This window comes from Pelmatolapia mariae, linkage group LG7 (genome assembly GCF_036321145.2).
Source record: "Pelmatolapia mariae isolate MD_Pm_ZW linkage group LG7, Pm_UMD_F_2, whole genome shotgun sequence".
NCBI classification, from domain to species: Eukaryota; Metazoa; Chordata; class Actinopteri; order Cichliformes; family Cichlidae; genus Pelmatolapia; species Pelmatolapia mariae.
The window spans coordinates 14,807,684-14,879,772 of NC_086233.1; the positions used below are offsets into that span (position 1 = coordinate 14,807,684).

Genomic DNA, 72,089 nt, shown 5'->3' on the forward strand with positions numbered 1-72,089 from the left:
TTTGTTTTGATGGCTAGCCTTTTTTTTCCTATATTCATACAGTTATATGAATAACTGTTTTAAAGCACTATCAGCAGGAATACTTTCGAAAGGTTTTAACACTACCCCCTCCACTGACGAAATATACCAGCAATTTTTTTAAACATTATACAATAGTTTGAAAAATAATATTTTATTTATGTGCAGTCCTCATTTAGGAGTCTTACCTAAATGAGTAAAGGGTGGGTGATTGCAAATAAAAAGCTAAATATGACTGTTTTGCTTACGGCTAAATGCAGCACTAAGTAAGAATATGTTTAAACAAATGTTTGTTATATGTTCTGAGATTATGTCAGAACAGGAGGGTATGGCCTCAAAATAATTTTAATTGACTAATTTATTGTTAATTCACAAAAAGGGGGGGGGGGGGGACACAGTTTCCCAGACCCCAAGGCAATGTCTTCAGTTTGCTTGTTTTGTCATCCAGTGGTTTCAAATTCACAGCATAAGGTGACAATGAAAAGAAAACAAAAACTCTTTTGTTTGTGAAATTATTAAGCAGTTCATGTAATTTTTATTCATTTTGCTTGATGGTTAAAATGTTAAAAACTTAAAAATAATAATAGAATATTGACCAAAGTGTGTTAGTGGTTTAAGTCCTAAATTGCTAATGTGAAAAAATAATTCAGGAAAAAGTACCTCGTTAAATTAGTTAGTTAAAGCACAAAGTTAACATAAGTCAATATGAATAAACTGTGCAGTTTGATTTTAAATAAATGATATGCAGTTGACTGTATGGCCAGAGCAAAATAAGTTTATCACATGTTGAATGAGTATATTAAACATCACAGTAAGGTTAAGAGTTTGTGCATGGACTGTATATCAGGCACTTATACCATTTATTAATGATGTAGAAATCATCACTGTACCTTTCCTGAAATATTGTTATTTTTGTTATTGTTATTTTGTTTTTATGGTCATTCTGCATCCTGTAATAATAGGTAGCCTACCAAAAAGTGTAAAGTATAAAAGATGGATATAGCCACCATGACATCACCAACTGGCTGGTGAGGTTCAGTTTGAATCCTCAGGTTGAGTGTTCTTGCTGTCACCGTCTTGGTGTTTTGAAAGCATGTATGACAAACTAGAGGTGGATCTGACTGTGAAACCACATTCTCATTGTCTAATCAGTTGTTAGTCACAAGTTAGCTTAAATTGAAAAATCTATTTTTCTGATATACATGGACTAACGTGGACTAAATGTTTTATTTTATATGACTTAAAAAGTATGATTAAGACAATGAATCATCAGGAAAGTATTTGCAGAGGTCAGGGCAGAGGATCATTCTTCCAAAGAAACTGGAGTATTTCTGCTACCACAGGTAACGCCCCCTGGGGGCCACAAAAAAATGCATGTTCATTGTAGTTATGGCTATGATTTTCAGACCTGGACGCTATGGCCATCATGAAGTCAGTAATGGAATAGCAGCAATATGCAAGTAGTATCATGAAAACTTCTGAGTTATACATCAGGTCAGATTAATTCCCCACCATCAGTCCTTTCAGCTGTTAACATCAGACTGGTGTTATGTAGTCGTCTTGGGTAAGAAAAGGGTTTACAAAACATCTTTTATTCCTACAGCTGTGAATATTTTAAATAAGATGTCATGGAAGATGGTTATTTTAATTTTGCTTTCATTTTGAAGACTTTTTTGGTTGTCATATTCTTGTATTATTACAGACTGCAACTTTTTTACTCTAAAGCCAAATGTGCCAAAAATGAATTTATGTTGCTTTGTGACTATTCTATTCAGTTCTATACTTCACTTCCTGTTCCCTAATGCCCTGTTCCCTAACATATATATATATAGATATAGATATATATATATATAGATAGATATATACACACACACACACACACACATACACATATATATGGAGATATATATGGAGAACTGACCACTGACCAGAGAGGTTTAAGATTACACCCATCACCGGGTCACGCTTCTGTAACAAGCCCACATTGTTAGAGCCCACATTTAATTTTAGTGATGGAAAATAATAATATTTTTTAATCCAAAATGTCAAAGCAAATAGTTTAATACAAAATACAATGGAGTGCAGTTTTGTTACAGTTTAAATGCATTATGTGACACATCTGCTTAGATACTCAGTTGAAAAACATAATTATGTTTAAGGATAAATTATAATATATCAAATAATAACTGGCATTTACAGAATTTCTGATTCAGTTAGTATCACATTCAATAAACAAATAAGCACGTTATTACCAACTATCCTAATCTTGAGTGGAAGAATGGTAGAATGTTTAAATAAAAATATTATAATGATTATTGTGCTTACATGTCAAACGCTAGTTTATTTTTGGCAGCAGAACTATAACAAAAGGCAATAAAAATGGTCTATAAGCACACTTTATAAAACATTTTCTTCAAGAAAACAATGCCATGCCCTGCCCCACCCCCCATTTCAGCTGAAGAGTAAATATACCCTGTTCTCTAAATTAACCACGTGCCTAAAGGTGAGGTGGGAGGTTGTTTGAACAGTAAGTGGTGTTTCATCAGGTCCCCATTACTGTGATAGCATTATGCATAATTCACGTGGGGCTTTAAATGACCCCTGGAGTCACAGCATGGCCTCTTGGGAGTTATGAAGGCTCGTTCTGCAGAGTCAAAAATTATACAATGTTGGTATGATGGAGATAGAGAGAGGAGAGAGAGAGACTAGGAAGCAGAAAGGAAGAGAGGGAGATGGACCGTGGCCAATGATCAGCAAGCAGAATAACTAAAGTAGAGAGATAGAAGAGATTTCATAAAGCCCACTCATCACAGGCCGAAAATGCGACCATGTCACCGAGGATGATCGAAGAAACAAAGCCGGATATGAAGCAAGAGGTGATGAAGAGCCGCCAGGTGGTTTAGACCATCTATTCATTTTATTCATTAGTCCGGGTCATTTGATGGAAGCGCTGGCGGCGAGAACGGGTTATCGGGAAGCTTTAGATCATAGCCTGAAACACATTTTGTCCTCAATATGAAGTCGAAGTCCAAAATCCGCCAATAGCGGGAGCTTGGGAACAAAACCGAATTCGTAGGTCGCATGTTTTAAATAATTATCTACATCTCACGTTTTCCCTCCCTTGATGTTCTCGAACGGAGGTGTGTGGAGAACAGAGCGATTCGACCCCGCAGCCGATGCCCGGAGAAAACAGCAGCCTGTGTGCAGGCAGCTGTGGACGACAGGAAGGTGGTACCCACGAGTCGGTGTTTATTATCTGGGATCTGACTCCGGAGGCGCGTCGCTGAGGTATGGGCTGCGCTCCCAGTATCCACGTCTCTCAGAGCGGGGTGATCTACTGCCGAGACTCAGACGAATCCAACTCCCCCCACCAGACCACCACCATCTCTCAGGGCAACGCAACCACGCTCCACGGGCTCTTCATCAAGACCGATGCGGCCGAGACCATCCCTTCCGTCATCACCTACCAGAGTCGGCACTCGCGCAACAACTCGTGCCGGGATCGCAAGGAGAACAGCGGAGGGCACATCCGCATCGAGGCCGAGACGCAGACCAGCCATACCAGCATCAAGGTACAGTGGTTGTGACAGTGGAACGCGTTGAATGAACCGAACGTGGGTGTGCTGGCATATGGTCACCGCATCAGCAGAGTCGTGAGTGAAAAGCACACTTGCGAGAGGGCCATTGTTGTTGTTTGTTAGTTGATGAGGCCCAAACCTGTGGGTTAGGGATTAGAAATCTGGCTGCAGTTCATTCAATCCCTCCTCATTAACTCGCCCTGTGTCAAGCCATGCCTGCAGCCAGCCATGTGTGTAACAATGATGATAATTGAATGTATGACATATGACGGTGGCCTTACTAAAGGATCTGGTGTAGGGAGGGTGTTATGCTGCATAATTGCATTTTAATGCACAAAATGTGTTAAGCTTAAGAATGAGTTTCACATTGACTGAGGACTCTGTAGCAGTGTGTAACACAATAAGAAGATAAGGGCATTTTAAGTTTCTATTGAAGAGTACCTGCAGAAGTTGGACCATATTTGTATTTAGTATTTCATTATAACATGTGTTTGCACCACACTCCACTTCATTGTGTCCACAGGAGAGTTATAATTGCTCATAAATGCGTTACTAAGCACTTATACATGATTACATATGTACTCTGCAGTGTGTTATGAAACCATGTTCTATATAAGTACTACAGTGTTTTAAAGGCAAGGGTTACCAGAAGTTTTTACTTTACAAAAAAACCCAAACTCGGGTCTAGCTTTCCCTGAAATCCCCACTTAGCGTGTTTCTCGCCATCAGCCATCTCTTGTAGTCTAAATCTGTGCTATAAGAAAAGCTTGTTTGCAGGCTTTTGTTTATTATCTCTGAGTACAGCCCCAAAGCTCCAGGCAGAGGTTCCCGGAAGCAGATAAAGCCGTGAAATGAGCAACTGTACATCCAGTGGGTCAGTACTTCAGCAACAAAATGCAAAGTGTGTTTCAGATTGCCTAAAGTGAGAGGATCAGCTCAGATTTGATAACTTTGGTTTATATCCTTTATATCAACCCCATTTATGACACTGTTTGCTTTAAGATGTGTAAAAACCTATTAATCTAATAAATTAAGTCATTATGAAGAGGATTATTATTTGAGTCATTGTGGAAAAAAAGAATTAATTGCTATTAATTTAATGTAATAATCTGTAATGCAGGAGTCAAGCTTTCGAAAACAGCCAAATTTTTGTGGATTAGTACATTAAATGTATTTCAAAGTTTTCAGAGAACACGTTTTTTAAAAATAAACACTATTTTTTATACTGAAAAATGGTAAGCGGCTCACTTAATGAACATATTGCAGATATTTAAAACGTTGATAACCACGTGAAAACTGAGACAAAACTGAGCACAGTGCTGCTCTGCTCTGCTTAGCAGTTTTCAAATCTTTTCATGAAGTTTGTGTGCTTTTTACTTGATGAAGGATTTCTCTCATGAGGAAGCATGTGAACAGATACTTCTTCATATTTATGATCAAACCCCAGAGGATATAACTGTGTTTTGCTAAGAAGTAGTCTAGCAGATGATCGTGTCATCAGACTCTCAGAATACATTAACCCATTCAGGCCTGGATGAGATTCAGATACTTTTACATAATAAACTCATCTAAGGCTAGTATGGTTCCAGTTGTTTTTGATTGTTCATATTAAAAAGCTTTTAAACTGTCCTTATTTCACATTTGTGGATAGTCTTTAACACTTTTCATTCATTTTTCCTGATATTTGTCTTGTCTGCTCCTAATATGGAAGAAATTTGGCACGCGTGAAACGACAAGACATCGATATGACATGAGTCATTCCCATGAATGAAAACATTTAGTCACCTTAACTTAGACTTCTTGGCAGGAGCTGAAATTATAGCAAACAGTTTGATAACATTTAGGTTCAGCAGTTGAGTACTTTTTATAGATTCGTGTCATGAGTTAAGTGTAGCTCAGACAGTGTGTGTGTGTCCTGGTTTGTCAGCAGTTCCTGACCGCTCTCTCTCAGTACCCCCCTCCACGACTGAGACAGGATCAATGATGCCATTTATTATTAAAACCATCTGCCTTACCCTGCAGGATCTCGATCATCTGCCACGGTGTTGATCACGCTCCTGTGTGTGCATGTGCATGTTTATATACACCAGTCATTTGTTTACCCCTCTGGTCAGTACATCAGGGGTGTGAACAGTCACATGTAAAGGAGCTGATGCTGCTGACCTGTACTGGTTTCCCCACAGGGCTTTATGCCAAGGCACTGGTTTAAAAAAGGAATAGACCAACAAAAGCATGAATTGGCAGATTCTCACAATCAACCAGCCACATCTTGTTTAGAACACAGACTGTATTTAAAAGATGGAAGTAATTTCTGTGGCTTGACCCACTGGTTTCTGGAGTCTGCAGCTCCTCTTTGTTGGTGCTGATGGTTTCTGAGGTCACAAGTGACCATATTCAGACCATAGGGTGAAGTGCAAAATTATCAGCTTATGCTAGCAAACTTGGTTAGCAAGGTGCATCTGCATTACAAAGACTCACATTTCTGCTTATACTGCAGAGAAACAAACTAAAATACTGGAATCCCAGTCTTTGTTTCAGACAGCACGCATGTTATTTGTTAGATAATTTCATTAAAAATGCTCAAATCAGCCCAAACACTCTAAAGACGGCTAGTTCACTAGTAGGTCATAGTTGTCAATGTTGCTCATGCAAATGTCAACTTGCACAATAGCAGATACTAACACATTTGGTGTTGTTTCGGCACCTAGTTTAGTTTCGGTAACCCAGTGTTAGAGGCTGGATTAGAGACACAAATGTACAAATAAATTTGTCTTTACTAGCATTTAATAACATTTCAGGGTAGGGGAATAGAGACTGTCAGATGACAGAGAGGGAGTGTGCCGCAGTAGTTGGAAAAGATGAGACGTTCTGAAGAAAACTGCAGAGAATCCCACGTACCTCAAGCACTGCATTTCTGCAGGTTGATGTCACAGTTGGCATCCGCATTGACCAACACAACAATCATAACCACAACTATAGAGACTTTAATTAGAGGACATGAGCCATAGCAGATACGATCTGCCCATGTTAGCACTCCTGTTAACAAAAGAGGCCATGCCTCTAACTCTAGGCCTTAATTGTAAATTATATATTATTTAATGAATTCTATATTGTTTTTATGATGGAGCAAATTGGCTTTAGAGGCCAAAAACCTTTGCACCAGGCTATGCATTATTTACATGTTATAACGTGGTAGTCCCTGGGGATTGACTCATATTTAACAAGTCCAACGTGGATTAAACATGCAAAAATTCAGCAATGATAAAGTTCTGTATTCTTAAAAAATAAAATAAACCAGACCAAACCCAGTTAACACAATTCTTATAAACTCATGCCAGTTTGTAGAAGGTCTATTTTAAGTTTTTTCTTTGGCAAACAAAAGTGAGATCAGGATTGGAACAGAATGTTGCTGCTGGTGATACATAAAGTTGTAGGTCAGCAACAAACAGACCAGTGCTATGATAAGAAGATACACCATATAATTTTTGAAGATGCAATTTATTCACAAGTCAGCATATCTAATAAACAGACAAAACACATTATAACCAAGAAAATGTTTATCATATAAATTGTGAGACTGGATCCATTATACTTTGTTGCATTGGCTTTCCAGATTGTAATTTTGATTTACACATGACAACTGTGCAAGTGTGCACACCAAACCAAAGCTAAGCATACACAAACCTCACGTCCTTTGTAATGCATCAAAACCAAAGCAAGAGCCCTACAAGCATTAGAGTCCCTCCTCCTCTCTAATTACTCTTTAACTCAGATTATTGATTTCATTTACACACATCAGTGATGTCTTGCATAACAGTAAGAAGTAACAATGTAACAATTTATTTTGCTATTAAGGAGAACTCGTACATCCACCGCAAGCGCTGTGTTCTCTTTTTATTTCAGTTATGAGCCTGTTTTTCACACTAAAAAACAACTTTTTCGCCATAAATATAAGATTAAAAACATATAAAAATATCTAATATATAATATATATATAAAATATAAGATTGAAAACATTCAAATTAGCTGTTTGTTTGGATAGGGCGTGGGAAACCTATGTCAGTGTTTTACACAGCACTGATGCAGCAGTGATTTTTTTAGCCGTTTGTAAGGATGACAGCACTGAACAAGTGAATCGTCAAGTCACAGATGGGAAGGGCCCAGCATCAACCCATGTAGCTTAAGCATACTTATTCTCTTTTTGCTGACTATAAAGTAATGCATTTTTGTGTAAGTCATTACTTCTCTTGGACATCTTAATGCAGAGGTTCAAGAAGAAGAATTCAACAGAAGCCTGCATTACAAAGCAGGATTAGGGGCTTAGCGAGCCAACTTCAGTTTTAACCCTGGGTTTTCTGTGTTACCATGGTGGGTCCATCATCAGGGTAACACGTTTAGCCTACTCTTGAAGAGGTTTTGCTTGAGATAAGAGATGATCGCATACAAAACCACTTCAAATTGGCCAGTCAGTTCTCCGGCACATAGTCTCACCATTCCTGAAGTTAGCCTACTTGCCAGTTCTTCTCATCTTTCCTTGGTTGATTTGAGTAGAATCACACAATAATACAGCACTTTTATTATACACATACACACACATTAGCACAGCACTGCTATGGTTGTCTTGCTCTGGGTCTGCACTATGTGATCAATCTCTTCATATTTTTCTAATATAGTTTTTCTTTATTTACAAAATATGCTGCTCTGCTGCAGTTAGACCTATCATGTTTGTAAGTGGTCATATGTAGCTATGTATTTGCATGCTCTTGTAGCTAGATTAGGTAACCCTAAGTTGATATATTGGGTTTAGTTTTCTAAGGTTTTACATGTCAGAATATAATAAAAATCATCTTAAATCTTATAGATACTAAATAATAGTCACAAAGTATTGTAGTGTCATTATTTATTTAACAAAAGCTGAGCCAAAATGTAGAAACTGTGAAAAACTAACTACACCCCGTGATTCATTTGCTTGTAGAACCACCTTTAGCAGAATAGCTTGAAGTAACTTGAAGTAGTTTTTTTCTGTATGACTTCATCAGTCTTTCATATCACCATGGAGGAATTTTGGCCAACTCTGATTTACAACATTGCTTCAGTTCATTGAGGTTTATGGACATTCATTTATGCACAGCTTTCTTTTTTGATCAGGCTCAGCTCTAGATTCTGACTGGGCCATTGCAGCATTGTGATTCTTTTCTTTTCCAGTTATTCTGTTACAGATTTTCTGGTGTTTCTTGGGATAATTGTCCTATTGCACGAAGACTTTTTGGCTGAGCTTTAGCTGTTGGAAAGATGGGCTCACATTTGACTCTAGAATGCCTCTAGAGGAGTTTATGGTCAACTCAATGACTGCAAGGTGCATGGGACCTGTGAATGCAAAACAAGCCCATACCATCATCATAATTAGCACTGTTTGTGCTAATATGCTGTGTTTGGTTTTCACCAATCGTGTGCTGCCATGTTATTTTTAAGAGGGAAGAGGCTTTCTTCTGGCAACCCTCCAAAACAAGCCATACTTGTCAAGTGTTTTTCTAATTGTACTGTCTGGCTTATTTGTACTGAACTTTAACATTTCACATGCTAACTGAGGCCAGTAGAGTCTGACATGTAGCTCTCAGGATTTCTGAGCATTGGGATCAATTTGCTGGTACATCCAGTCATCGGATTATTAGGAACTTGAATGTTTTCCACTTGTGAAGAATCTTTCTTCGTCTAGAATCATGGACTTCAAATTGTTTGGAAATTACTTTTAATCCTTACCAGACTGATGGGCAGCATAAATTCCTTTTTTAAGGTCATTGGTGATTTATCTTCTCCTTGGCACTGTGTTAACACACACCTGAATGCTTCAGACCAGTAAACTACCTATACTTCTGTTTTTGTAGAGGAGCTCACGCTTGCTGATGATCAGTTAATCAAGTGCATTTAATTGCAAGATGAAGCAGTGAGGGTGTACTTAGCTTTTCTGTGTTATTTATTTCGTTTTTTTCTGTGGTGACTGAGCAGTACCAGGAACAATCATACTTAAATACTGAAATTGAGTTTCCTCAAACGACTGTATTTTTTACTTCACATAAAGTTGACTGAAAGCTCCTCCTATTTGAGACCTACAGGATGATGCAGGACTTAGGTTGGGTTCCCAATCCGCTCATGTAAGTTGGAGAGTAACACTACAATAGCAACCTCCTTAAGTCCCATCATAAATAGGCACAGAATAAACTAAACAGTTCGCAGTTACATTGCAGCTGAAACAGGGTGAATGTTGATACTGTTAATATTTACAGCTCCAGTCAAATTGGACTCCTCAGTCAACATGGCGTGAAAGGTTTTGGACTCAACCCGACTCAACCTTAAGGCAAATACCTAGATCGTTACATAGAGGCCGAGCATACTGAGAAGCTTTGATTTTGACCGATGTCTTCAAATGCTGTTCTGTGTCTCTTTGAGTGCCAGCCTGCTTCCTAACAATGACTAGATTAAAATGTAATGTTTAACTTATTCCCTGACATTAACTAATAACATTGACAATTCTAATAAAAATATCTTAGCATGTTTTAAAAATGCTAAATTATGCAAACCAAACATGATAAATCCAGAAATGTGATCAAGAACTGTTATTCTCTACAGTTCTACAGTATGCTGTTACTTTTAGGATGAACCTAACATCTAAAGGTAGCAGTCAAGAAGCTTGTTCACACGACAGATTTAGGCCACGTCAAAATATCAGACTCTCACTGTAAGCTTATCATTGACTTCATGCTGTGGACAGAAGTCTAACAGATAAGACAGAGGCCGACCTCAAGTCCATGTAGACACTCTAAGAAGGCCACTTGCAGTGCAGATAAGGTGAGGCCTTGTTGCAAGGACTGTGATTCATGCAGACACCAAGGCCTGGTGTTAACAATGATGAGGAACCTAATTTGATAAGCGCCAAGTGCTTGGTATTTATCTGGCAATATACAAAATAAAAATCCAAAACATTTCTTTATTGGTTTCGATAAACTTGAAAGTGACATAATGCATAGAAGCAGAAAAAAAGATTTATCCCTGCTCCGAAGGACACAGTAACGTCATTCTGTATCACTTCTGATTTCTAAACAGTCTGACTTTCAACAAAAGAGCCACTCATAAGGTCGAATCTACATGAGAAATTCACCCACTTTGTCATTACTCAAAACAATTACACTCTGGCCCGTAAGCGTTTCTGTTCTCTAGCCATGCTGTAAACTAGCTAGTCATCTTCATAATCTAACATCAACAGAGAAAACACCTTCAAAGGACCACATCAAACATACACTAAGTTTGTTACATTTATTGCATTCTGGGGAATAAACTGTTCAATTAAATGTGCTGCGAAATGTTTGATGGTCCTTCACAATGAAAGCAATGTTTGATCTGTATCATAACAATGTGTGTACAGTATATGCAATGACATTATATACCTGGCCTCAGGAAACAATTAAGGGGTTATTTATACAGCACCTTTCAAAGCCAACATTACAAAGTGCTTCACAAAAACAAAGACTGAAATTACTCCAAGATGAAGGCAGCTCCAACGTTCAGAAGTTTGTAATTAGTCGAAGATCTAAGTCATAGGCTTAAAAACCGAAGGCATTTTTAAGGGTGGTGGGAAGGAAGGGCTGTGTGACGTGAAAGGGAAATATTAGGTTTGTGTGTTGTTTGTTATTTTGTGGTATAATTAATTTAGCAAAATGTATGAAAAAAACAAAAACAAAAATAAAACAAAAACCAATAAACCGTCCCTTTTCAGGGGATTTTTGTTTTGTTTTCCATTTTTGCTTGGAAGAAAAGAGACTCAAATGATTATTCATATTAACTATTTGTATACTTATCTATCTACTGCTGAGTTGTTATGAATTTTGTGAACACTGGTGTCATGTTTTAAAATACCAAATCAAACACTATATACAGAACCACTGCATATTGACTGTCAACTGGAGAGTATAACATCACATTTTGGGGTGGCTGTAGCTCAGGAGGTAGAGCAGGTCATCTACTGATTCGAAGGTTGGTGGTTTGATCCCTGTCTCCCATTCGTCTGCATGCCAAATATCCTTGGGTAGTTAGTAAGCACTTAAAAGCACAGGTGGATGAATGTGGTATGTTGTGTAGAGCACTTTGAGTACTCCGGGAGAGTAGAAAAATGCTATATAAGAATCACTCAATGTACATTTTCATGAAAATCAAAAGAAATTGGATTTTTAAAAGCACATAAAAAATAATAATCACTTTGTGTGTGACGATGTTTGTGCAAAGTGTCGTTCAGATTGGCTCACCCATTAAGGAGGAGATAGGGTACATATACTACATGTACATATACAATTATAATAAGTTATACTCTGTAGTTTTTTGTTTGTTTGTTTTTCAGAGTTACAGATATCTTTGAAAGCTCACTTAAAACATAACCAGCAATTCAGTACAGCAAAGTAGCTTATTTGTCCATTGTGATCATAGATACTAGCATACACTATATGGGCCACACGTCTTAATCTTTGAATTCAGGTGTTTTTAGTCCCATTGCTACAGTTAATCAAAGACCTGTCCGTGCAGTCTGCCTTTCAAAACATTTTGAAAGAATGGTTTGTTCTAAAGAGCTCGCTGAATTTGAGTGTGGTGCTGTAATAGGATTCCACCATTGCAACAAATCAGTTTCTTCAAGTTCTTCAAGAAATCAAGTTTCTTCACTCCTAGATATCCTGCAATTAAGTGTAAATGGTATTTTTCAGTTTGGGAACCACAGCAACTGCCAAGTGTCAGAACACAGAAAGTTACAGAGCGAGGTCATTGAGTGACCGTTTAATATTGCTAACTTTTGCTATTACACTCTTATTGTTTCCACTGTAATCGCCATAACAAGATGTTATGAAAATGTGATATGTGTTTAAATACTGTAGATCAATAAATCTTTAAACCCCTATTATTCTTTTGCGTAATCAACAAACATTGTTTCTTAATTTCTTTACATCTCGTGAGGTAGTGGGACATGCAGCATAATTTGGAAATTAATTATGGCCTGAATCAATAAACAGAAATGACTTGATTGATTTTTTTGTTAATTTGTGTTGTACTGTAGGTTGTAGAGCAGCAGCATCCTTTTACAGTGTTTAGCTCTGTTTACAAAGAACATATTACTGTAATTTAGTGTATTTTTGTGCCATTTTGTTAAAGTGTATCTTTGCAGTATATTTTGTGACTTGTTGCTGTAACAGTGTAGTACCAATATCGTCTTCCCTCAACTGTCTCCCATCTCTAACATGTAATGTCCATTCACTTACACATTTCCATCCTCTTTCCTCTCATGTCTCCAGGCGAGTGGTATCAAATTCACTCTCACTAATGACGACACTGAGAAATGAGAGTCAAATCAACGGCCATATATACGTAGTGTATTGACTTTACTTTAATTGGAAATCTCTGTGTCATGCAGCTTTTTAACATTTGTTCTTTGGTCCACATAGAGAAAAAAGTAGATTATGATTTTTTTAAAGATTTTAACAGAGTTCTGTACAAGAGCTATACAAGAAGATTGTCCTAAAACAACCTGCCTGATTTCTGACAGCTACTGGTAGTATGGGACATTTAATTAAAACCAATAATTTCTTTTATCTTGTTCTTGGGAAATGGCTTATATGGCTTGTTTCACAAACCTGGACATGACAACTGAATACTTTATAAAGAAGAGTGAAAAAACTTTGATGTAGTTTACTTTTACCTTACCTTTCTGCCAGGACACTGGCTGCACGATATAATTCAACTTGTATTACAGCTCCATTACATTGAGACTGAGCTTAAATAAACATATTATGCTGTAGTTGCCTGGCTCTTTTCAGTTCAGTGACTTTGAGAATCCTCTGTTCCCTCTCTGTCATTCTCCATATCTGCTGGTGTTGGATTCAAACAAAAAACAGATGATACAAATTATGCTCTTTGAAAACAAATTTTGTCTCATGTCATGGTTAATGGGCCTCTTTTAATACTCCATAAAGCATTAGGTCAGTCAGTCTTTCAACCAAGTTTAATTTATAAGCCATCGGCATCAACTTTATTTATTTTTTTCATTTTGTGTTAGCTAGGTTGTTGGTTTTCAGCTGCTGTGGATATACAAGAAAGCTTTCATAGTCTCATTTATACCTGTTATTTTAACACGAAGAAGCATCTGTCTCTGCACTCAATCCAAAGTCTTCTTTCACTTACTTCCTCTTAATGTCTGTTCGTGAGGACTCTGTCAGTTATTCTAAGAAGAGATGGTCCCCAATGATGGCTTTCCTTAACACTTCTTCCATCATCTTCTAACTAATTTAGCTGACTGATCCTTCTCCAAATTCATCTCTCAGCACTGGTTAACAGTCCCATTTCTACTGTCTTCCTTCCTGTTCTGTTTCACATCTGGCTGTATCGTCCTCAAGTAAAACAAAATTGCTCGTATACTCAAGAAACCAACACTCAAACCCAATTATATATTTTGAAATTGGGCTTCTTGTTGTCACTGAAGCACTAAACAATGACTCATTCCCCTCAGTCTTCTTATAACTACGTTTATGCTTTTAACACCGAGTCACCAGATGCTCTGAGTCTTTCCTACCAACGCTGTTGGGTCATTTCTTACTTGGTTGACCTTATTTCTTTGTCCCGTTAGACCACACTATGATTGTAGATAGTGATCCCTGCTCAGCTTTCCAGGAATGTCTTTGTGCTTAGACACAAACATCTCTGATGTAAGGACCACAAGTGTGAGACAACACAGTCCTGCACGTCTGCAATGTTAAGTTTAATCCACTTATTATTTTTTACAGGTGCTTTACAGTAACAGCGACTAGCTCTCTTCTTACTGTGAAGCAGAAAAATCACAAAGCACTTTGCACACCTGCTTTGCATTTGCTGGAAAATGACAGAACTTCACCAAGTTATTACTGAGAAAATTGTGTCGTATTTCAAAAAATTTAAACATATTGTCTCCACTATATTACAATCAGGCATTCCATATATAAATCTCTCTCCCACTCTCTCTCTTTCTGTGCACATGCTTTATTATTTTTTCAAGTTAGTAGTTTTGCTTTAGTTGAAAATGCACATGCTTTTGTGCATGAGTAAACTGTGGTACAAAGCTCACTTTATATCTGTGTGTCATTTGCAAGACAACATGGGACAATGGGTGTTTTTCTGTGTGTGCTTTTATGTTTTTTCAGCTTACGTGGCTCAGAGGTGAAACAGTGCTGGACTTTATACATATGAGGCTGAAATGATTCAGGAGCACTAAATGGAAATATGTAAAGATGGGTTATTGTGTGCCCAATAGACTGCATTTAAAAGAAAACAGATAGAAGAATATGGAATGTTTAAAGCATCCAGCCAGTGTGGAAGTGACCAACTCAGATGTAATGTAAAGACACAGTTATCTGTTGATTGGTGCTGAGCAACAGACTAGAAAAACTAGAGTGTAAACTTCACACAGCAGCCTATGATATTAGTCAGAGATGCTAATTTTGCTGCATTTTAACATAGATGTTAAAACCTCAAGTGGCTATTTGAGAAATTGTCATTTTTGCCACTTCCCCATTAGTTTGAGTTTTCAGTCCTGGAAGTCGCTGTTTGCTTTAATAAAATTAAGCTTCTTATATTTCAAGTGCTGTTCCAGAAGTCTTGATGTTTGTGATAGTGGCTTCTTGAAATGTGGGCAGAAATATGTTCAGCTTCAAGCCTAAGCACCACTGACAAATAATGCTATAATGATGGGTGGTTAAGTCATCGACTGCTGCCTGCCTCACTGCTTTAGTCATACAATTTGTATGACTGCGAGTAGAGTTTGTGTATAGCATGCGTTATTATGGCACTGGTGCTTCTTGTGGAATTAACAGACATCCTCCTCCCACTCTTTCTCCATCTCTCTCTCTGTTTACGTGTAGAAAGAATACACGCTTCTCTCCATGGGGAGGGGAATTTTAATACTGAACATTGCCCTGAGTGTTTAAAAGTCTGTGTTTATGAACACTTTAGCAGCAAAAGGCATTCAATAACAAGTTCCATTTTTAATGAGAAAAAAAGCCACTAATACAAAGAAATAAATAAATAACTGGGTATTGCACACATGTTGACCACTATGATACAGTATGATATGGTACACTGCTGACTCAATGTGTATTTTGAAGTGTGGTGTAAGCATGTGTGTGCATGCATATGCTCAAGAGATGCACATGTAGCTGAGTTGCTTATTCACATCAGAGTGACGCATGTGGTTAAGGAGCCTGCTGAAGCTGTCCAGACAAGCTGCAAAAACACACGCACACACATATAGAGCACAGAATGTGATGCTCCTGCAGTGGGATTATCAGGTAAACCTGTGAGTTCAATCTGCGGCTGGTGGTTAATACCTTCTAAAGAAGTTTGTAGCGGACGGCTCCATTCTGGATTGGTGTTGTGGCATGAAAATATGCGTGTCTGCAGCATAGAAGAGTCATCATAAAATCTGTAGTTAAGGCTCCAGACATACAGATATTTGTTGTAGATTTAAAAAGCTATTTGCTATCCTGTTTGACTTCACGCATCTGGCTTGTAAGAGGAAGTACTTGGCTTGTTGCACTGGGGACTGAAAGTGGGTGGTAAGGAAGACGATTAAAGTTTGTGAAGTGCAGCCGGGGCAGACAGGTTGTGGAAGGAAAAGCAATATGCTAATATGCTGCTGGACATTAATGGTAAAATGGTAAGAAATATTCACAGCTTTTTGCTCTGTCTGTATTTTTTTTAAGTGAGTGATTTATGTATTCTCAGTGCTGTCACTGTTTCTTCAACAGGTTTCAGCTACAGAAGAATGTGTAGGACCCATGAGATTGTCTCAAGAGCCAATTCAGGTAAGAGTAAGACAGTCCGTTGGGTCATGTTCATATCTAATGTTTAAGAACAACTTATGAGTGCAGTTTATGGCACCAAATTTCCACCCCCATAAGTGTAATTTAGTCTCCTAGACAAACGAATTCAAAATGTACTATGAATTCCCTGTTTGTGTCCAGTTGGAATTTGTATATGCGACTTCATTTAAAACAGGGAAAAATTACAAATACACTGCCTATGCTACTTATACCATTTATACTGCTTATAGTTTATATCACATTAGGACTTCTTCAGATTTTATCCCAGAAAAAAATCATTCCATCTCCACTAAAGGACGAGAATACTTTTGCAGATTGATTTTTATTCGTAAAGTGACTTTATCCAAAGTGTAGTTAACAGTATTTGCTGTGATAATGATTTACCTGACTAAAGTGGTTGAAGATAAATTTACTTTTTTGATTTAAAGTAAAATATGGTCTTAGCCACATAAACCCTGTTTGCCTTTGTAGTCCAAAATTTTCTTTTGTAAGTCCCCGAAATAATATCTTCTATCCCTTGCGTTGCATTCATTCTTGAATCAGTGCTCTAAGACCTATTTGCTGTGATGTTTTCTGGATATAGTTTGCCATTTTAGATTAATTTTATGCATCTTAAATACCTGTAGACACCTTGTCTGTCCTCTGTAATTTTGGTCTAGCTAAGATTTCATCTTGCCTATCAAGAACTCGGGTAATATTGTGGGGTTAGGTAGGGTTGAGTCAGGGATTGTCTGTACTCATCCTCTGGTTAGGGATTAGGACATGTGCTAACAAGATTTATCCTTATGTAACAGAGAAAGTAAGAGCTCTCGGAGGTGACTAGCTGGTTAGAATGTAGGTATTACAAAGCATTCCTTATTCCAGCAGTTCTGCTACTTTATTAGCTGCTCGTTTATTGCTTTTATTTGATTTGCTTTGGTTTGAGCTGTGCTGCTTTGACCCATCTCCAGGGGTTTTTGAGTTCAGTTCAGCTCCCACTCCAGTGTGGTGATGTGAGAGGCCTGGCATGCCACTCGTGTTCATGCTGAGCTAAAGAATCCCACTCTATCCCTTCACCCTCCTCCTTATTTACCAAACCCAAAAGCACTATAGCTGAAATCTCTGGCAGCATGCAAGCAGGTGGTGGGACCGAAGGCTTTATTAAGCCTTTTTCGACTTCATCTCATGGCCCATAAAACCCTAAAACTGCTCTTTTAGTTATACGTCCAACCTTCTGCTGGATCCATGACCTGAGTCGCTCCTCCTCTTCTTCACTCCTTCCACAGGAACAGAGAGATGAAAAGAGAGATAAAATGTTCTGCAGGAGAGAGTTATATATTGTGGGTTTTCCTTGACATTTACTATTACTGCCTGATGGCCCTGGAGAGTTTCAGATTTGCTACATACCTCCTCCATCAGCTTATCTAATGCTTCATGTGGTTTCACTTGTTACACACATAATTAATAATCTAAAGTGCATTGTAATTATATCGCAGATCCATGTAAAGAAAGGTAATTCTGTTGTTGAACACTTTTGTCATTTTGTATCTTTAAACTTTTAATGCCTTTTTGTGTGTAAACTCAACTATATAAACATGCAATTGCAGTTGAAGTTGTTGCTCAAATAATTCATGTGTTCATCAGCAGAATCCTTGATGGAAGGAAGTTTTATCATTGGTTTACTAAAAATAAGAGCTTGTTAAAATTAAAAGCAATGTTTCTGTGTCTAATTAATCCTTGACAATTTTATATGTAAGTTAAAGGCATCACACCTTTGATTTACATCTAGTTTATTGTGATATAATATGTTGAAAAACAACTTACTCATACAGACTTTGTGTCCTCTAACTTTGACATAGATTTACTTGGTTATTTATTTATCTGAAACAAGTCCTCAGACATTTATTTATTTATTGCAATTCTTTTCTTTTGAAAAGATTTTCCATGTGGATATTCAAAAAATGATAAAAATCCAGTTAAAATTGATGGCTATTAACCAAATCCTACCACAACCCTAACACTAGTTAGGTAAGCGGTGTTAGGATTTTGTGCTTCTCATTTTTTGTTTTTCTTTAATTTATTAATTAATTTTTAAAACATGCTTATCGGAGCACATAAGATTTTACACTGCAAAATGTAATGAGTTTGTTTTAAACTGTTTAAACTGCAGTAGTGCAATTATCATCATTAAGTCATCTTAAAATGGGACTTTAAAGTCATTTGTAATATCTCAACATAAGTAGCAGAGCTAAAATATGCCAAAGTTAAAAAAAAAAAAAAAAAAAAAAAAGGTTTAGACTGGAATGCTGACTGAAAGGTAATCTTTAATGAATTCATTACTTTATAATTATATTTGAAAAGCATGAAATCAGTGTTTCATTAACAGCCTGACCTAAACACTGTCTACAATTTTCAAACTAATTCTGGGATGTGTGTGTAATGTGTATGTAGGATATGCTAAGCTGGGAGGTACTCCAAAATATACACGATAAACTACGCAGGTTATAGTTTTGACATCATTCATATGAAGGAAAAAACTTTTTTAGCTAACTTTCCCAACTCCCCAGATATAGTGAGGAAAGTTGCTTTTGTTATAGTCTTACGTGATAGTCATCTTACACTCTTGTACTCTCTTTTTATCCCAGTAATATCTAGCTCAGTCAAAACTGTTGTTAACCGCTATTTGAGCTGCTGTTCTGTCTTGTAATTACCTTGGATCTCAATAGGCGTGCACATGTGGAGTTTCTTTCGAGCCACACCTGGCAATTCTAATTTTTATCCCACATTTAAATACTGTATCACTGCACACTACAGTTTCCCTGTTCTGAAGTTTTTTATCACTTCATTTTCTAATCTTTGGGGCAGTTTCCATCATATTCATCCAAATTCTACAGAGCTTATGACCTTGTAGTGTCTTGCAACTTCCCCCATTGAGCAAAGCATTGCCAGCAAAGACTTAACCTGCTTGAGAACATGATAAAAACCTCCCCTACTTTCTCCATATCCATTGGCTAAAATCCAGACTTTATAAAAATGCGCATCCTGCAGTGCGAGCATTTGCATACTAGAGTCGGGACAGGGGAACAAGGGATGATAATGCTGTGCAATCCCAAAAAAGTTGATTGTTAAAATAAAATGCTGGAAAGCTGAAAGAAAAGATTTCATTGGCCAGCCTTTGACCTGATATACAGTTAAATGGCTCAAAGGTAGTTATCCCAGTGACACATCTGTTTGGAAGTCTCCCAGTGTTAAATGGCATCTGACTTGGGTGTGCAAACATGGCAGATTAACCTCTGAACTCTGAAAACGTGAGTCTGACCGCAGCAGCAACAGCAGCAGTCCAGGAGGATAAGCCTCTGTGCTAGCTGAACAGTGTTTTCATGTAAACTATGAAGGCTGTGACTAACTGTGTCATTTGGGTGGCTTGATAGGTTTAAAAACTTAAATTGTATTTTAAGGGTACTGTAACCAATTAATTGCATAAACATACATCCATTTGCCTACCATTAACAGGGAGTTGCATTTAGAGAGGCGTCTAGCTGTGACAGATATGATGTTGGTGTGATGGAGTGCAGCCATGTGTTTAAATATGTTTGACTGTGTGTATATTAGATGGTGGTATTAAGACCAACGGCGCCTCCTATCAGGCTTGTCATTGGTGACATATTTGGGTGGCAGGTCAGAGATGTGTGCGGTCTGTGTTGTCCCAGGGTACGCTAGGTACTGTGTGTGTGGAATTTCACATGCTAGCACCATGGTTACACAAGCCAGCACAGGATCAAAGACTGTAGATCTTTCACAGGCACTCACAAATGGGAGCCCATTTTCTCCTCCTGTCCTCTCCTTCTGACATCGTCTTTTGGCAGTCTCACCTCTTCTTTTTCATTTTCTATTGTTTCTGTCGCCGCCTGTGAAGGACAACATATGAACACTCTGAAATGCTCTCTGCCTGATTTTACTGTGGAGAATCATGACTTGGACTCCCTTCTGCTTATTTCACCCACTCACTCATTAGCTTTCTCCTCTCTCTGCTGTGCTTCCATGCACTCCGTCTGTCACTCTATCCTTTGTTGTCCTTAGAGGGAGTCAGGAGGTGATGCTGCTGCGAGGCAGAGCTGAGTACTGTTGATTCTGGCTGCAGTCCAGCTGCCTGCGTGTATATGTTGTGTTTCCTCACCACTGTACCAAAGGTGGTTGGTGTGTTCATGGTCAAAACACAGTGTGGGATCTAAAACATGTCCTCACTCTGCAGGTTTCATGTATGTCATGATTCTGTGCTGCTCAGTTTCAGTCAAAGCAGTAATTCACCTCTTGGAGAAGGCATTACCATGACGTTTACATGATGGCGGTTATTCAGCTATTCATTTCATCCATTTTAAATTTCCCCAGTCAGAATCGGGGGGGACAGGCAGGTGGAGACTCTTCTAGCATGCTTTTAACAAAAGATAGAGAGGCACCATGCACAGTTTGCCAGCTTATCTAAGGAAAGTCAAGCACACGGATGAGCACACACAATTTCCAATATTTCTCCCAAGCTGCATGCGTGTCTTGGGACTCTGGGAGGAAATCCACAAATCGCCAGAGAGAAAATTAAAACTCAACCCAGAAAAAGCAACAGAGCTGAGACTGAAAATCAAGACTGATGACACAGTTGACCATTTTCCTGCTGTTTATTTTTCTCAGTTTTTGATTTTACTCACATCGCTATACTAACAAAACAAATAAAGGAGCTGGTAATACTATGTTTTACTTTACCCAGTTATGCAAGCTTTACAAATGAAGTTGGGTTTTTTAGCTTTTCGTTACATCCAGACAAACTTCCTGTTTTGTCAAGCCTACACGAACACTAAGGGAACATTATGTGCTAATTTCAAAATGAAAGCCATCACTAGAGACACATGACCGATACATTCTTATATATTACTTTCTCAGAAACGTTAAAATTCGATTTCTGTACATCTATGAATATACTCCTTAGGGCTCATTATTAGACCTCAAGGGAGCTACCATTTCAGCGGCCAAACAGATAGATGTTCCCAAGCAAAGTCTCTCTAGGATCTTTGTCCTTCCCGTGCCGAGAGGCTGTTTTTCTGATTTCCTCTTACTGTCCAAAAACATGCATGTTAGGGTAATTGGTGGTTCTAAAATTAGATATAGGTGTGGATGTGAAAAGGCAGCCTCCATGTGTTCGTCCTGTGATGAACTGCCGACCTCTGTGGACTGTACCGTACATTTTGTTCCATGTCGCCTGTAAAAGGCTCCTGAGATAGACCCCAAGATTAAGATACAAAATTGTCACCAGAGGTCCAAGACCAGTCCCTGCAGTGTGCAAACCACCAGATTATAAATACCCTGAAAGAGGGTACAGTGGTAGGACTTAAGAGGTTACTGCCCCCATGACAAGTCATCACTAAAGCTATTCCTAAAGGTACAATAACACACTTATTTTATGAGTAATGCATGTTAAAGGTAATAAATTGTTTCTGTTTTTTTAGCCGTTTCTCTATGTGCTGTCATGTTTCGTAGCCTTATAATATAATGATAATAATATATAGATTGTTCTTAGCAAAAGACAAGAAACAACCAGGCTGGATTTCATAAAATTTGTTGACATTTTAAGCACAGGCAAAGGAAGGAGCTGTTTTTGGTTCCAGTAAGAAAAACATTAGGCAACGATCCTGATGCGAGCAGTATTTCGTGCTTTTTGGTTTCTTCATTAGGGTGGGGCCTCTCTGTTTGCCATTTGCATGTTCTACTTGTTTCTTCCCACAGTCCAAAGATATGCATGGTAGATTAAGTGGTGATTTGGAATTAAAACTGTGGATTTGAGCGTAATAATTTTGCATTACGTCAACATAAGGCTGTTTAATTTTTCTTTCATGCAGGCAGTTACTTACTTACTCCATAAACAGTGCATTATGTTAATCTGCAAAAAGGGAGGAGTGGATATAATTTAAGCCAGAATTTGTTACCTGTTGCTATTCACTGATACATCTCAGTAGCCTCATTTGTCCTGTAACCGTGAAAAATGTAACCGGCACATAAAATGTTCTTGGTCTGCTGTTCTGAATAGTGTCCTGTCTGAGTAGTAGACAAAGTAAAATATCTATTTTATAATTATCCCAGCAATAGAAGTACTCTCTTACCCCCATGTCCATTTCCTTGGCTCTCTCCAGGTCTTGCTCGTGTTTGCAAAGGAGGACAGCCAAAGTGATGCCTTCTGGTGGGCCTGTGACCGTGCTGGTTTCAGGTGCAACATTGCACGGACGCCCGAGTCTGCCGTTGAATGTTTCCTAGACAAGCATCATGAGATAATAATCATTGATGGACGTCACTCACGCTATTTTGAGCCTGAAGCTGTTTGCCGGTGAGTGAAGTCTTTGTAACCAGAGTCACTGGTTCTATATTTTCTGTAATTTCTCTATTTTCACTTCAGTGAATGTTTTGAGAGTGTTTCCTCCCAGCAGCTGGGAGAAGACATTTTAGGAAGTAATTTGGTGTTGTATTATATATTTAAGAGTATATTGATACTTCTTTAATGTTTGGAAACCATCTCCTTAAACTGAAAAAGAAAACAATACTAGCAAAGAAATGATTTAACCAAATCCACATCTTTTTGCACATAATCATGTGCAATATATAGATCAAACTACATCAGTCAAAAGTTATAGCAAGGAGCAGTGAGTACTGAAGCTCCTATAGCTTTGGGACTCTGTTGTGAAGAACTGGTTGGTGCCATCTGGTGTTCACTGAAAGCAACACCGAAATCTACAACTTGAAACCTGATGCTCCAAGTTATATTTACAGATTTCTTTATTCAGTTTTTCTCCAAAAGCTTTTTTTGCCCATTTGTCCAAAGTGGCCGTGGCAGTGCTGGCAGCTTTTCAAAAATATATGCGCCTGCGAAATGATCCCGTTCACTCCCAGTCCTGTGCCAGATGTTAAATCCTTACTGGTCATAGAGTTGTGTGCATTTGTTTATTCATTTACTTATTTATTTACTGAGAGCGACCTGTAGTCCTGTGTTCTGGATACATTTCTACAAATTTCTTCTTTTAAATAACATGACTTTCAAGTTTTCAAGTCAGCTTATTCTTTGTTTTAATAAATAAATCGAAGCTGGATGTTCCTTCGATTTTTTGGCATCTATTTAAAGAAAAACTTTATTCCATATTATTTTTAGCCAAGACAAGTGACTACTACTTATGTGTTTGATTTAGTTTTCCTGCAGACCTTTTAGTTATTGGCCTATAGTAAAAAGCTGTGCCCATATATTTTCTTGTGATTTATTTTAAGTGCTTCATTATTTCCCCAAGTAAAGGAACAGATCCATTTATCTCCCCTGTCTCCAGAATACCACAGTTTGGCAACTCCTCCCTGTTTCCTCCTTCGCTCCTTTCCTCAATGTATTTTCTTTTCCTTTTCCACCTCCCGTCCTTATCCACCGTGAGGATCTCTTCCATAATCCATTCCTTCTGTTCCTGCTTTCATTCTCTAACACTGCATACTCATTCCTCCTCCACCTCCAGGCCCCTTTCCCTTGCGCTTTGCCAGTGGCCTGGCTTTGTGGCCAATCCTCTGAGGTACATGTTTGGTTTGGTGTTTCTGTGTAAAGCGCAGAAATGTTCTGTCCTCCTTTTGAGGCAATGACATCAACCCCCAAATCTGTCCACATGTTTGTCCTGTACATGAGTCCAAGCCACTTCTGCTGAACTCCTGCTGACTTTGTATCTGTATTTGTGTTATTTTCAGGATGATCCGTGCCACAAAGCCCTCTGAAAACACAGTTATTCTAGCTGTTGTGCCACAAAAGTAAGTTTGAGTTAATCTTTTTTGTAAATTTTAATAGTCTGTGTTAATAATTAATTAGAAAATTATTCACATAAGACTTTAAGGTCTTTAAGGCTCAACTTCAAAACAAACTTCAGAGGTTTACAGTATCCCATTAGTATGGATAGCTATGCCTTTAAATGGGGTAGTCTTACTATGTTGGGTTCATGTACAGCATTACACTTTTTTTAACGATTTTAAGCAACCATGAACTCTTTCAGGTTCATTTTTTAACTAGACTTTTAATTTGAAAATCAGCTCATCAACTTCTCAAAAAAAAAGTTATTCTTAAAATTTTTTTATATATATATTTTTATATAATTCTCTTAAAATCTGCAAGGTCAACAGCAACCTGTCTACGGTTATGGTTGGATGGTGGATTTTATTTTAGTCACATGGTAAACAGACAAATTTTCAGTTGCAAGATGATGTTATAATTTAGTATTACTTTTTGATTTTTAGATTGTTTGTTCAAAATAGAAGAAATGTCTATTAAAAAAGGATGGATATCAACCAAACGCAAGAACATGATTTTTTTTTTTCAATAATATGACTTTGCTATTGAAAATCTTCTTGTCTCCTCACCCTCAACCCAGTCACGGCAGATGGCTCCGCCCCCCTGAGCCTGGTTCAGCCAGAGGCTTCTTCCTGTTAAAAGGGAGTTTTTCTTTACTACTGTCGCCAAGTGCTTGCTCATAGGGGGTTGTCAGATTTTGGGGATTTTCTCTATATTATTGTAGAGTCTTTACCTTACAATGCAAACTCCATTGAAACAATTGTTGTTTTCATTTGGTGCTGTTCTTTTTGGATGCAATCACTCATATTAAAAAAAAGTTGACTGACTTTTGAGAGTTTAAACTGCACAGTTTTCCATTCATTGTTTGAGCAGACCACTCCAAGCATGATTTTGAAAAATGATTGTGGTTGTAGATGGTAATCATTCTTTTCTGTCACTGTATAGACCGTCTGACCAAGAAGAGCCATCTGTTCTTCCTCTCCTCTGCGCTGGATTTAGCAGAGTATGTCCAACAACTTTTGCCTGTGCTTGTGACTTTGTTTATATCAGATGCAGCCCTCAATGTGTTATGCTTGTTTCTCCTTGAGGCGTTTCATTGATCATCTAAAGATTTTAAACACTTAAACAGCAGCGTGTTGCCAGTTTTGAAAGAGGCACTTATTGTCTATATTTTTTAATGGTGTGAAAATGACGTTGGAGGTTTCAATAGATTTGCTACTGACTCATTCAATCTTTCCACCCCCTTTCTCTCCTTCAAATGTCACTTAACCTTGTTTGGCCTCCAGAGGTTTGTGGAGAACAACAGTGTGTCAGCATGCTATAATGAGCTCATACAGATGGAGCATGGAGAGGTGCGCTGCCAGTTCAAACTCAGGTACAAGTGGAGGGCAAAGACACTTAGATCATATCATGCAATTATGTGAACATGCACAGACATATACTGTGTAAGTGTTCTTTGGTACTGAGTTTCCTAATTCTTAGTCTGGTGGCTTTATTCATCCACAGGGCTTGTAATTCCATCTTCACTGCCTTGGAGCACTGCCAAGAAGCTGTGGAGATCACCAGTGAGGACCACATAATACAGGTAGACATATTACACACCTTCCAACGCAGCAAAAGCTTTTCTTTAAATCACAAAGCTAGTGATAGTCAGTATTTGTGTAATATCTGTGGCTCTCATCCTCAAGTAGTTAATCCAAAAAAACTGTTTATGACTTTAATGCATTTACATATAAATTGTGTCTCTCTTAGTTTTTGTCATGGTCGCGGCAATTGTAAACTAAATAGAAACACAACAAAGCATCACATTTACAGATTTTACATACATTAAAAACAATGTGCTACATAAAAAAGTCAAACTCAAGTCACCACAAATCAACATGTACCTCCTTATAGACAGATTATCCTTTCCCCCTCTGTATGGGGAAGAGGTGATCAGGGAAATTTAGACATAAGAGGACAATAAGAAAAATATACAACTTTTTCTTTTACTATAACAGTTTTGTGTTTATTTTCCAGTACGTGAATCCAGCATTTGAACGGATGATGGGCTATCACAAAGGGGAATTGATCGGGAAAGAATTGACTGAACTTCCCAAGAGTGACAAGAACAGAGCTGATCTGCTGGACACCATCAACAACTGTATCAAAAAAGGAAAGGTCAGTCCTGTACCCATTCATCTCCATCCAACCTATCTGTGAGATCTGACAGCATTTCATACCCTGACTGGCCTGTCGTCTCTGAAGGAATGGCAGGGCATTTATTATGCCAGAAAGAAATCAGGGGACAGTATACAACAGCAAGTGAGGATAACACCAGTCATCGGCCAAGGAGGGTAAGCCAAGTTAAACAAGGATAAGTTGTTAGTGTACAGCTCCTAGAAAGAAATCTCTGATTCCTGTCCTCTTCCCACAGGAAAATTCGACATTTTGTAGCCATCAAGAGGCCGCATATTGACAACAACAATCAGGTAGGTGAAATGATCATCTGATCGTTTACTCTGAAAAGTTTCCTTCCACCCAAGGCAGGGACAATCATTTCCATCTGTTTGTCACTAACACTGCAAAAAAGAAATACCAAACTGAATTTCAGTATAGGTGAGGCATGGCTAATTCTTTAATAATACTGTACTTAGTGTAGAAGATATTTGTACAAACCTTGGCACAGGAGAGGTCATTATACAAGGAGTGAAACAGGAGCTTTGGCAATAAAAACTAGAAGTTAAAGGTTTTAATCAAATATTTACTCATTCAGGTACTTAAGGATTTTAATGTGGGACTCTCTTTCTTTGCTTACTTAGGGTTTTGGTTGGGTTTTGCTATAGCCACATCTTTAAATGATTCAGTTCTAATATATTTATGTAGTGCCAAATCACAATAACAACCACCTATGAGCAAGCAATTGGCAACAGTGGGAAGAAAAACTCCCTTGTAACAGGAAGAAACCTCCCAACAGAACCAGACTCAGAAAGGGACAGCTATCTGCCGCTACCAAGTTGAGGGTGAGGAGACAAGAACAATTTCAACAACAAAGTCATATTGTTGAAAAAAAAATCATATCCTTGTGTTTGGTTATTACACATCCCTAAATGACAAATATCCAGCTCCTACATGCAGGTGCTTGTAGTTAAAAAACAAAAAGAAGAAGAAGAAGAAGAAGAAAAAGGGCAGCTACAAAATATTATTTGTGTTGTGGAGCTTAAACAAATGTCAAACTATCAGCAGCGCTAATGCTGCAGTGCATTTTGGCCCAATCAAGTCTGGTGATGAAATATACCACTGAGTCCAAACTGCACTTAGTCACTGATTGCAAACTCTGCTGGCAGTTACATCTATATAAATGCTTCAAATGATCTGTAGGCTAAAGTGTCAGATTTACTTCAATACCTCAACAAAACATGTGGGCTCACAGGCTTCCAGCACTATTGAGCACCATGCACAGCTACTCTGAAGCAGGTGCCGCTACGCTCAGCTAGGTTCCCGGCCAATAACGTCATACTATGCTAAGCTACAACTAAGCACCAGGATCTCCCACTAAGGCCTAAGGAAGGCAAGCAGCCAGGCACCAAGGCTATTTATACCCTGGGCAAAGCTGCACAGGCACTAGGTTTAGCTCATTGCTCTCTTTCATCGTGTGTGCATAAGGTGAGTCAGCCACTGACATTTGACTGCCAAAGCCAAATGGCACTCATTCCTGCTTGTCGGGGCTGGGAATCCTTAGGCATGGCAGCGACTGATCCGATTCTAGTCATCCCCCACAACCTAAAATGTGCAGTGTCAAACTGGATGGTATTATCACAGTGTCATTTCTAGATTTTATTCATTTTTTACCACAAATTACCATAGGGAATTGATGCAAAGAAGCAACAAAGGTTTAGCATTTGATGGCTCTCTAGAACTAAATCATGACCCGAGGCATGTAGTACATCTTCACTGAGATTATCTATTTGACAACCCAAGGCCACAAAGGCCATTTCAGGATGCCATTTATGTGACATTGGATCCTCGCTTAAGATCTTTTCCTCTGAGTACTTAAAGCCCCACATTACTCCTCATCTTTTCCCACCCAGATGTTTGGCTGTAGACCATGGTTTCCGTTTCATTGTGTTGTTTAGTTAGCACTCCAGACTTACAGCAGGTTTTGGGTCAGTTTTGTTTGTCTTTCCCCTCATTATAATCTCAACTATTACAAGCTTTAGCCAAGCCAATTTAAAAGATGTTTAGATGTCTGCTTGTGCTTTGCAGCCCAAGAAGAACATTAAATTGTAGCCAGTTAAATCTGGAAACTTTGCATGTCATTAGACATGTTTACACTGTCTTAATCCTATTTACTCAGTGTGAGACACACTCAATGCCTAATAGCAACTTTTAAGCAAAGAGGGTATAAAAAAAAGACCAACTAGCCAATTCTATGAGATTGAAATGGATTTTAAAAATGACATGTAGCAAGGGATAGCTTTCATTGCTCCATAGCAAAATTACACTTTCCTAAATATGTAAAAATGATTTACAGTTATAGACAGTGTTTGTATACATGCATAAATGATTACATAAACTTGCAGGTTGCACTGTCAGCAAGTTGCATAGGTGCAGTGAGTCACTGGGTAAAGAAAATCTTCTTAACCTGATTAGAGGCTCTACCCATCCGAAGAACCTGAGTGTGACTAACAGGATGTACCATGCAAATTGTTACCTATATAAATATGCTGTGTTAAATGTATGCATGCAAACACACATATATATTGAGAGAGACAGACACAGCAAACAGGTTTAAAATACACAAAAGCTCATAGCCATGAGTTCTGCCTTTCCAAACATTTGTGAAAGATGGGTCATTCTAAAAGGTTCACTGAATCACATGTAGTAGTTACTGTAATAGAATGTGACAATGGTACTAGGTCAGTTCATAAAATTCCTTCCTTCCTAGATATTCCATAATCAACCTTAAGAGACATTATTGCAAAGTGGAAACATTTGGGAACCACAGCATCTGAGCCACAAAGTAGCAGACCATGTAAAGTTGCTGAGTGCAAAGAAGTGCACAGCACAAAAAAAATTTCCATCGGTGTGCAGACTTCAGACTTCTTTAACATCAGCATGAAAACTGTGTACCAAGAGCTTCAGGGCATGACCAGGCATAAATATCACTAAATAAAGAATCAAACGCAATTAGCATACTGCTAGTGTCACTGTGCTTGAGCCTATAGTGTGTGTTAACATGCTAAGTAGTTAGGGCCGTAACACTAGTTTTTAGTCTTTGAATTAAGAAGTGCTATGTCACTGATACAGAGACTGGGTGGGTTTATATTTATTAAGATCTTGTCCTGCAGACATACATTTTATGATATGCCATTTTTATATACTACATAAATCCATTCTGATCAAACACATTGGTAACACACTGGATCACTTTGTAGGCTATCCACTTTACTTACTCAACGACTTTAATACTGTATTCATAGTCATACTAAATTCTCCAGTCATACATAGGTTGTATTTACAATGCTCTGTTATAGTAACACAAACCTGTATATTCCTTGCAGTTCTTTTGCCTAAATCTATAATTTTGATAGACTGCTATATCTTAAAAATGATACAGAAGACTGAAATAAGATTGGAACAAATTCTTAAAAGTATAAAGAATGTTAAAATAAATCCAGCATTTTGCTTTAGCCCCAAATGCATCTGATTATATCCATCACAGTAAATGCATATCCACAGTGCACACCTAGATTTTAATCATCTCATGTTCTCTGTCTACCAGCTCCACAAGTTCAACAAGGAGGAGAGATACAGCGGGGAACATTCTCACTCAGGTATCTTACAACAATATTTTTTTTTCTTTTACAGTTCCTTTATCTCTTAATTGCAGAGGTGTATTTTATGGTTCTCGCAAGTAGAACTAATAGATGAATATAGAATGTATTGGAATGATTTTGGATAGGCTCCATTTGGAGAAGGTAAATTACAGAGTGCTAAAACAGGGTTGATCGACAATGGTCTGACAATGATAAAATAGGATGGATCATCTCAAACTGGTTTCTTGAATATGACAGCGAGCTGTACTCAAATGCATAAGGCATTGTAACCTTGGTTCTCTGAGTGAGAGACTGTCACATATTCCGAGTGGAGAGATAGTCTCGATATGATAGAGAACTCCCGTTTCACCGCATCCCAAAGGTATTCTATAACCAACCGTTTTACATCATGGATGTGTAGCCAACAAACATAAAGCAAATGCATGTGGAGCAGAATTTTTGAGGACTGTTTCCTGCACCTTGTCGAATCTTTGTCACAAAGAATTAAAGCAGTTCTGAAGGAAAAAGGGGATCCAACCCAGTACTAGTAAAGTGCATCTAGTAAAGTGGCTTTTAAGCGTATTAAATTAAATTAAATCAAGTAGCTAAAGCAAAAGTATTATCTATGCAGAATATATAAATGACACTGTTGGTTTAATAATTTTTGGTTCATTAATGTGTATTTAATTTTAATGTTGCACATGGAGATGATTTAAAGTACTTATATACTGCTGGGTAACCTTATTTCCTGTATTTAAGACTGCAGACTGTTAAGTAGCTTTAGCTTTAAAATAAATGGGATGGAGTATAAAGTAAAACACTGTAAATGCAATGGAGTTGAAGCAGAACGCTGAATAACAGTAAACTTTAAACAAGCTACAAGTACATTAAAACTGTACTCGAGCTAAGTCCTTGAGTAAATCTACTTTGTTAAATTCCGCTGTCCTATCCATGCTCTCTTTAAATGTCAGTGAATATTTTAAGGGGGTCACCAAAGTAAACAAGTCCACGTTTGTTATTATTCTCAAAGATGAAATTACTTGATAGTATTACATGCATTACTTCCATCCGCAGAGTGCTATTCTCTACGACACCGAGACAGAAGAAAAGATTCGATGGACGACCGATCGGTGAGCTCCCGTAGTAGTGACGGTAAGGATATTTAAAATGCGTTTTATGTTTTTGAGCCTCTGTTTAAATTGGTGCAACTCTAGTTTGTGCCACTCTAAAAGCACAACCAGACATCTAAACATATTTTCAATTGGCTTGACTAAAGCTGATAACAGTTAAGATTATAATGAGGGGAAGATAAACAAAACAGGCCCCAATCCTGATGTACAGCAAGTGTGGAGCGCTAACTAAACAACACAATGTAACGGGAGCCATGGTCTACAGCTAAACATCTGAAGAAGGTGTTTGAACACAAAACAACCGTAGGAGATTGAAAATAATAATAAAAAAAATGTGAATAAAGCAAAGGAGAACACAAAATAGGAGTGGGTAAAGAAAGAAAGAAAGAATGAAGGAATGATTGGAGATAGCAAATGAGAGAGTGAGTCAGACTGTGTTATGGTAGGTACTTGAACTAAAGAGATCGTACAGAGAGATGTTGAGGGCTGATGACATGCATACCTCCCTCTTCAACTCACTTTGACGCAGCTGCTATTTTAAGTTATCTCAGCTGCATGCTGCTTCTCCTCTGCTCACCCTCAAAATATTTTCTCTTGCTCTTTTTTATCTCTTTCATTCACGAGCAATTTGATGAAAGCCAAAAACATGTTATTATTACTGAGCACTAGTATAGATGATAATCCACAAGCCATAATATAGTGATCACAATAACAATACCATAATGTTTTCTACATTGCAGCTCCCAGTTTACAAAATCGAAGATACTCTTCTGTGGCCAGGATTCATTCTATGACCATTGAGGCTCCAATAACAAAGGTATGTTGCTTTAAGCAGTGGAGTTAATCATTTACAGTAAAATAAACCTTAAATGTACCAAAGCAAATGCTATGTAAAAATGACCAGAAGTCACAACTTGCAGTGTGTTTTTATCCCTCGATGCCAGAGACAATATGTTTGTGGGTTGTCTGTCCAGCCCTCAGCATGTACGTTCATCCATCTGTTTTGTTTTGTTGTTTTTTTTTTCATTACAAGAAACCACAATGACTCAACAAAGAACTTAGAAGAATTAACCTGTTAAAGCTCCGAAAACACTTTTTTTTCTTGGTTATAACTCTTTAAATTTCATACTCTTTTGATGACAGCATTGTACTCAAATAAAATGAAACATCAGATTATGAAAAAGTAAAATAGTGGCATTTTATTTCCAAAGTCAGCTTTATTGTGACTTCATAATGTTTTTCACTGCTGTGGCTGTTGTCCAAGTAACTCAGGAACAAACTGGAAGTGTTTGGACACATTTATAATATCTAACATATCAAGCATTTAGTAGCTTGAGGGACCACCTTTCACAGCAATAACATGAAGTGCTAACTGCTAACTGGCTACTCTTTTCCCTCATTCCCAGGTAATAAACATCATCAATGCAGCTCAGGAGAGCAGTCCAGTAACGGTAGCTGAAGCTCTGGACCGTGTGTTGGAGATCCTGAGGACCACTGAGCTCTACTCCCCTCAGCTTGCCTCCAAAGAAGATGACCCACACACAAGCGACCTGGTTGGCGGGCTCATGAGTGTAAGAATTAGTTAGTATACATACTTAAATATTGGTTCATAAGTTGAGATGCCTGAGACACTTTATAAGGAGACATAAGAAACAGGCTGTTTTTAATCACAGTGTAAAACTGTTACCTCATGCATATAAAATATAAAAAGGCATTTTCATTCAGCTGAGAAATATTTGCCTTCAGCAATCACGTTTGTGTTTTGGTACTGCCAACAGTTTTTATTTAATTTGAATTTGTTGAATAAGCCCAACTATGAGGTGAGTCACTGCACGCATACATTTCTGTTTTGAAAGCAAGTTTTAGGTTCCAGCAGCAATATTATAGACCGCTGATGCGGTCTATCAGTCAAATTGTTTAATGTATGATTTTTCTCCGCAGTATAGATCTGCTGTGTTTTCTAGTAACTACCAAAAGTACATCAATTCAGTGACAATGTGATAGTAAAGGAGATACCAGCTCTACTTTTCTCTTCCTATTGTTATGGTTCAGGCTCATCTTGTATTCATCTCTCCAAAGACGTTTTTTCAAAACAGGCTTTTTCTGACAAAGTCTTATCTGGCCTTCTTGTTCTTGAAAGTAACCAGTGGTTTGCACCTTGTTGTAAACACTGCATGTCCGTTTATGAAGGCGTCTCTTGATTAAAGACTTTGAGTCTTGACAAAAGTCTTCTTGTCAAGAGGTTTGTCTTAACCAAGAAAATAATTCTTTAATTATCCCCTTTAGTTGTCTTTTAGTGTTGTTGTGCATTCATTCTTTTAAAAAATATACCAGATTGTTGATTTGGCCACATCAAAAATTCTTACTATCTCTCTGATGGGTTTATTTTAGTTCCACTGCTTAATTATGGCCTCCTTCACTTGCATCAATATCTCTGTGGAACTTATAGTTGAGAGTTCCAGTGCAAAGACACCAAATGCAAGTTCAACACTCAAAATCAGCTTCAGAAAGTGACTTTCTGATGATGGGTACTGTATATAAAAATATCTAAACTAAACAGTTAATGCAGTACTTTTAAACTCCATTGGTTAAAGCGCTGCACTGAATTACATCAATTGAAACACACTTTTAATGGTATACAGAGGCACAACTACAAAAGAAACTCTGCAAAATAAAGTTTTAAAAAGTTTTCTCTCCTTGGAAGTTTTACTTGTTTCACCATCTCTATGCCGAGTGGCTCACTTTTGGAAGCAGACTTGAGTGGTCAGGTAGAGAATAGCAGTTTTCTAGTCTTCCATGTTGGGTTTATTTTGATGCTTAGTTAATCCACCAACTCTCCCCAATAAATGCATCTTTCACTACAGTTTGTTGCACTGTGTGTGCAAGTTGAAATATTGAGCAAGGCTACCACATTATTTGTTTTGGGGTTCTAATGGAATAGTCAGATGTTAAGAATAATAGGCTCACTGTCTGTCTCAAGAAACAAAATCATTTTCAAAAAATCATTTTCTTCATTTTTTTTCCCTCCAGGATGGGCTGCGCAGACTCTCTGGAAATGAATATGTTTTCTGCAAAAGTAAGTTTTAATGCACTGTAATATCAATGGCAACAAAGAAAAAGAAACATAGAGGAATGCAGTGGGTACTATTGCACACTGGTGTGTTTTCATGAGTGAATATCCACAACAAGGGGGTGAAAAATCAATATATATTGCACAATAATCCTGTGCATTGTGTAAATATTTAAATATATGTATAAATATATTGGCAACACTGGGGCAATAACTTCATAGTAGCTAGCTGTTAATGAAGCATTAGGTTAAAAACATGTGGGACTAGAGATATGTTTGGGTGTTGCCTTTTGGGTGTTGAATGTGGTCTGTTGTCTTGATGGAATCCCTTGAATAAATATTAAGTTTAAAGTTGTTGTTGGCAGGATGAAAGAGTCGCAATGTTCTTGTAACATTGTACAGTGTGTATTTTTCCATCTCAGTTTATTACATAACCCCATTATAATGACTACAGTCACAAGAGCACTTAACTGAGAGATGACCCAAAGCAAGAGTCAATTTTCTGAGAAATGGTCTAATTTGTCATTATGTTGAAAGCTGTGTCTTTGTAAATGTAACTGCAACACCACCGGTGCTCCTTCACTTCTCTAAATAATTTTATTGCACACTGTCTTGCTACCACAGTCTTTACATTTTCAGAACAATTAGCTATAGCTATTGGTATAAATATTACAGAGCCAACACAGGTACAATAGTTCTTTGGTCTTTTTATGGTCACATTTTTATGTGTGTGTGTGTGTCTGTCTATTAGACATGAGTCAGAGCCAGCTGGCTATCCCAGTCACTTTGAATGATGTTCCTCCAAACATCGCTGAGATGCTGAATGATGAGGAGTGCTGGGAGTTCAACATCCTGGAGCTGGAGGCAGCTACACACAAAAGGTACAAAGATGATATAATCCAGAGAGTCCAAACAATATCAAATTCCTTGGATTCGAAAAAGCTACATATGCTTATTGGCTTCAATTCATTTCGTTATCCAGTAGTGATCTGTTTTGCTGCATTTTTCTTACTTTAACCTGTTCCACGCATATTCATCCAGTCCTTTGTGTGATCCCCTGCAGACCGCTGACGTACCTAGGCCTGAAGATTTGCACAAGTTTTGGAGTGTGTGAGTTCTTAAACTGCTCGGAGGCTACACTGCGCTCCTGGCTGCAGCTCATTGAGGCCAGCTACCACTCCTCTAACTCCTACCACAACTCCACACACGCTGCAGATGTGCTGCACGCTACAGCCTACTTCCTACGCAAAGAGAGAGTCAAGGTTAGAAGAAAAGCACACATATAAACTGAGTGAGCGGCACATGAGAACGATAAATCTAAAACAGGAGATACTAAATAATATATACACATTTAATGAATTGTATATTTAGGTTTATTAAGGAAAGTATACCAAAAATACACCCAAAAAAACATGTTATGCTAATAACAAGAAAATGTAATGATACTGTTGATAGAAGATGTTGTTTGCTGGTGCATATTATTAAAAAAAACTCTAGATATGTTTGCATACCAGCATTTATTAAAAGGAACACAAGCAAAAAATCTGAATACGACACAAAGAAAGATTCATTGTACAATCCCAATTCCAAAAAAGCTGGGATACACATACAGATGAACTGGAATAGGACTGGGCGTCTCTGTTCACGGCACCCCTTGTGTTCTAAAACCAGATAAGCAGCAGAAAATGATGGTGGATGGATGAATGGATTTAAATTCACTTTTTTATTTTATTTGCAATTGCAACTGAAAAAAGCCTCATATAGCATCGTGCAATACAGATATAGTATTCATTATATAGATTAAATTAAATCCATCCATCCATCATTTTCTGCTGCTGGTTTTGGAACACGAGGGGAGCTATCTAAACAGAGATGCCAGGACCTATTCCAGCAGGTTCTGTCTCGCATCCATATATGCAGAGCAGTCCAGTACTGATGTGGCCTTTTGTTTCCACTGTTTTCTTCAGAGCAGTCTGGACCAGCTGGATGAGGTGGCAGCACTGATAGCAGCAGCAGTCCACGATGTGGACCACCCAGGCAGGACCAACTCCTTCTTGTGTAATGCAGGTAGTGAACTGGCCATACTCTACAATGACACGGCCGTTCTGGAGAGCCACCACGCAGCCCTCGCCTTCCAGCTCACTGTCCGTGACAGCAAGAGCAACATTTTCAAGAACATCGACAGGTCAGTAGAAGCAGCACACCTGGTTTTTTTTTTCTTTTTGTTTTCTTCTTAGTCACAGCTGATTTACATTAGCATGCAGCAACAATGCAGAATGTGAATAGATGCTGATTTTATTTTACCCTTTGCATACAGGACTCAGTTCCGAACGCTGCGACAGGCCATCATAGACATGGTGCTGGCCACAGAGATGACCAGACACTTTGAGCACGTCAGCAAATTTGTGAACAGTATCAACAAGCCAATGGCTGCCATAGAGGAGACCAGCACGAGTGTAAGTGTCAGATAGCTTCAGAGACACTCAGTAAGAGCAAATAATAAGATGTATACATTTTGGAAAAATACTGAATGTAATAAACTTTTTAAAAGAAAGAATTATTAATTGTTGTAATTAATTGTTTTATCTCGACTATTATATATGTGTTAACCCCATAAAGCCTGAAATATGAAATCATTGTAGCCAGAATGTTCTAATCTTTGAAACTGGAGTGTTTATTGAAGGACAAGAAATGAAATATCAATTTTAAATTTGATTAGATTTAATTTGTACCATTCTTTTGCTGCAAAAACTCCCAAAACCTCATGCATTGAATACTGGAGGGGAAAACTGTGACTGAGATTAAAATTTGATTAACTGCTCAGCAGTAGTTTGCTTAGTCTGCCGAAGGATAAAGGCCTGGGGAGAAAAAGAGCAACACTTCCTGTTTGCTTTTCTTTTCTTTTTCTTTTTTTTCTTTTTTTTTTGCAAATAATACAAATGGTTCCACATTAGCTCTTTCCAGGAAACTTTCCAGGAAGTTATTAGAAATCAGAGTTACAAAACAGATATGTGATGAGACAATATGTCTCAGTATATGTGTTTGTGTGTCTTATGTCCTTCATTTTTCTGTATGTCCCAGATGCTTATATCTGCTGTGTCTTTCCCACAGAGCGTGAACAGTGACTGTGAGGGTCAGGCCAACATCAGAAACTCTCCAGAGAATCGTCTGCTGATAAAGAGGATGCTGATCAAGTGTGCAGATGTGGCAAACCCCTGCAGACCACTCGAGCTCTGCATCGAGTGGGCTGGACGGATCTCTGAGGAGTACTTTGCACAGGTGTGGGAGCAGCAGTAAAACAGCTTAGTTTAATAGCGGGTTTAAAGCTTAGAACAGAATCATAACTGTGAAGATAGTCAACTGTTCATTTAATTTTATTTGTTTTTCCTTAATCACTTTGCATACTTTATTAGATAAATGGCCTCCTGCCGTCTAAGCTCCCTGTTTATTGAATTATGTGTGTTTCCCTGCAGACAGATGAGGAGAAGAGACAAGGGCTGCCAGTGGTGATGCCCGTTTTCGACAGGAACACCTGCAGTGTCCCCAAATCTCAGATTTCCTTCATAGACTACTTCATCACTGATATGTTTGACGCCTGGGATGGTAAGAGCAAAAAATTCAGCTGTGTTCTGTGTTTCTCTCTCAGGGGTGGTTTTCCACGCAGTGTTCTTAGTCATTTTCTTCTTTGTTTCCATTTCAATAGAGTGGAGTGTTATATTTACACACATATTAAGTCTGACTGTGCAGCTAAAAGGTCAGGATCATAAATCATAGATTGGGACTTGCTGCTTAACAAGTTTAAATGTTTACTTTCACAGAACAAAAGTAACTGTTGTTCTATAAGAAGCCATTTGCTTGCTAAGGATTCCTCTAATGCTTTCACTCAGACCATTTCCCAAATGATCTTTCACATCTTGTCTCTTTAAGTGAAAATTGTTTCACATTCTACATGTGACTGCAATCTTTACTAAATGTCCTAAAGTTACCAGCCTGCTTCTGTTAGTCCAAGCAGTCTTGTTCTCTTGTTTCTAAATACATTCTGTGGATGTGAGATTGATTAAAAAAAAAAATGCATTCCCGACAACAGTGTCATCAACAGAAACTGGTGAGATTTGCTCAGATTGCAAAATAAAGACTGTGACAAAGTTAAAAACTAGTAATATAAGCTGGACAGTCGCTGACTGGTTCATAGACCACCATTTAAAAGGGGTTTTTTTCTTTTGTTTGTTCGTTTTTGGGATGCCAGAAAAGGCCAGATTTGAGTGAAAGAATAGAAAGCTGCATCCATAAATCAACTTGATATTAACTGGATCACTAAATTTGGCGACTGAAAATCCTAAACTGTAAATTTATATACCAGACAAGATAAAACAGCAACCACCTGTCACTCACAGAGCAGCCAAGCCCCTAATAATTTGCAATAAATCACAACAACAGTTGCCTGAAGGTGCTTTGAATGAATCAATTAATAATACAAAACTTTGAGCCTGCAAGGCTTCGACTTGACAGCGTTATCGGAAACTCGGTTTCCCTGGGTCTTTTCCCGTGTGTTATGAATAAATCTTATTTTTTTGGTACCGGTACTGGTTTTATTTTGTTGTATTTATCCGCGACACCTTAAAGGCCAGTCCGTGAAAATACTGTCAGACATAAACCGGTCCCTGGTGCAAAAAAGGTTGGGGACCACTGGCCAATAGGATGCGACGCCTCCGCAAAACAACTTCCGGTAACATAGAGGTCCATGGGAAAACAGCCCTCTGCTCTCTTGTGCTGTGATCTCAGTAAACACTTTCCTAATAACTTTGTGTGGTCAGTCACAAGTGTCAGGTCATGTTGAAATAAAACATATAAATTTTCTTAAATATGGTTATTATTAGGAAATACTGTGGCTCAGGACCCTTTCAGCAAAACAGTCTTTGATCTGCACAGAGAGGTTTATCATGCCATTTAAGAAAAAATTTCTAAAACAGGAAAAATTAAATTTTTTTGGATCAGAAAAAGGAGAATTATCCAGGGTATGCTAACAACGGATCAATCACAAATTGTTAGCCAGTGAGCGTGCAGGGTCCTGCAGTTATCCTTTTCCAAAACAGCAAGACTGCAGTGGCTCGGCTCATCAGCCTAGATGATGATTTCTGTCTGAACCATAAACCTTGCTTTGATTTCAGTTTAAAGAAGCTCCCCCATTAATATCTTCAAAAGGCTGCTGATTTATGTATTAATGGTTGCTTTCTCTGTTAAGGCAGGTTTTAGTTTTCAGGATCTGAGCGCATTCACATATAAAGGGGTTTCATATAACTCTTCTGCTGCACAAAATCATTACTATGAGTGCAGTTTGCTCCAGTTTGTTATCATCACTGAACAGTTTGCTCTCCTCTAACTTTACAGCTGGGCTTCATTTGTTGCATTAGTAAGGTAGAGCTTAACAGCTTGCACATGTAAAACTTATTCACCTACCAGAGAAAATATGCTGAAAATAAAAGCGTTAATGAAAACGTGACTCTTCCAGCTGTCTGTTCAGCACAAGTTACCATAGTGATTTAGCCAGGTAGAAAGGGAGCCACTTTCATGACACAGAAGACTCTACCTCTAAGCTCGTCGTAGCTCACTAACCTATTAATCTTGCTTCCTGCTACACCCTTATGGTCAGCTCTAATGTTCCTCAAGCTGTATTTGTGCATGTGGTGGGTCGCATTATCCCACTTGATTTTGGATAGGGGGATAAGTAACATCCGCATGAATGCCAGGACCTACCCTGTCCCAACAGGAAATTGCATTGTAACATGATTAATGTTACTTACTGCAATGTTGTGTCTGCTAAGTGTAACCTTTCTTTGTGGACAGGCACTAAACCAGTCTGGGTTAAGACCTCTGAATCACTTCCCACATTTCCAGTTTGTTCCATAACTCAAATGCAATGATTGAAACAATTAGGCATTTCAGTCCAACTAAAACAAAACCTCTGACAGTGCCATCTTGACTCCTGGCCTCTTTTATTGCCGTCAGTGATTTTTTTTCTTAGTAGATTGCAAGAGAGAAAATGACAGGAAAGAGATAATGAGAGAAAGTGATGATGAGTGGAACGGGATAGTATGCTGCTTGTACTAGTTCCCCATTCCCACTGAATTCCCCTCTTAGCATAGTCTCCCCGAGAGGCAGCTTGTTTACTGTCAGCTCTGATGTCACGGAAAGATTCCAAACGCCAGTGGGATGAGGAGAAATTACAAGAGTATCAGGGGAGTGGAAGTCAGGGAAATAGTGGCAGGGATGAGGGTGGAGGGGTCGGCTACAATCACTCGACTGGGGGGAAAGACAAGCAGCCGAGCAGAACTTCACTTGCACATAAACACAAAAACACACATGCAGCCTCTTTCAATTCACCAGGGTCACTGTCAGGACAAGGCAGGGGTCATTGTTAGTTCCACAGATGCAGTGTGGCTCATCAACAAGGCCGGAAACAAGGATGTAAACAACACAAGCCGAAGCTGTGGTGCCTCAGGCTGTGGGTGTGTGTGAGAGAGAGAGAGGCAGAGAGACCTTTGAGCCCCAGCTGACCTTTAATGTGGGAGAACTATTGTAGAGTCTATGTAGCATTAGCAACTGTACACAAACTGACTGCACATAGCCTGCTTACAAATGTTAACAGTCCGTGTGGAATGATAACAGGAAGTCAGTGGCAAATGTAGGTGTTTATCCCTGATTTCCTGTTTTTGTGTGTCTGTGTGTGTGTGTTTGTTTGTTACTTTGTTTTTTGTTTTGTTTTTTGAAAATATAATTTACAGATGTGTTTGTTGCATTCTCTCTACTGGGATTATTCATGGTTCTTTGAATAATCTGATATTTTGAGACTTGATACATTAAAATTGCTTTTATAGATATGAGACATATGACCAACCAGGCTATATCTGCAGGTGTCCCTTTAATCTTTTGCCAGCTGTCGTCTGTCACCATATATGTTTCACATTAAAACCAATGTCAGGTGAAATGAATAAAAACTACAGTGTCAACGGGAACAGTAAGTTTTGTAGTTGCAGACTTAGGCTTCAGTCACACAGGGATAGGGGCCTAGAGGCCAGTCACGTGGAAAAAAAAAAAAAAACATATACCGAGACCAGTTGTGCGTGGTTGCTGGCAGTAGCTGTGAAAGCGATTGCTAACGCCCCAGCTGCGCAGGCCAAGAGACCATTCAGTGACCCACTGGTAACCAGAAATGGCTAGGAAAAGTGTGTATTCCACAACCGGTTGCTGAAGGTTATTGGCAGTTGCTAGCAAAAAATTGCACATAGCTATAAAAAGCACTCTGATAATGCTTCGATTGACATGGATTTGTCTGCAAACACTACCAAGCAACTAATCAAACTGTAAAGAGTTTTGAGGACAACCAGAATGCCTTCTAGTTGCACCTTTGGTTGAAGCTTTTAATGCTGAAGGCTGATGTTGTCCATTTCCAGTAACTGACAGCAACCTCCAACAACTATTCGCCAACTAGTCAGGGAGTAGACATTTTTCCTAAGTGACCAGAGGTTGCCAGCGTTCTCACCACCTTTTACAGAGGCACCATTGAGAGTGTGTTGACAAGCAGCATCTCTCTCTGGCACAGGAACAGCAGTGCTTCAGACAAAAAGGCCCTGAGAAGAGTGGTGAGATCAGCTGAGAGGACTATTAGGGTCACACTGCCATCTATTGAGGGTCCAGCCAAACAACACTCCTTATCCAGAGCAAAAAACATCATCAGGGGCACCTTCCGCCCCAACCCCAGCCTGTTCTCACTTCTGCCCTCAGGCAGACGGTATCGTAGCCTGAGGTGCAGGTCGATGTGGTTCTGTGAAAGCTGCTTTCCACCAGCCATCAAACTGCTGAACAGCACAGAAACAGCTTCTATTCTCTAGATTATTATACTCTACTAATCGGTCAACAAAAAATTTCAGTGCAATCAGCATTTCTCTTTTGCAGTAATTGAATTGTTTTTTTATTTGTGCTTTTTAAATGTGTACCACTGACTTTATATTTATTTATTTATTATATTTGCCTTTTTTTAAACTGTATTGACATTTTTATATGTCTTTATGTAAGCTTGTGCTACGTAATTTCATTCTGCATTGCGTCTTTGAGGTAGTGCTGAATGACAATAAAGTAAATCTTGAATCTTGAAGGGGTGTCAACAAATAGTCTCTCAGCTTGTGTGAAGTATCCAAGAGTCTGTGACAAGGGCTGATTTGTGAAGGCTGGAAGGCAGAAGGTTTCCAAACAGCAGTTCATTTGTTGTGTCCCTGGTATTTATTGTTTAGATCCCAGTGCCAAAAAACAAACCATGGACAGAAAACCAGTGAATCAGTGACATGGTCACTGGTGGCGAACACTAACTCATGCTTGTGGGGAGTGAAGGCTGGTCTGTCTGGTTATTTCTTAATTCTGCTTGTATGACAAAGGTGTCAGAGTAATGTGTGTGGGGCTATATAAGTGCAGACCAGTCAGAGTGCTCATGCTTACCTAATCAATCACCAAATATGCCATCAATGTCCGAACTGGATCATAAAGTAATGGCCGTGTATGAGAAATGTGATGTTTCTTTTTCATCACACGGACAGCTAGATGAACTGCTTACCTGGAAAACCATGGAACTATGAGAAAAAGGCACTGCACACATTACCTATTACACACACCAAATTTGTCCAAAAGTGGTTTGAGGAAGATTACAAAGAAGTCAAGATGTTGATTTGGCCTACAAATGTCCTGATTGAGAAATTGTGGGATGTAATGGAAAATCAAGTCCAAACCATGGACGGTTTTATCTCCTGCCTTTCACACTTTGGTGCCAGATATCACAGGATATCGTCCACTGTCTTTTGTCTGAGCTATTTTGGTGAAACCAAGAGGATCTGTGCAATATTATTTCAATGATTTAATGGTTTGAATTTATAATTAGTTACTAGCTATGACTGAAATCTGCCTAACAACACACATCTGTGTAGCCATGTTTGTTTTTAATTCTACCAACTTCAATGTGTCTCCTTGCAGCCTTTGCCACTCTTCCTGGCTTAATGGAACACCTGTCAGAGAACTACAAATACTGGAAGACCTTGGATGAGATGAACTGTAAGAGTCTACGTCCTCCGCCTCCTTCGTGACCGAGTCCACATCCCCTCCGTACATATATCACTCCAAGCAGGGTAGGACAGTGAATGAAGCCCTGCAGTGGAACAGTTACTCTTTTCAGCTGGGATTTGACAGAAGTCCGTGACCTCTCAGGGGTTCCTGGATACGGCCTGAAAATTTTGTAATCGGAAGAACACAGATATGCCGTTTCCATCTCAAATCACAGCCTCTTGTATGGTTCTAGCTGGAAGTGGTACCAGTAGAGAACAGGTGGTCACTGGAGGCTGTCTCCCTGTTGCCACTTTATGGCCCCCTAAAGTATATCTTGATAGCACCTCCATGGTACAGTGTGGACCTCATGGGTCACCTGACAATCTGTACCATACAGTGTAATACAACAGAAACCTGCACTTTAGCTAATCATGACATCTTACATTTTGAACTCCCTTTTTGTTGACTTTGCTTTTGGAAGTTTTCTTTAAAGCAAATATTTTTTTTCTGTATCTGTATACTGCTATAAAAGAAATACGGAAAGTAAGACGTGACAATTGCCAGAGGCACTGACTGAAAACAAGAATCTGAAGTGATCTGGGCATGCATTTTAGTACAAGCGAGTGCAAATCTCCATACTTCCTTTTTCACAGTTCCAGCTAGTAAAAGGTGCTTAGCTGGAATTAATCTTTGCATTAGCTGTGAAATAACATAGAGACTTGTGTCTGGGACCAAATTCCCTTCAATCCCTGTCCATTTGCCCTGTTCAGACAAAATCTAAAAGAAAGGGCACTTCCAGGAGTACTTACCTATGTACCAGGGTGCAGTCCTCAGATTGCCGATTGTAGGGCTATTTTCGTGACAATTGCTGGATCCTGAGATCATATAACTGCAGAATACCTTGTAAAATGCCACCTGATAACCTACTGTCATTTCTTCTACATCACCATCTTACGTGCACTGTGAAAGCAGCTAGTGAGGATAATGAAGATCCTTGTCAAACCTGCATGTCAGAACAGATGGAGGAACAGAATTGCACTGTATCAGAGCTATTTAGTTATCAGATGTTACACTCATAGCTTTGTGACACTAACTGTAGACATTTTCACTCCCCCCAAAAAAGATTGACTTGCGAGTATTTGAACAACATAGTTACAGGCTTTCTATTTGAGCCTATGCTTGGCTATTGATCGGGGTACGGTGTGTCAGGTTTTGTAGTTGACATGTTTTTAGTGATGAAATGAAGCCCACATTGACCTGACAGATGTATGAAGGAGCTGCTGAGCCGTGTTTAGATTGTAAAAGCACGGCTGCAAAGCCAGCATCTCTCTCTCGTTTGTGTTTTTTGCTTAAGCAGTTTTACTTAGGCTTGAATCCTGCAACCAAAATTCACACCGAAGACATTCAGTGGGGTGGGTGTCATTTGAATGATATGGCTTCCATCTACAGGTGATAGACTCTAAATTTGTCATGTTGTCCGTGAATCAAATCAAACCAACACAAAGGCCCAATTTCAATCTGGCACTTCCACTGTGTGGAAGAGTCTGTTAATTATGAAGGAGGGCAGAAATAAAGTGGAAAAATCTGGGATGCCCTCACCTTTCTCAGGTGAAAACAGGTACTTCCAAACAGCTCCTTTGGAGATGTGCGCCGCTATGAGATGAATGTATTAATATGTCCATCACATATTGGAAAATACGCCGTGTTGTGTTTCAGTTTGATTCAGGCATTTATAACATGCTCCCAGTCGTTATGATGATTTTACATACTGCTCTCTGTTATTAGAATTTGTCGCAACAAAAATAAGAACAAATAAATTCAGATGCACTTTTAAAAACATGTACAAATGTAGAAAACTTCCACAAAAGTATTTTTCATACTGAGATAGTCTTCAAACAGTCCTTCATATCTGTAAGTGTGTTTCCTCCATGTAGCGAGTAAATCAGCACCGGTGGACACTTGGTGTTTTGCGGACTCTAGAGCCCATTCCCACCTAAGGCTTGTTGGCTTGGAACAGCACTTAATGTGGCCTCCACAAATTGCAACCAGAGTGAAAGGGTGTAGGTGGCTGGACTGGAATTGGTTCAATATTACATTTCATCCTACTATGACTGAAGATGGAATACACAACAGCTTAATAAAACATTAGTCACTAGACTTGGATATTTAAGATCACCTCTGTTAAGCTTTAATATCAGACGGTGAAAACAGCATTGGAATCCACTACTGCCAGCAGCAGAATCTTTGATAGACTTTCATAATAAATTATTTTACAAATTCAAAAAATCAAAATATCCAGATATCTATAAGCTACTACTGTGGTGAACTCTCCAGCTCAGCTGCTGGTCTACATGTGCAAGTATGTGCGTGGTAATCCAGGAGATGCACATCAAGCAGTATTAACCAAAGGCACAGAGAGCTCTTTAAGGTGCCTTATTCTTTGGTCATCTTTACAGAACACAAGTATTTTTGTTGAAACATTTCCTCCTCTATACATAAAAACAAAACAAAATTAAAATAAAAAAAAAACACAAAAAGAAGAAAAGCCATATGTGTTTTAGATGTTTTTAAAACTAGGATATTTGGCCTGATGCATCACGGTCTGTGCTACAGTTCTGAGTTAGTCAGTGTTGACGGCCCCCGAAGCTTTTTCCATGTATTTTGTACAACTACGAGATTTTTAACGACAGAAGCTGAACCAGGTGCAGTTGGATCAAACGCACGTTCCTTGTTTGTTCACCTCCATGTTCGATGTATTCACACTGATGTTGTTATGCTGACGATGAAGGTCTTAATCAACGCCTTAATCTTGTTACGTCTCACTGTGTAGCTCTGCTATTGTTGCAATACACTGTAAACTACCTAATGTATCTGCTGTTCTTGTAAATACTCGGCCAATATTATTTTTGCTTTGCTTTTTACACATTTTGCTTTCATACCTTTTTATTGTGGACGTTATGTGTTGCTGTTAATTTCCAAAGTTATGTTTGTTTGGGGTTTTTTTAGGGTGACTTGAAAAGCGGCTCCACCTCTGAATGTTTCATAGCTGCTATCGTTGACTATGAGAAGATATTTTTGCTAGTATACGATGAAGATTTCTATTCACACAGACAATTTAAATATTTCAGATTTAAATGTCAGACAGCCTTTTCCATGAGCAGTAACAAGCAGAATATGATGAGCTCAGTTACATTCGATTACAGCCGGTGACATAACGCTTTGCTTTGAATCTACTGAGCCAAAAGCAGATTGTATAACAGCTTGTTATATAAAGAGAAGCTTTCATCACTTACAGAGATTTCGATTTCCCTCTCATCAATAAAACTGTTGGCCGTGACTGCAGTTCTATCTTTTGTATCATTTACAACCATGACAATAATTAGAAAGTGATAAGGTATGGAGTACGGAAAAATATTTTTTGAAAAATACGAGGGTTATTGGCCATGAGAACTGTAATGTTTTCAAAGATGTTACTGCCTCAAGCATAGTAGTTACAAAAGCTTTACGTAAGAGCCGCCATGTTTGTTGAAAAGGTTTAATGTGTTTTGCTCTCTCTGGTCTTATTTTGATGTTTTCTGTCAAACACAAAGTTGTATCGTGAGAGACAATTAAAAAGTTATTTCAATATAAAGTTGTTACGTTATTGGCACAAAGATGTTTTACAGGAATCCTTTCAAGCTGAAATGTTTGCCTTCTTCCCAAAGAGTTGGAGGACAAAATCTAAACGACACATCTTTACAAAATAAAAGGATTCACTTACCAGCATCCTGAAATCTAACTGAATAAGTGATGCGTGTTTTGTTTAAAGGTATTTACTAATGTTTTTTTAAACATTATTGGAAAAGATTCCAAAATTAACTAAAACTGTCCACCATCTCCGATCTGTGAGACATCAATTGACATAAACTACAGCTGGGATGTATTTTCATAATATAATATAATGTTGTACAAAACATGTTGTTGTGATCAGGATGCAGTGCATCAAGTCCTTTAGTTGACATGTTGATTAAATAAAGCCCACATTGGGCTGACAAAGGTGTGAAGGAGCTGCAGAGCCAGCATCTCTCTCTCGTTCGGGGTTTTTGATTAAGCAGCTTTACTTAGGCTTGAATCCTGCAACCAAAATTCACGCTGAAGACATTTGGCCTCTTTTTTCCAGTGGGGGGCATTTCTATGTTTTGACTGCCATCTAGCGGTGTTCTAGAGGTGGTACACAATATTATGCTACAGTTCTGAGTTCAGAGTCGGTGATGATGCTCCCAAGACTTTTCCCTATGTTTTGTACAACTACGAGATTTTTAAAGCCAATATTATTTTTGCTGTAGCTTTTTACATATTTTGCTTTCATACATTTTTATTGTGGATGTTATGTGCTCCTGCTGTTTTTTAAGGTGACTTGAAAAGCAGTTCCACCTCTGAATGTTTCATAGCTGCTATCACTGACTATGAGAAGATATTTTTGCTAGTATACGATGAAGATTTCTATTCACACAGACAATTTAAATATTTCAGATTTAAATGTCAGACAGCCTTTTCCATGAGCAGTAACAAGCAGAATATGATGAGCTCAGTTACATTTGATTACAGCCAGTGACGGAACGCTTTGCTTTGAATCTACTGAGCCAGAAGCAGATTGTACAGTAACAGCTTGTTATATTTTAAGAAAATCCTTCATCACTTGCAAATTTTCCTCTCATCAATAAAACTGATGTCCATCAGTGCAATAATGTGCCAATTCTGTTTTTTATAGAATTTACAGTCCATCTGGAAAGTAATCACAGCATCTTAATCTGTTCCACATGAAACAGCCATATTCCAACATGGATAAAATTAATTTTCACACATAATTTAACACACAACACCCCTTAATGACAAATGAAAAAAAATTGCTTAAAAGTCTTGCAAACTTATTAAAAAGTTATAATATGCAGATAAGTACTTGTTGAAGCACCTTTGACAGATTTACACTTACAAGTATTTCTGAGTGTGACCCTACAGGCTTGGCACACCTTTTTGGGGGAAGTTTCTGTCATTCTTTTTTCTTCTTTGCGGCACCTCTGCAACTCCATCATGTTGGTTGGGAGCGTTGGTGCACAGACATTTTCAGATCTCTCCAGAGATGTTTGGGTTCCGGTCTGGACTCTGGTTGGGCAACTAAAAGACATGATGCTCCAGACATGATGCTTGGCATTCAGGCCAAAGAGTGCAATCTGTGTTTCATCACACCAGAGAATTTTGTTTCTCATCTGATAAAAAGGAAGGACTCCCATCTGAGAGCACTTCAGGTACCTTTTGGCAAACTCCAGCTGAACTATCATGTGCCTTTTACTAAGCAGTCACTTCCATCTGGTCAATCTATCATACAGGCCTGGGTAGAGTGCAGTAGAAATACTTGTCCTTCTGGAAAGTTTTCCTCTCTCCAAAGAGCAACGCTGGAGTTCTGTCAGTGACCATTGGGTCGTTGGTCAACTCCCTGACTATTGCTGAGACTGGCCAGGCAGCCAACTCTTGGAAGAGTTCTGGTGGTTCCAAATGTCTTCCATTCATGGTTGATGGAGGCCACTGAGCTCACTGTGACCTTTAATGCTGCAGATATGTTTCTTTTCCCCAAATCTGTTCATCGATACCAGTTTCAGAGGTCTACAGACAATTCCTTGGACTTCATGGCTTGGTTTGTGCTGTGACATGCATTGTCAGCTATGTCCAATCAGCTGAATTTACCACAGGTGGACTACAAATCAAGTTAGAGAAACATCAGACAGATGACAGATATTGTGGAAACACGATACACCTGAACTCGGTTTTAAGTATCATGGCAAAGGCCATGAATACTTATGTAAATCTTATATTTTCATTTTTTAGTTTCCATAGATTCACAAGAATTTCAACTCTTTTCACTCATTATGGGGTATTATGTGTGGAATTTTGAAGTAAAAATTAATTTAATCCATTCTGGAATAAGGCTGTAACAGGAAAAACATGTGGAACCTGTTCTCCAAATACTTTCCAGACACACTGCATAATCATGGCAATAATTAAAAAGTGATAATGTATAGTGTGGAAAATATTTTTGAAAAATACAAGCATTAGCGAATGATGCCACTGCTAAAGCACCGTCATTCTCATAACTCTCAAAAACACAAAGAAGCATATTGTCAAACGATATTAAAAAAAACCAAACAAACACACAAAAACAGCAACAACAGTGCAAATGATTACATGTATAAGCTGCTGAACCTTCCTCTCATAGCACTACTAGATGATCACAACAGTGCTTCTTGGCGCATGGAAGCAGACCTACACAACATGAAGAGGCACAAATGTAGATCTACAGCAAAGCCTGGACAGGAATTGAATTGGGCTGTACTAATGTAAAACCATAACAGACTGTGTTTGGTACAAAATGACTTATGTCAGCATCACAGTGCTCAAACACTCCAGTGTGGAAACAAAAGTACTGTTACATTTGGAAGATGAGGTATTTACAGACAGTTTATAGAATTTAAGGTAATACACATCTTCAGTCCAAAGGCAAAGTGAATAAATGTAAACACCAACCATTACACTAACATTCAAATCATTTGTGAACACCATTAAGCATCAACCTCCCAACTTTTTTTAAAGCAAGTGACATAAATGTCAAAGTCCTCCCCTCTCCTCCAATTTCTGGAAAAGGGCCAGGCTGCGGAGACGAGACTGTCTTTCTCCGTTCTTCCACAGAATGAGCAGGTGGTCCGCCGAGCATGTAACCAAACCTTTCTCCTTGAAACTTACGAACATCTGAAATAAGTCCAAAAGGCATTACTGCAGCCCTGACATTACATAATTATAAGAAAGAACTTTAGTTTAAGCCTTATATACCTGGACTGCTCCTGAGTGTCCAATCAGATCTCCCGTCAACTCCAGCATCCTAATGTTGGGAATGTCTATAACCTTCTTTGAAGGAGGCCCAGATTGTTTGTTTGAACGGCCAAAACTCCACATCCCAAAGAACCCTGTCGTGTGGACAGAAAATTACTGTTACAGGATACCCAAGGACTAACTTACATTTTTACATTGATTATACATATCAAACCCAAAAACTATACTTGTTGCTGATGATATTGCTGTTAAAAATATATTTTCTGTGTTTACGGGTACAGATGACAGATGACAGGATAGGCTAAAAACAGCATTACCATGACTGTCAGAATAGTAACTAATAGGTCTGCTCTAAACGTCATAATAATGATGTGACAGGAATACTGACTTGTGCTAACCTGCTACACACCACTTTTATTTGATATACACAATACCACGTCTGGCCAATGTTACAGCACTCCCACCTCCACACACACATTCCTCAGTCTTTAAAGTTTTCAGTCATAATTACTCATACTTAAGTATGTAATAGATGATGGAGAATCTAGTTTTAGCAGTGTGTGTGTTTGTGTGTGTGCGTATCACCTGAAGAAGCTGGTTCAGCCGGCAAAGGCAAGTCTTGGATCTCCCACATCCTCACACTGCCATCTTCAGAGCAGGACATCAGCTCACTAAAACAGAGGCAGTGTCACACACATACACACACAGATTCTCTGCATAGCAACAGCTATTTGAATAATAGTCGCAGGCTGATTTACTGCTAGATAATTATATTGAAAACAAAACTATTAATTAAATTTGATTAAAAATGCACTGGTTCATGGCTGTCCAAAAAAGTCTTTTATCAGTGAAAGATATGACTCCCTACATATTTATCATGTGACCGTCTTGTCTTATAGACATAAATCTATTAATGTTTAGGTAATAAACAGAAGCTTGATTCACAGTACAGAAGGCACAGAAGACAAGAAAGCCTTAAGATTCAGTCTATGAGGGTTCAACATAACATAAAACAGGAATAATGAGGCTTCCCTTAGTGTTATGGATGAGAACAGCAGGAAGGCAGTATTGGCGCTACAGCTGAACTACGTGAGGGTTGACTCAGTGAAAGAGAGAAAATATTTTTGTCTGGAGTTGATTTGAGCACCTGGAACTCCATTAAGAGACCTTTATCAAAACACCTGTTCAACAACTTCAGAGGAAAAGCAATTATTTCAGCTCCACCACAAGTTTGTTTTACACAGCAAGACAATATGTTAAGAACAAGATAAAACATCAGCTGACTGTATGACTGCTTGTTTAGTTTTCCATAATCTTTATATTTGGAAGATATCTTTTTAAATTGTCTACAGGCCCAGTCTTTCATACCTGCAGCTTTCAGAGATTTACTCCACCACATTTATTTCAGAGTTGTAGTTACTACTTATTTTGCACATTTAGACTCTTAATACAATAAGAATTATGGAATTTGTTGGTGCCCTGTATAAAAACATGGGCAAAAAACAAGAAGTAAAATCAGCAAACTTTGCTAAGATAAAAGTAACTTTTGACTGGTACTGTACATGGTCTTAAGAATTAAGTAAAATATGTCCTGACCTATGAACCTGACTGAGACTGTTTTTAATTTTGCGGCTAACTCAGACTTTAATAACATTACAGTGCTGACCTGCTTCTCTGAATTAGTTTGGCTAACAGTCACTGCTCATGAACATGTTACCATAGAGTCAGTCTCACTCCCTCTTGAAAGTTGAGTAAATTGTACTAAGCTATCACTTTGTGTCTAACGTTTCCCCACAAGTAATCTAATCACGTTGCCGTCATAGCAATCACCAGACTCTCATCCTTCAGTTGGACAAACTCCAACTCAACCATCTTGATCTGCAGTTGTTCAGTTGTGAAGATGAGCTGTGAGTTGGAGGGTCACCCCAAGGTAGAGCAGGTATAACTTAGACACTATGATTCTTACAACTGTAGTGTCTATGGTCAGCATATAGGAAGTACCACATAAAGATTTTAAATCTTTTACATTTGACCTCATTTCATATCTGCCTTTCTTTCAAGTTGAAAGAAACTCCGTCGTGCTACCCTTATCTGATTTTTACTACACTACAAACCTCTCAAGTACTTTTGAAAAGAACAAAGAAAAACCAAATGAATACATACAAAATATAAAAGTATTCCCTTAAAAGTTAATACTAACCAGAGAGTGAGCTCTGAGGGTTTCTTTTTTATTAATGTATTCAAGTAAGCATAGATCACCATGGAGTGCATGTGCAAACTGCCCAAGCTACAGCTATTGATTTTCAGTTGGGTTGTTTAGTTTTCCTTTCAGAAAGTATTTTTCCCGTGTGTGTTCTAGAGGGTAGAAAAAAGAACTGTTAGAAAAGGTGTAAGATCCTACCTGTCAGACAGCAGCATGGTGTGTAACACATTAGAGTCGTGGGCAACCTTCCTGTAGGCCACCACGCTTCTGGTCTGAACACTGTAGACGTAGAGACCGCTGCCCACAGCTGCAAGGATGAGCTACAAAACACACAAACAGAAAGTTCTCATTTTAAATGACAATAAAACAATTAAGTGTTCCCAGTATACAAGCACATCCTGCCCTTTCCTGTCCTCACATTTCCATTGGTGGTCAGGTGCTGAATGGACATCTCGCTGGGTTTAGGAGCCCCCATTCGTATTTCAGTCTGATTGTAGGCTTGGGACTCCTCCCAGAGAATGTGTTCATAGGCCAGGAGGTTCCACTCAGTCGCATTCCATAAGATCAACTCGCCCATATGGGACCCGCTGGCGAAGAGCCCGTCTGAAGAACACAAGAGGAAAAGGCATGAGTCCAGGGCTACAAACACAGTGAGAATAAAGTGCTGACATAGCTTCCAAATGTATCAAACCTGGCAACCAGGTGATGGCAGCTGTGGCTGCAAACAGTCCTATAGAGTCTATAGGAAAAGAGCTTACTGATTTAAATACTCTAATACTATAATAATAAAAATGAGTCTTAGCTCCTTATTTTGGGCCATCTTGGCTAAAAAGTGAAGTCTATTTTGTAAATCTTGGACTATGTTTCACCAAGGAGGATTATCTGTGGCCACTAATTAGCTAACGGCTGGTGATTGGAAAGTCGACAGCCAGTGAGAAAGCAGTTTAACAGTAAGACACGCACATCTTTGTCAGACCCGTTTTAGTTTTTTTAGTTTTTAAATCAAGATAACAAAGGGTGAAAACGCTAATCTCAAGCCTTTGAAACAGATCTTCAGTAGCTACATCCACCTTTTACACAGTCTGTGGGTTCAAAATGCAGTCTCTTTGCAGCTTAAAAATCAAACAGACACACCGAGTTTCAGACTGACCATTGACGTTGATAAGAGCTCGGATCTGATCCTGGTGGTCGGCCAGGCAGCGGAGCTCAGCTACTGACACAGAGGAATCAGCAGAAACTGTCAAGCTGTAGATCACTGCAAAGACAAAGGAATATTTTGTTTCAAATAACGCACTTTTAATCTACTGATCTGTTCATCCGCACCATATTTTGTGCTCTTACTTATTTTTTTATCCATGGCAGCTGCTATGTAGTTCTTCGGCAGTTCAATCAAAGCAGTGATTCCTTCGACACGTCAAAACACAAAAACATTGATCAGCGTCAGGGGCCAGCACGGTTGGCGTAACAGTAAAAATGTGGTTGTGCGACAGACATTCTTTTCTCACCAGTATCACTGTGGTTGGGTCGCTGACACTGCAGCTGAAAGTCTCTGTTCCACACGCATAGTTCTTCCCCACCAGAGAGCCACACACACAGTCGCTCGAGCACCAGCAAACACTGAGACAGACACATAGCTGAATCAGGATGTGAAATATCATTTTAGATTTTGACATGCACGTGCACACCAATGTAGCACCGCATCCAACAAAAAGCACAAAGTACCAGTGAAGAAAAACAAATCAAAAGTAATTACCCTATAGCTGCTTCAATTAACCCTAATCTGTGACCAAGAGGAGGCAATTACTGTTTTCCCACGTAAATTAGAATTGGCATCAAAACCTTAAGCCTCAAACAGTTTAATTAGTAACTTCATTTCCTGACAACACTAACCTAATTGCATCGAGTCAGATGACCAGAAAACTTCAAAAAATCTAATTCAAATGAAAAATGTATCTCTCCTCTATATTAAATTTTAAAATTAAAGGCCATTACACACCCAGCGTGTTGCGAAAAAGTGACACGAAATTCAGAACTGTTCAGATCCGAACTTGTCATCTAATTTCTATATACACCAAAATCTTTTGGTGGAAAATTCGTCCTTAAGAAAGGCACTAAGGAAAAAAAAATGCCAACATCAAGAGATGATGAGCAGGTCCTGAAGTTTCTAATGAAGAAAAGGAAGAAACTGAGATTCTGGATTCATCCAATTCTCACAAGAAGGCAGCAACAGAGACAATTGCACGGTTTGATCCAGCAATTGAAGCTGTATCATGACTACATTCGTACAACATATTTGAAGATGTCAGTGGGGCAGTTTGGTATTATTTTACTATTTGTATATCCAGGATTGGTGCACATTTTGAGCTATGTGCACACTCGTTGCCAAATGCGTGGTCTGATTGGTCAGATCACTTTATTCTGATCTAAAAAAAATCTGAAAACTCAAGCTTGGTTCCAAAAAAAATATGTCCAAACTCATCCAGCAAAATCCTGCAGTCTTTGAGAACAGCTGCATTAAGAATGGGTGAGTCTGAAATATTTGCACAGCGAGCAAATTATGTATTCTTCTGCCATATATACAGCAGAGGACCATATGTTTTTATGGGACATAACATAGAAAAATAGAAACCATCTGTTCACCACCACAGTGGATTTTAAATGAAACAGTGATGATGTAACTGAGATGCAGTCTCTCAGCTTTAATTTAAGGGCTTTAGCTGAACTATTGCATTAATAGTGTAGGAAAAAAAACTGTGTATACACAGTTTTCCATTTTCACTTACAAAAATAAATAACTGCTAGATGCAAGATGTGAGAGGTGTGTGTGTGTGTGTGTGGTTTTTTTTAGGGATTTCAAAGGTGTTTTTTGCTACCTTTACAGAAGAATGAAGATCTGAAATGGTCTGGACCCTGTTGCCTGTATCAGGGTCCCACAGCTGAAAAGCAGGATTAAGGAGAATCAAGCCTGAATCACAAAGGCATGAATTACTCATGAAACACTTGCTGTACATTTGTGTGCATTGTTTCAGGATACACTGAGGCTTCGGTCTGAAGAGGCAGTGATAAGCGAGGTGTTCAGTGTGACTTCATTTTTGCAGGTGATGGTGGTTATGGCTGTTATCTGCTGAGAATGGCCCCTCAGCTCCTGCAGCCTCTCCCCAGTCTAGCAATCGGACAAGCAAAAATAAAAGCAATTAGCAATTAGTCCCACTGTGCTGTGTGCAATTTCGCAAGACGCAGAAAGAAAGAAAAAAAACTGGCAGCATATTACCTCAACATTCCACACCAAAACAAGGCCATCATCCCCTGCTGAGGCACATCTGGGTAACATGAGAAGAAAGGTAAGAGTTATTTCTTGAATTTAGACTCCTGTGTCACACTGACCTCTCAGCTGAGAATTGCAGGATTGGCAGGACTTTGCTTTAGCAGGTCGACTAGTCAATCGCAGATACAACCTATTCATACAAGGAATCATTTCCTGCAGTTTCATCTCCACCTGAGAAATGTTAAAAAAAAAATACATCTGTCCTGGGGCTTATCGCGTTACTTGCTTTCTGACCCTGAACCATCCAAACTGCCTGTTCCCAAAACCAACAGACAGGATGAGCGGATAAAACAGAGACAAAATGAGAAGAGAGGAAGTGTTGAGGATACATTTTCAGACTTCAAAAGCAATCTGGAGAGAATTTTCTGGCCTTTGCCCCCAACTGTGGACCTGTGAGCAGAGAGGACGAGACCCAAAGGAGGGGGTTATTACTGGAGGAGACCAGGCGTAAAGCAACCCCCCCTCCACCCTGACATACACACACACTTAGGTCGGGTATAAATCCCAATCTTACACTTATGCAGGTCCACTCTACCATCCCAGTGTGTAGCATGCTTCCAGAATACAGCGCAAACGAGGAGAGCAGGTGCAAACCTGTGTGTGTGTGTGTGTGTGTGTGTGTGTGTGTGTGTGTGTGTGTGTGTGTGTGTGTGTGTGTGTGTGTACGGACAGTATTAAAAGGCTTTGGTTATACTGTACCATGCACACACCATCACATAGTGGTGATGATTGGGCTCCTGTCATGCTCTGTAAGTTTGTTGTAGGTGAGGATCTCCTGTCAATCATAGCGGGATGGAGGCCAGCCAAGGGTAGAGAGGAGAGAGGTTATAGAGGGAAAGAGAGATAAGAGAGGGCAGGAGAGGCGAGAGGGAGGGTTGGGGAAGGGGAGAGGGGGCCGTTTGCGGTCGGCTTACCTGAAGTCATCAATCTGCACCAGAAATCGAACAATGTCAAAATGTCCTTTCAGCACCTGCAGCTCAGTGAAGCAGTTTTTGGGCTGTTCCTCTCCAATGCACAGCACAGGGCTTTTCTGCAGACACAAGAGGGAAAGCAGTGAGACAAACAGGCCGTGGTGCTGTACACCCAGCCCTGAGGCTGAGAGTAGACAGGAGAGACAAGAGTACGGGAAGAAAGAAGTGGAAAGCAAACTTGTACTTCTAAGCAAATATATTTTTAAGGGATACAAATTGGCATTTATATTTTTATTCACTTTTGTTTTTGTTACTTTACCCATCTTACAAAAAAATAATAGCCATAGCTGCATTCTGATTTTATATCAAAAACGTGACAAACAACTATGGTGTACTGTTAAAGACCACACCAGCTGTTCAGTTGTTACTTTTTCTGTAGAGTGAGTTGTTTTGCTTCTCATACTCAAATCCCAACTGGCAATATGTTGGGGGGTTTTTGTCATATGTACAATAAGATGGGTGGAGGGTTTCATTACTTCCCTGCTATTGTTACTACTCATGAACGTGCTTAATACTTAGTGCTTGTTACAGGTTTCTTATGGAAGTACTTTGCATTGTTATCCTGAAATACCTTTTTGACACAGCTGATAAGGCCTATGTTTTATAGGCTAAACTGTTTTGGAATAGCTAGCGATATACATATTATATAGGTAATTCATGTTCTACTTCATAGTAATGTAAGTGGGCTACTCAGCAACCATCATACATTTCAGTCTATGTGCTGTCCACAAAATATAAGCATGGTCTGACACCACCATGTTAAAATACTACATCTCTGATATTAGCCTTACTTTGAGAATAAAGCCAGCATAAAATATTTTGAGCATTGAGTTTAGTAACAAGGAAATTATTTGTCTTTTAGCAAACTGAAAATAACAAAAAAAAACACTTTATCACTTTATTATTATTATTAACTGCTTTTTTAACGGATTGTTAAAGTAAATACAGAATAAATCATTGACATGGCAGCAGTTCAGTGCATTCATTAGCAGGTAGACTTGGTAAAAACAACCTGCTGAAGTTCGAACTCAGCATGCGAAGGGTGAAGAAAAGTGATTTAAGTGAGTGAACGTGGAGTGCCAGACATGCTGGTCTGACTATTTCAGAAACTGCTGATCTACTGGGATTTTCCTGCACAGCCATCTTTAGGGTTTACAGAGAAAGGTCCAATGAGAAAATTTCTAGTGAACAGCAGTGAAAAAGTCAGAGATCAAAGGAGAATAGCCAGACTGCTTTGAGCTAAAAGGGGGATAAAAGTAAATCAAACAACCATTTATTACAGCCAAGGCATGTAGAAGAGCACCTCTGAAGACACAACAGACCAAACCTTGAACCAGACATGAAATGTTGCCCAGTCTGATAAGTCTCCATTTCTGCTTTAAAATTTGGATTGTAAAGTCAGAATTTGGGAGTTAAAAAACAAAACAAAACTTGAAAGCAGGGAATATTTCTGTCTGGTGGTGATATAATGGTCTGGGGATAGTCAAAAGAGCCTGGATGACCTGGATGACTGTGAACCTTCACAGAGATACGGTGTCGGGGATAGTTTTTTGGCACACTTTGGGTCCCTTAGTATCAAGTGATCAACATTTAAACATCAAATCCTACCAGAGTATTGTTGCTGACCATCTCCATCTTTTCATGGCCCCAGTGTACACATCTTCCGATGATTGCTTCCATCAGGAGAACACACCATGTTACAAAGCTCAGATCACATTAAGATGGTCTCTTTTACATGACAATGAGCTCCTGTGCTCATATGGTCTCCAGTCACCAAATCCCAGTCTACCATGGGATTGGGATGTGAAGGAATGGAAGATGGCAGCAACTGTGTGACAACTATAAAGGTAAAAGGGTGTCCAACCCAGTACTAGCAATGTGTAACTAGCAAAGTGACCGGTGAGTGTTTATGCCTGTATTTAGTGGATATTTATATCACATACTGAGACAGGCTTCCTGAACATGGAGGTACAATCTGCTTTGGAATACATGAGGCTTTGGGGGAGTTTGGGGGAGAGGAGCGTTTATGGGACAAATTACAGCATATTTCCATAAGTTACACAGGTAGACTCATAAAATCATCACATACATTCCCAAAAAAGGCATGCTGGAAACACGAGCTCCCAGGCTCAGCTTACCTCCGCTGAGCTCTGAGCTTCCCGACCACCGAGAATCCACCGGAGCATGACGTCAGCCGGTCAAACACAGTAAAGCCAGTTTTTACAGACGCTTCTCTGAACACGAACCCAAAACTCAAAGCACAAGGCAGCTAGCTAACGTTACAAGCTTCTCTATCTGAAAAGTCCCCAGCGTCACACAGAAACAGCCTCTCGCACTGTGAGGAAGCTTCGGCGGGTAACGCTTCGGTTTGTTGGACAGATAATTTAATTTCGCCAGAACTGAGAGAGTCACGTTAATACTGCAGTTTTCAGCTACATGTTTCAAAAGGTTTTCAGTCACGACCACAACAAACCGTTCATGTGACTCGCACTACGGAAGCTTTGCATGGACACGATTCACTGAAGTCGAATGATAATTGGGAAGTGAATATATTTAGACCGCTGCGCATTTTAATGATTTCATGGACTTTTGCGACACTTGGAAAACTGAACCCAGCATCCACTCAGGCAGTGTTTGTATTCGTTTGTGTGTTTTGCTTAAAATAATCTGTCCATGCCTATTTAAAACTAATAAATCTGCACTCCGAAGTTGCTTTACTTTTCAGCATAATGTTACATTAAACCTTGAAATGTATTAATAATAATAATAAAAATACTGAATTACCAATTCGGCGATATAAATAAATAACGACATAAATGCAATTAATGATAAAATAATAAGCTACACACGTTGAAAGCATAGATCTTGATAGAAATAGCAGTGGACCTGTAGAAACCAAAAACAACTTAATCCGGGGGGTTGTTTTGTTGTTGTTGTTTCTTCTTTTTTTTTACTTTGAGATTCTCATTTATGGATTTCCGTCTCGAACAGGGACTGACAGAAATCTGGTCTTGAGCTAGGTCAGTCTTTGGAACAACCTCAATGCCCGATGATATGAATCCTGTTACAAAGGTAACACATGTTGAATTTCGGTCAAAAGTGAAATCACTTTTTTATGTTGGTCACACCAAACCTATGGGTCTCAGTGCACTTTTAAGCTCAGTAGAGATATAGGCAGATTTAGTTAAATATAACCAATAAAACCCAGGTTGCCTTTTTGGTACATAGGGAAGTCAGATGCAAGGCCTGCAAACCCACAGCAAAAATTACTTGCTGTTGAGAAAATGGGGGAAACAGCCTAATCTGGGAAAGCTGGATGTATTTTTTAATATTTTAAACAGTTATTACTCAAAAATGAAGCTTTTTATGCTCCACTTTAAGAAATGTTCTGCAGATATACATGAAAACAGCCTAGTACTATCAAATTTTTTACATTCATCAGTCTGCACAATGAAGCTCAAACATTCAAGATTGCTAAAACACATTTTGGAATCAGGTCAGATCTTTAAATGAGCGTCATTCCTCTTCGTACAACTAGATGGCAGTGTGTAACAATAACACAAGATCAGGAGAAGTCTCAAAACTCTACTAGTGAGGGAAATCCTTTTTTTATCAGTTGTTTCCTTTTGTATAAAAAAAAAATTATGATGTAATTCTTTTTTTATACCCTCTGGGTCAGTTCAGCATTTTCTACCCACAGTTTCCTCACTTCCTCTTGTTTATTTATTTTTTTTCCTTCATTGACTTCTGCAATAATGCTGACCTTCTCTTCAACCAAACCTTCTTCCTCAGCTTTACAATCTCTTTCTTTGAGTGTATTCCCTGTTAACACACACATACACACACACACACACGCACCCCTAGCTGAGTCTGCTCCTGCTCCCCCAATTGAGACGACACGCAGTGTAGGGCCTGTGACCTTCATGGTGGCTCAGATCTGTGGCTGGCACTGATTTCTGATTTAGTGTCGATCCGCTGCGCTTGTCAGGGGCTGCGAGGTGCTTTCCATGCGGTAATAGAAAAGCTCAAGGGCAGCTAGAGAAAGGAGGAGGGTTAGGGCAAGGGATCGGTTGAGGTGGAGTGAATGGGTTTTAGATGTGAGAATGTTTGTTTTACTACAGTATCTGTTAGATATCTGAATGGATGGGTCAAATATTTAGATTGCAGAGCACTGGTTTGAATCAATATATAATTATTAGAAAAGTTGTGACTCGTGATCCTGTTACTGAGAGTCTACAGGCCCATCAAGATTTTGATGTGTGTAAACCTTAATCTTTAATCAACCTTTACTCATGCATTATGTATTTATGCTGTCTTGTGTTTTTATTAGTAGTTAGCCACGGTGCTTTAGCACATTAGTTTGCTCTCTTTTATATACAGTTTATCGTTAGGTATTTTTGTAAAATCCAGTCTATTACAGCAAACCAAAGTAATTCTGGTACACTGTGTAGAAACCTTGAAAAGTCTTTTTTTTTCTTGGCTATGCATCTAGTACATATTAGATATTAGTAGATATTTTATGAATAAATTGTGCTAGATGAAAAGTCAGAGAATGAGAAAAATCAGAAAAACATGTGGCCATGATGGTAGCATTTGTTAGTGTTTCAGGATTGACTGAATTGGATCAAGCGGCAGATATTATTATGTGTCCAATCTCAAAACAATGTAGACGATTCAAGATTTTTGAAAAATACAGGAAATAAGGTTGTTAAAGAACAGATTCAGGAGCACAGTGGGAAGAAATGTGGAAAAGAGGGTTTGTTGAGTGCAGTAGCCGAGGAGGACGAGGTGTCAAATATGACCAATGGTAGAAATCATCTAAGACGTGAAAGCCCTGATGTGATTGCCACTGAAGCACTAAAGACCAACAGATTCAGGGTGAGAAAGAAAAGAAGTCTGCGTGCTCCCTCTTTCTCCACTATAGTGCCTGATCTCAGCCCCCTATCTCCACCCTGTAAGGAAAACAAATGGTTATGATGATGGAAAAGGAATTAAGTAGTAATTTAACAAAGGGCCAACAACAGTATTCAATAACACACTCCCTCCCTTGCTGTTCAGAAGGATCTTGTAGAGAGAGATAGGCTCATTCCTGACCAACACACTTCACTGTCCCTCTTCATCAGGCGTTCACTGTGTTCTGCTTTATCTACTGAGGGCCTGCCTCCACTTAGACCTGAACACACAGGGCAGCACCTTTATAAGTTCGCAGCTAATGATAATAATAATATTCTTTTATTTGTATGGCAAAACATAATTACAGAGTTCTTTGCAGAGCCAAAGAAAAAATCACAAGTAAAATTTAAAAAACAGCAAAAAATAAATCAATAAATAAAATGTAACATAAACCTATTTTGTAAATTTCTTTATAAAGCTACTTTAATCAATATATTCTGCTTCTCTGAATTGTTTGGGGACACTCAGCTTTATGTACATTCATTGCATAAAAATCTTTGAAATTGTTTATTTGTTTTGTCTTTTCTTTTCGGGGATGCTGAGGATGCTCCATTTTAATTTGACAGTAGTCACTTGTCCGAAAGAAAGGTAACCAAGGTAACATTTATCATTATTTCACTCTAAATGGGAGTATAATGACCTAAATACCACCAAAAATAAATAAATGACTGAGACTGTAAACTCATCGAAAGATTTTTACTACCATCATAAATTAAGAAAGAAGAGTATGGTGGAAGGTTTGGTAATTTTCTTATAGACTTATGTACAGAGTTCTCTTTGAAACCAGAAGATTCACCCTTTACTGGCTATTACAAGATAAGCATGTTTAAGGCACTTCCCATTTTGATTTACTTTACAGACCTTTGAGTCTACTTCCATCTTATATGCAACAGACACACTTGGTAAAGTAGTGGATGGAGATCAGAGCATTGTCAAATATTTTGCCACAATGTGCAGTGAACATGGAATTTTGTTGCCTTTGAAATGGTTGTTTTGAAGTCAGGTGTCAGGTAGCCAACCAGTTGCAGTCAGTTGCTAGCTTCAGGCTGACTTTGGTGCACGAAGACCTTTTGCAATCATTGGTCAAGATGGTGATATAACACTATAGCAATTGTTTGGAGACAGGTTGTGCAATTGTCTTGTGATCAAAAATGGTCACCCAGTCGTTGATGTTGATGCATACCTCTGAATGCTCAATTGGTCTTTGGAATTATTTTGGAATTATTATGAATTTTACTTCAGGATGATCCCAGAGTACCCTTTCTTGTTGATGCAGTGGATGTTTAAGTAGCAATTTAGGCCTTTGTGTAAGATGTGTTCAGGCTGATAGCAAGAAAGTTAGCAAAATAGCTCTAGCTAGGGTTGTTAACAGGTTTAGGTTTATTAAATAAGCTAATCGCAGTGAAACCTTAGAAACACATAATTATTTGTAACTGTTAACATTTCTCCATATTACAAGTAATCTTTGGAAGCTGTTTGAGACGTCTGTGTCTATTTGTGTTTCTGCTGTCATGACACCCACAGAAGTGACTGTCAGCAGTATCTTGAGCTTTCTCTTGACATCAAAATTGTCCTTTCTTCGTTATCCTGCGCTGATCCTTTAAATTCGTAGGTGCCAGTTGCGCCTAATTTAAACAGAAACAGGATGTGCACTTGACTTGAATCTACATTGCAGGTAATGGTGGTCTGGGGCTGACCAGGATGGAGGAATGCATTTGAGCGTCTGTCATTGTGATTTGTCACATGAGCATGACTGTAATTGCTGTGTTTCAGTCATCATGGGTTAATTATCAGCCTTGACCTACAGTATTACATACGTACAGATTATACATGAGGGTGGAAAGATTATTTTTACACAGCACCAAAGCTTGGGAGATATTACACCAATACAATATAAAGCTGCCAGTTCTCCTTTATTCTGTATTATCTTCCTCTCTGCCTAACTGATCATCACTGTCTCAGTCTCTCGTCCCTCCTCCTCCCCCCTCCCTCATTTGGTGACCCTCTAATGTTCTGTTCATTTTCTCTTATGAATAGATAATGGACAAAAATCAAATCTCTTCATTTGCATGTAATACAATTAAGACCTTTTCAAACAAAGACAAATGGAGGGAGCAGCGAGATGTCAGTCAGCCTCGTCAGCGAGTGAGCAAAGACAGCATCAGCGAACCTCCCCATTTTAACGAAAATTAATAAAACCTTCAAATGGAATTTTCTTGCCACCATCTGGAATAACAATCACCAAGACACTACGAGACTCTACCTGTCAAATAACATTAAAGCTCCCATGAATTTGGATTCATAGCATGGATCTGAAGCCACCAATGTATCCGTACCCCTTAAAACTAAGAGGATAAGATTTTTGGGACGTGTGGCCTGAACTGACTTCAGACATAAATTTCTTTTTTCTCTGTAGCTTGTTTTAGGAGATATATTGCAATATAATTTTTTACACTGCTATTTAAGTATTGGTCAATTGGTTTTAATGGTAGATAGTGTCAGCTTGATATCTATATTAGACTATAACTGAGCAATGTAAACTTCAAAGAGGACCTATTATGCTCATGTTAAATAAAGTTTGATTTGATATGATTGCATTGATAGATGCAATCATATTTGGGTGAAAGGCTGGAGCCTTTCATAATTCTATTAAAAATGCCCCCAAAAGACACCAGCACTGCAAGCATGGTGAACAGGTCAACCTCAGTGAATGCAATTAGCCGAGGAGAGGTCAATACAAGGGAGAAGAAGAGAGTCAGTGTCACCCAGTCACAATATAGTAAAAACTGCTTGTTTCTGGATGATTTCATAAATCACCTGGTGCAAGGTAACCAGTCTCCAGACAGCAGCAATGGGAATCAGACTGATTGCAATCACTCTCAAACATATTGGCGAAGGTTTGCAAATAATTGCTGTCTAATAAATAAATATAGACAGATTCCTTAAACAGTCAGTCTGCACTGATGAATGCAACACATCTGTGACAGGTCTCTTTGCATGAGAGGACTTGACCCCATTCAGTAGCAAACCGATGGCAGACTGATAGCAGACTAATTTCATCTTATTGTCAATAAGATTGCTGGCATAAAGAGGGAGGAGCTGAACCTGCTTTTTTCAGTCAGGCCAATAATTTTTCTGACCTCATTAGCATCTGTGTGTATTATGGATACCCCTCTCATACATACTGTTTAACTTAGATTAACTTAGTATAGGTAGCATGAAAAAAGAACTTTTTTAGCACATCTGAAGTTTAATATTTGTACCTCATTTTATTTTCTACTTGATGTTATTCTGTGTTACAGATTTAAGGGCAGCTAGTATTGCATTGTTTCATGACTAGACCGAGTGGCTTTGACAAAGATTCCAAGAAGTATTAAAAACAGAGACATAAAACCTATTTATTAAGCTTTATTGGTACTGATAGGCCGATTTCTAGCTTCAGAGGTTAGCACTTTCCCTCTGTTTTCATTGTTGTCAGTTAACAGGTTTGTATGAGTGTTGTATTGATCCTCTAATCATCATATCATAATTACTGAAATGTCAGTCTACTGCTGTTGTTTTGTAAACATAATTACAAAAGTGTGAACATTTGTGCGTTACCGTTCTGATTTCTAATTGCTCTTTAGTATTTGTGCATAATGTCACTCTGACATCCCCTTCTTGTGCACATCATAAACATATGTGCAGAAAGAAAATAACCACACGTGCACACCTGAAAATGCATGCAAACACACACATTTAAACTGTTAAACTCTCTCTCTCTCTCTCTCTCTCTCTCTCTCTCTCTCTCTCTCTCTCTCACACACACACACACACACACACACACACACACACACACACACACACACACGCAAGAAAATTAATGAGCTCTCATTCATAATCCAGGATAGAGAGAGCCATATTCACCCTTGGATGGTTTATTGACTGATTTCATTTATTTGTGTGGAATAAATAGGAGGTAAACATTGGCTCACGCTCGCATTTTCTGCGACACACTCGCTGCACAGCATTCTGGGAGAAATGATCCCACCAACAGCAGGGTCACTGATTGGCTACCTCGTCAGTGTGTGACAAATTACCCAATGAGAAACAGGTTACCCATTTCCACAAACTAATTAACCTGGCTGATAGTGAAACAAATTATTACATTTATGTAATATTATTTCACATCTGTTGCTAGACTGCAAAAATCTTTATCCTGAGGGGCTCACAAATGAAAGCCAAAATCTATGACATGGAATTACATCAAAATAAAAAGATTCACAATAAATTATAGAACAGTACCTGCTGGCTAATTAAGAGGTAGTATTCTACAAATAGAAGAAGTAAGTCAGAACATTTCTGTGAAAATTGAACCACAATAAAGCAAGTAGAGGTTTAGTCATTGATGATTATACAATCAAACACACGCACGGGTTAATCATCCCACCAGGTCTCACTGTATTGTGATATCCTTTAGATGATAATCTGCTATGTTCTGTGTTATATTTCTAGGAGATGAGAGTTTGTTTCACGGGGGTGACATAAGTATTCAGCTGTCTAAAGGAGAGTGGTATAAAACTGGATATATTCATTACAACATGCTGTCTAAAGTTAGCCTGTGATTAACAGTAATTGGATGTATAGAGCTACTCACTTTTTCTTCATGTAGGTGAATGAACTTTCTGTATGATTATAAAAGTATAGGAACACTTGAATCCAGACTTGTGTAAAATAAAATAAAAGTGTTAAAGAATACAGCGTAACACATCCGGAAGACTGGCAGGGCTATATTCCATAAATCTTAAATCCATGTACAGAAAGTCTTCTGTATGTTTTTAAAATTATTATATATTTTATATATATAAATATATATATATATATAATGCATATATATAAAATTATTATTATTAATTTATTATTTCTGTATATGTCTGAAATAAAGATACAATAACAATAACAATTATATATATATTATATTTTTCTCCAAAATCTTGGCTTTCAGGGAAGTTCTGACTGACATACACAGAAATCTGTTCACATAATCATTTTGCCTTTCTCCAGAATATGGGTTAGGGACTTGCCAATATGATGTCGGGGAAGAGGAATTACTTAGCTTGGATTTCACAATAGAGAAAATATTGTGGTGTTTTCAATATAATATAAATGTATCTCTAACACAGTAATAAAAATAAAAGTGTAAGAGCGGCTTGCACTTGAGACATGGGTGCATCCATACTCCTGAATGGATACCTTGGAAATCTCTGTTACCAAAATACTGACCAAAATGCTTGTCTAATCTAAAAGTACAGTTGTATCAAATACTCACTGGCAGGCACTCACATTTGAGATATCTACTGTTACTGCTCTAGTTTTTTATAATCATGGGAACTCTAAATGTAATTGATTAATTCTCTCATTAGAGTGCTTAAAGGGCCTTTTCCACTGCACTTTACACTCACTTTGTTTGGAGATTTGCAGCTTCATCAGCAAACATTGTGTCACTAAGGTTCCCTTGATTAAAATCTGAACTGCAACTCAAAGGTCCACCTTTAATGTCTATGCTCCATTTGAAGATTAAATTTCAGGAGTGGAATAGAGGTGTGATGGTTAGGACTTTCGCCTCACTCTAGGAATGTCCTGGCTTCAAATCTGCCTGCTGGTTGGGGCTCTCTGTTTGGAGATTTCATGTTCTCGCTGTAACTGCGTGGGCTCAGTCTGAGGACATTAGCTTCCTCCTACAGTCTAGCAACACAGTAAAGAAGTGGTGATTCTAAGTTGGCCATAGGTGTGAATGGGAGTGTGGATGGTTATCTGTTTCTCTGTGTTAGCCCTGTAAAGATTTGTGACCTGTCCAGTGGTTCTACCTCATCATAGGTAGATTCAAACCCCCTACAAATCTGAACTGAGTGAGCAGAAGATGGATGGTTTACAAAGGAACTATATTAATAGAAGGCTTTAAAATAAAATTAATAAAAGGCTTTCCCTAAACTTGACCATTGACTGTGACACAAACAGGTGCTGCACAGGAGAAGCTCTAAAGCCAACCAAGAAACATTGACTTCAATTGCCAACTGTGGGCAAAATGGCTTTTATTTTATTTGTATTTTTTCTGACCATAGCCTTTTCTTGCAGAGGCAGTGCATTATTTACTGATTATAAACAAACTTAAACATGACGTGTTATTCCTAACAACCTAAAGTAAAATGATGCACTTGCTGTGTGGAGCACAAACACTCCAATACACATTTTATGCTGCACCTCAGTGGCAGGTTTGTGTCCCGTTTCCACACTGGAATACAATCAGAGAAACTAAACACTGGAACATATAAATATCTGTATATATGTAGTTTAAGTGATTTCAAAGGCCATTACTAACTGATGCTTTAAATAAGCTAGCGCTTTGTTTTGTTTTCAAAATCCTGAACTTATCACTGTGTATTTGCTTCCTGATAGAAAATTTAAGACAGCAAAACACCAGCTTCCTTGGATCAGGCCTAAAAAGTAGAATTCGGTTATGAATTAATACAACACTGTGAAGTGCACTGAAATGTGTGCAGCATAGACTCCATGCAAAAAGCGGGATCTCACAGCTGGTTGCACAAACGCTGCATTCAAGTTCAGCCTGTTTCTCACTGTTTTATTCTTTTATTACAGAAAGCAGACCTTTTGGAAAGTGCCATCAGGTCTGTTGTCACATTTGGGTCACTGGAGCAAGTTGGAAAGAGTCTGTGAGATTTATGAACCTTGTCTAATTGATGTTCCAGGTGAGATAAATGATGGGTATTACTTTATAAAGCCTGTTTTATAAGTATTATCAATTTACCTAATAAATATAATTGAATTTAGTCTGTAAATTAATTCTGTCTGCTTACAACTAAATCTATAATTTAGCTGGAAACAGACAGAAGTGCTTATTAGTGTATTAAAGCACTCACATTTGGAGGCTGGCATAGAAGCAGAATGAGAGATTAGTCAATAAAACGCAGTCATATAAAAATATGTGAAAATGTTATATTGATGATAAATACTGTACACCAATAAAAATGTCTTTATTATTCGTAATGTATCATAAACACTTTATTAAATGCTTACATGTTGCTTGTAAATGCCATTCTGTCATGCAGCCATAACAGCCACTGCTTTTCCATCTCACTTTTGGGCTTTGGAGGTCATTATTTGTGCTATTTTTAGGGGGGTAAAAAATATAATAAAATAACAAAAATAACAAAATGAAGAAACACACCTTTGACTCTAATTTGTCAGCTTGGTCTTTACTGAGATTGAGTTTGACACGCTTGATCTCTCCTAAATTGCTAATGTGGATTCTGGATTTTGAGCATTTAGTGTGGAAGTGTTCACATATATACATATATATATATATATATATATATATATATATATATATATATATATATATATATATATATATATATATATATATATATATATATATATATAATGCAAAGAACTTAACAACATCACAAATAACGTAGACTTACTTTTCTGTAGAATAATTGTTTGCTACTTAAGCCTAACTTCAATGTTCATTGCTGCCTCTTTTTTTTAACTTAAAGAAGTTTATACCAGATAGGATAGAGAATTTGATACAGTTAACGCTAAATAAAGATTTCAGATTCATCACTACAATCATTTAAAATCTAAATACCTTTTGGACTGAGCTTGTAAAGAAACGAAGGTTGATTCGTGTTGTGGCATAATTGAAAATGGTTTTTATTTGATCATTTACACTGAATTGATATAAACATGTCCATGAAACAAAACGGTTCAAACATTTAAGAAAGTCATAGCTGAGAATAAGCACAGACATAATTTTGGAAACATAAGTTATCACAAACTGACCAAATGGGAACAAGAGTGCTTCCGCTACACAAAACATCCTATATAACAGATTATAGTTAAGTCACTTTCAATGTCTTAATTCAGAGTATTTCCCCCCTTTTTATTTTTGCTTTGGACAGCACATGCAGTCAAGTCTTTTATTTATTTATTTTTTACCCCCGTTCCTGTCAAATCAGTCTCCGTCCTGGTGAATCGTCCATGTTTTCCTTCTTTTAAATCTCCAGGTGTGTGGCTTTTGCGTGGCCAGTGTGCATCCCTTTGGTCTTATAGAGTTGCATGCTGTGCAGCAGGAGGGGGGAAAGGGGGGAGAGTGAATCTGTGATCTAGTTTTTGTAGTTAAAAGTATCCACAGAATTTGTCTTCAAAACCCTTCAGTCACCGAGCAAATATCACCGAGAGCCCCGCGGCAATCATGGCGAGGGCTGGATGTGCCCAATAAATAAATAAATAAATAAGTGAATAAATACCGAACTCACGCATCGGTTCGTTTAAATAGAGAAATAAATAGCTGATCGAGGCTTCATGCGAAATAATAAATTATAGCCTAAAACAGAACCAGTCCTATGGTTAATAAAGGCCAAAGGGCCCAATGAATAATGTCAGTTCTCCCCCTCTTTCTCGTGAATTGGGTAGAAGAAGAAGAAGAAAAAATGTTATCTGAACAAATATCCCGGGTGTATTTGTCCCACTGTGCCTCTTTGGGTGGACTGGGTGGGTAAGAACAAAATGCACAAGATCTCTGTGTTGGTGAGAGAAAAGCTCGTAGCGCTGACCCTCGTCACTAGGTGAAGCTCATGGATACTGTGTGCTCCAGCGCTTTGCGGCGCAGAGAGGCGATGCTTGTCCCTCTCCAGACGTCACTGTCCGGGGAGCTACACAGCTGAGGCGACCCGGTCACGTTCGTCGGGCCGGATAGAGACGCTGGGACCATTCCGGGGAAAGTGGGCTGGTAGAGGTGCGACTGCAGCCCGGAGCCGTTCGACGACATGTTGGATAGACCCATGGAGTTGGGCGGTGGTCCGGCTCCAAGGCTGCACTGAGACAGGGACTGCGCCATGGCCTGCTGGCGGCCCAGAGCGGGCGGGAGCTGCAGCTGAGACACGCCAGGCATCCCTGCCGTGGCCCAGCGGGTGTCGTTGGCGTGGAAGGAGCAGAGGCTGTCACCCATAGCCGCTGCTGCCGCAGCTGCGGATGGGAACTGAGGCAGACCGTGGTGCGTCGGCAGCAGAGTCCCCGGAGCCCGGAACACGTTGGTGGTCTTCTTGCGCTTCTTCCACTTAGCGCGTCGGTTCTGGAACCAGACCTGCAGGCAAAGACGGGAGGAGTCAGGGGGAGCTGAGTCAGTGACTTTAGTGACAGGTCACGTTACCAACGCTGGGAGCACCAATAATAATAATAATTAAAAAAAAAAAAAAAAAAAGGTCATGATATCAATGTGTGATCATGGAAAAGCACCAGCAGTAAATCACAGCAGAAATACACAGATTTATGAATTTTGGTTAAATTCTCAAATAACAGCTGTTTGCAGTAATGAGTGAACATTCACATAGATTAAATTTAAAACACATTTCCACGATGTTAATGGTTGAAATGACACTAAAGAGTACTAGGTTTTATTTTTATTTTATTTTAATTATTCATTGCCGTTGACGTCGTGGTGCCGATTTTTATTTTTTATTTATTTTTTTTTAAGAAAGAGAGAGAGAGAGACCTATTTATTTTTTGAGGTTTAACCAGATTTTTATGTTAAATATTTTCTACTTTTAAAGTTATTTTGTGGGCTATTTATTATTATTATTATTATTATTATTATTATTATTATTATTATTTGTAGTAGTAGTAGTAGTAGTAGTAGTAGCAGTAGCAGTAGCAGTCGTCGTATACTTTGAGCCACATTTCTTTCAGATTCCTGTGCAACATCCGACCTGGGATAAAAAAGGCAATGTTATTGCTGGTGTAGAGCGGTGGTTTGCTCTGTTATTCCCGGAGTCCCCGTGCTTCTGTGGGTCTGGCTGTAAGCGGGCGTCTATGATTAATGTGAAGATTTGGTTGAGAAAGTGGGGCGCAGTAATAAGAACGGGACAATCGCACTCGCTTCCCCCGGAGTAGCCCAGCCGTGAAATCCGGCCTGAAATGCATTACACTTCAAAGGAAAGAAAACGCAATTTCTCATTCTCCCCCCTTAAAAAAACAGAAATAAAAATAAGACAGAGTGCATCTTCAGCGCGTCCGGCATTAAGACGCAGACAGCGGTGACAGGCCCATCGCTAAATCGAATCTGGATCTTGCTTCTTATTTTCAGCGCTGTCATAATAGCAGATGAGCGTCATTTCGCTAATTTTGATTTTATGTAAATGGCGGAGGGACTGAATGGACTCTTGCAATAATAGTAATGATTATTATGCGGTATTATTTCACATGCGAGCGATCCAAGCGCAATTGCCGTTCTCATCCAATAAGGCGCAAGAGTGAGCCACTGAAGTGGCAGCATTACAGCGAGAATGAAATGCAGTCTGATGAAGTTGTAGACTGACCATCACTGTT

The 72,089-nt window shown here is 38.7% G+C and overlaps 3 protein-coding genes across 6 annotated transcripts in view; 1 reads left to right on the plus strand and 2 right to left on the minus strand.

The window, feature by feature from the left end:
* The first annotated feature begins 2,714 nt into the window (after positions 1 to 2,714).
* Positions 2,715 to 47,021, plus strand: pde8b (phosphodiesterase 8B). Of its 3 annotated transcripts, none has more exons than XM_063478053.1 (22): positions 2,715 to 3,590; positions 16,406 to 16,462; positions 22,636 to 22,826; positions 24,212 to 24,271; positions 25,251 to 25,308; positions 25,592 to 25,680; positions 25,812 to 25,890; positions 26,325 to 26,465; positions 26,553 to 26,641; positions 26,722 to 26,776; positions 30,070 to 30,121; positions 31,178 to 31,255; positions 31,974 to 32,050; positions 32,640 to 32,804; positions 34,264 to 34,309; positions 35,055 to 35,184; positions 35,367 to 35,565; positions 36,271 to 36,488; positions 36,621 to 36,759; positions 37,415 to 37,582; positions 37,777 to 37,906; positions 43,322 to 47,021. In XM_063478053.1, the coding sequence occupies exons 1-22, from the start codon at positions 3,309 to 3,311 to the stop codon at positions 43,429 to 43,431; spliced, it is 2,613 nt and encodes an 870-aa protein (XP_063334123.1). In that variant the 5' UTR covers positions 2,715 to 3,308; the 3' UTR covers positions 43,432 to 47,021. The 3 variants fall into 3 exon arrangements, with proteins under 3 accessions (XP_063334123.1, XP_063334122.1, XP_063334121.1); XM_063478052.1 differs by lacking the exon at positions 2,715 to 3,590 and adding an exon at positions 15,902 to 15,946; XM_063478051.1 differs by lacking the exon at positions 2,715 to 3,590 and adding an exon at positions 15,953 to 16,314.
* On the minus strand, positions 46,306 to 59,223 carry wdr41 (WD repeat domain 41). Its single transcript, XM_063478054.1, has 13 exons — positions 58,889 to 59,223; positions 56,694 to 56,809; positions 55,726 to 55,774; positions 55,489 to 55,617; positions 55,328 to 55,390; positions 53,960 to 54,071; positions 53,796 to 53,858; positions 53,605 to 53,709; positions 52,873 to 53,057; positions 52,653 to 52,774; positions 50,837 to 50,922; positions 50,252 to 50,385; positions 46,306 to 50,170 (listed from the first exon to the last, which is right to left on the minus strand). Exons 1-13 carry the CDS (start codon positions 58,934 to 58,936, stop codon positions 50,030 to 50,032), a joined length of 1,353 nt encoding a protein of 450 aa, XP_063334124.1. The 5' UTR covers positions 58,937 to 59,223; the 3' UTR covers positions 46,306 to 50,029.
* Positions 59,224 to 70,221: 10,998 nt separating this feature from the next.
* otpa (orthopedia homeobox a) overlaps positions 70,222 to 72,089 on the minus strand; it is a 3,810-nt gene continuing 1,942 nt past the window's right edge. For both annotated transcript variants that reach the window (XM_063480568.1, XM_063480567.1), the window contains exon 3: positions 70,222 to 70,848. In XM_063480568.1, coding sequence (XP_063336638.1) covers positions 70,327 to 70,848 — 522 coding nt within the window. In that variant the 3' untranslated portion in view covers positions 70,222 to 70,326. The remainder of the gene's footprint in view (positions 70,849 to 72,089) is intronic.

What these genes read in the sequence shown, in the direction of transcription:
- pde8b (XM_063478053.1), top strand. Translation starts at nt 3,309, where the DNA reads ATGGGCTGCGCTCCCAGTATCCACGTCTCTCAGAGCGGGGTGATCTAC. An exon ending in GTGAGGACCACATAATACAG is followed by an intron (nt 25,891 to 26,324) that starts GTAGACATATTA and finishes TTTATTTTCCAG; the next exon opens with TACGTGAATCCAGCATTTGA. An exon ending in GAGCTCCCGTAGTAGTGACG is followed by an intron (nt 31,256 to 31,973) that starts GTAAGGATATTT and finishes TCTACATTGCAG; the next exon opens with CTCCCAGTTTACAAAATCGA.
- wdr41 (XM_063478054.1), bottom strand. Translation starts at nt 58,936, where the DNA reads ATGCTCCGGTGGATTCTCGGTGGTCGGGAAGCTCAGAGCTCAGCGGAG. An exon ending in CTTCAGACCGAAGCCTCAGT is followed by an intron (nt 55,391 to 55,488) that starts GTATCCTGAAAC and finishes CCTGCTTTTCAG; the next exon opens with CTGTGGGACCCTGATACAGG. An exon ending in ACCTGACCACCAATGGAAAT is followed by an intron (nt 52,775 to 52,872) that starts GTGAGGACAGGA and finishes TGTGTTTTGTAG; the next exon opens with CTCATCCTTGCAGCTGTGGG.